The 72,089-nt window shown below is 41.9% G+C and overlaps 2 protein-coding genes and 1 long non-coding RNA gene across 3 annotated transcripts in view; 1 reads left to right on the top strand and 2 right to left on the bottom strand.

Annotated features, from left to right (window-relative positions):
* The first annotated feature begins 4,537 nt into the window (after positions 1–4,537).
* LOC110014877 lies at positions 4,538–9,027 on the top strand. Its single transcript, XM_023950389.1, has 5 exons — positions 4,538–4,613; positions 5,562–5,710; positions 5,819–5,962; positions 6,343–6,435; positions 8,416–9,027. The coding sequence occupies exons 2-5, from the start codon at positions 5,606–5,608 to the stop codon at positions 8,725–8,727; spliced, it is 654 nt and encodes a 217-aa protein (XP_023806157.1). The 5' UTR covers positions 4,538–4,613; positions 5,562–5,605; the 3' UTR covers positions 8,728–9,027.
* Positions 9,028–33,525: 24,498 nt separating this feature from the next.
* LOC105358694 lies at positions 33,526–37,665 on the bottom strand. The gene is made up of 4 exons (XR_002872418.1): positions 37,373–37,665; positions 36,633–36,781; positions 36,127–36,216; positions 33,526–34,184 (listed from the first exon to the last, which is right to left on the bottom strand). It is a non-coding gene; the product is annotated as an uncharacterized LOC105358694 (long non-coding RNA).
* Positions 37,666–70,672: 33,007 nt separating this feature from the next.
* LOC111946671 (uncharacterized protein K02A2.6-like) overlaps positions 70,673–72,089 on the bottom strand; it is a 1,860-nt gene continuing 443 nt past the window's right edge. Inside the window, exons 1-2 of the mRNA XM_023950364.1 lie at positions 71,270–72,089; positions 70,673–70,712 (exon numbers count right to left, since the gene is read on the bottom strand). The exon at positions 71,270–72,089 is cut by the window's right edge and continues 443 nt beyond it. Of these exons, the coding sequence (XP_023806132.1) occupies positions 70,709–70,712; positions 71,270–72,089 (824 nt within the window). The 3' untranslated portion in view covers positions 70,673–70,708. The remainder of the gene's footprint in view (positions 70,713–71,269) is intronic.

Raw genomic sequence — 72,089 nt, 5'->3', positions numbered from 1 at the left:
CTTTTTCTTTGTTTCTGTGGACAAAAAACGATGACTTGAGTCTTGTCTGAGTTTAGCTGGAGAAAGTTGCTTTGCATCCAAGCACTGATTTGTTGGTTGAAGGTTGCCTTTGTGGTAATGGTATATGAAACAAGTTACAATGAGATAGATAAAAACCCGAAACCAGACCCCCTCCAGGTCCTAGTTGCAGGAATTCTGTCCATTCAAATTATTAACAAAAAGCTGTGATAGAGGGCAGCTCTGCCAGAATCCAACATCCACTGGGAACACTGGGAATATATTTTATTTTTTGCAAATAATAATACAGACCAGTTTCCTTCTCCGGTCATATGAAATGCAGAGCCCTCACTAAGGTTCTCCAGTCCCCATACTCACAGTGCACACTCCACAGGTCACCACGTTGCAGTCTTCTTCAAACTACAAAAGAATGGATGAGTGAGCTTCCTTTAATCCTCACCCTATGTGGACAGTGTAGAACTGGTCCACAGTTCATAGAGATGTTTCAACCAAGATAGTCCCACAGCATCTAGAGACTTGAGGTGCTCGAGCAGACTTCATCCAATCCTGGCGTTTTGTCACCAAAAATTTCCTTAACTACTTCTGTGACTTCACCTCAGTTGATGTTCAGCCTCACCCTGGAGTCCTCAGTTTCAGCTTCCTTAATAGACAATATGTCAACAGGGATGAAGAGATCCTCAAAGTATCCCTTCCTCTGCCAAAAAAATTACACGAGAAAGTCAACAGCTGATGGTCCACAGAAACTGTGCCACCAGAGAACTGCATTCCCCTCCGTAGGCGCCTGATGATAGTCCTTCTCCACGGCTTTGCCAAACTATTCCCAGGACCATTTTTTAGCCTCCACAATTGCCAGGGCTGCACCTTGTTTGGACTGCCAATTACTGCCAGTTGTCTCGGGAGCCCAACAAGCCAACCAGGCCCGGTTCAAGGAATACCATCACGACAGGCACCAGACACTTAACGGCCAAATCTCCAAACAGCCACAGAGACAATGGAGGTGAAGAACATGATCCACTCAGGCTCAATGTCCCCAGCCTCCCTCTGTGCCTTTTCAAAGTTTTCCCTAATATGGAAGTTAAGTGACATGACTGACATAAGTCTCAGCCAGACGTTCACAGCAAATACTCACAGTATGTTTGGGCTTGCCAAGTCTATCAGGCCTCCTCTCCCTCCAGTAGATTGAATTCCCCAGAGCTTGACACCTCTGCTTCTGTCTAGTGTCTGAAACACATTACTTTTTTTTATGACTTAAACTTTATTCATTTTTGTTTATTTTAAAGACAAAAGTACAATATTCCACACAAAGACAGAATACAGAATTGAGATGCAGTTCACTGTGGAAAAAAGAAAAACAACAACCCCATAACTTCAAAACACCAAACAAAAACAAAAGAAAATTAGAAAAGAAATATCAAAAAAGAAACAAACCAGCAAAACAAAAAACACAAATAGATGCCAAATCTGACAGTTAGCCCTTATACATGGGTAAAAGGATATAACATTAAATAACAGAGAGTTGAGGTCATTTCTGGTTTCTAGAGCTGGAGATGTCGTTGACCTATGTTTTCAAAATAGTGAGACCATTTACTGTTGAAGTCATCAAGTCTGCTCAGCAATCTATATGATAACCTCTCTAGCGCCGCAAGTTGACCCAGAGAGGTCTGCCAGTGAGTAAGAGATGGAGTTGGGCCCTTCCATTCTCTCACTAACAGTTTCCTACCCAGCATTACCGTTGTTTGGATCCACTGTAAAAGAGGAGGTGGTAGACGACTGAGAACTGAGGGCTCCCCTAGAACATATAGTCTACTCTGGAAGGGAACGTCTTGACCAACCACCTTCTCCACCTCCTTATGCATGGATGACCAGTAGCTCTGAACTTTGGGGCATTCCCAGAGCATGTGCAGAAGAGTGCCTGTAGCATCCTGACACTTCCAACATGCAGATGTTATTGCTAATCCCACCTTATGCAGCCTGCTGGGTGTCCAGTAAATTCTATGTAGGAGCTTAAATTGAACCAGTCTTGTTCGTAGTTCCCTTGACATTGTTTTAATATTTTTAGTTATCCCATTCCATTCTGTCTCTGTAAAATGAATATTTAAATCAGTTTCCCAGGTTGTCTTAAGGGATAATGCGTTGGTGTCAGACATTGTCAAAAGCATCCTATAATAAGCAGCAGCTTCATGTCCACGTCTAAATGCTGCTTTGATGTCCTCTAAAATGCTGCAACTTGATGGGACTGTAGTGACGGAACCGAAAGTTGATACTAACAAGTGCCTTAACTGCAGATTTCTCCAGAAGTCTTGGCGAAGTAAGTTGTCAGTCATTTAATGTGAGTATTCCTTTCTGGAACCAAGACTTCCAGAAAAAGGTTGCTTTGTCTATGCAGAGTTTGGGATTATGCCGGATACCTGCAGACAGATGAAGGTGTGGATCGAATTTAAAGATTTTGGCAACTTTTTCCCATATACCATTAAGATGTGAGAGGATAGGATGTGACTTTGAGTGGGGAGCCAGATTAGTTGACAGACAGCTCAGTGGTGTCAACGGGGAATTAGCCACATTTTCTAGAGGAAACCAAGGGGGAGCTCTCTCAGGTAGTAAGAACCAATGTGCTAGATGCCTAAGAGAGAAGGCATAGTGATAACACAGTACATTAGGCATTCCAAGTCCGCCCCTTTCAACACTATTCTGCAGTTTCCTCAGGTGTAATCTTGGTTTCTTATAGTTCCATATAAATAAATTACAAAGCTTGTCAAACTGTTTAAAATATTTAACAGGGATATGAACTGGTAAAGCTTGCAATAAATAGTTAAATTTGGGAGTGCAGACCATTTTGATTATATTTATTTTACCCCACATAGAAAGATAAAGCTGAGACCAACGTTCTATGTCAATCTTCATTCTGTCTAGGAGGGGTTCAACGTTGATTTTTTTTACCAATTTTGGACAAATATGGAGGGAATGTTATACCTAGGTGCTTAATTCCTCTTTCGGGCCATGAAAACATACCAGTAGGAAATAGAGTTTTTGGGCAATGGCTAGTTAGTGGGAGTGCCTCAGACTTAGTCCAGTTAACCTTGTAACCTGATAAAACAGAAAACTTGTTTATTATTGGGAGCAGTGAGGAGAGTGAGTTACTTGGGTCTGACACTAGAAGGAGGATATCATCTGCATACAACATTAGTTTATGACAGCTTTGTCCTATTACAATACCTGGAAATCTGGGCTCTTTTCGTATGGCGGCCGCCTCTAAGGCAAGGGCAAAAAGGAGGGGAGAAAGAGGGTCACCTTGTCTGGTACCTCTTCTTAATTCAAACAATGGCCCAATTATACCATTAGTAAGTATTAAAGCCTTAGGGGGTGAGTATATGAGCTGAATCCATTTAATAAACCTTTCACTGAAGCCAAAGCATTCTAAAGTACTAAACAAATTCTGCCATTCAACCCTATCGAAAGCCTTTTCTGCATCCAATGAAATAGCTGCCATGGGGGATTTGCTATCCTTCACCGCCCACATAATGTCAATTAATCTTCTGATATTATTAGCAGAAGAACGGGAATGTATAAAACCAACCTGATCTGGGTGAATGAGGGAGGCGATAACCCTGTCTAGCTGATTGGCCAAAATCTTTGACAAAATTTTACTATCATAGGAGGTCAAACTAATAGGCTGGTAGCTTTTGCAGTTAGATGGATCTTTATCTTTTTTTTAAATGAGTGTTATAATTGCTTCAGAGAGTGAGGGCAGCAGTATTTGTTTGTTAAAAGATTCATTATAAGTTCTAAGCATTAAAGGTGCAAGTTCTTGTGGGAAATTTTTATAAACCCCATCTGTGAAACCATCTAGTCCTGGAGCCTTACTTGTGGGAAGGTGTTTAATAACATCAACTATTTCCTAAATAGTAATTGGTCTGTTAAGACATTCAAGTTGATCCTTGGTCACTTTAGGCTGGTGCAACTCTAACAGGAAAGTATCAATGTCATTTTTAGTGGCACATGATTCAGGACTGTAAAGCCCCTTGTAGAAATCACTAAATATCTGGTTTATTTTTTGTGGTTCAGAGAAAAGGTGACCTTTGTCGTCCTGAACTGCTGAAATGGTGCTCATGGCCTCCCTTTGCTTGTGTAACGGGTTTACAGAAGTATTATATAATTACACAAAATTGTATTTTTTTATTTCATTTATTTTATATCTGGCAATTGATTAGCATGCCATCAGGGTCCTTTAGACTTGGGTATAAATTCATGCCTCCCCCCCCCTCTTCCCTTTTTGCCATTCTAATCGGGAAGAGGTGAGCATGATGAAGATCTGTTTCTTTGTATTCAATGTTCACTCAAAAAAAGGAATTTGACACCTTGTACATCTAATGAAAATGTTTTATTTAATTTGTACATAATAAAAACGTGTTTTTAACGTAAACATATTAAATTCATGTTATATTCCCGTGATTTTGCTTCGTTTCATATTTATTAAATTTAATCATGTTGAGGTGGCTTGAAAAAATCATGTTCAAACTCAAAAACCGGAAGACGTGTAAAGGGAGGGAAGAAGACGGAAACAGTTACATTTTTCACAGATCCCGAGCACTGAACAGGTAAGCTGAAAACAATCCTTGTGAATCCTCGTGAATTCTTTCGATATCTTGTTTTAATATACTGTCTATGGTTCATTTATAAGTTTTACCAACATTTAAATGCGTTAGTGAACATGATTGACAAGAGTTTTTCTTTAATTACGACCGTTAGCATGTGCACGCAGGGTAAGCTAGCTGCAGTGCAATGACACGTAGGCTTTCTTACTACTTTCATAAGTTCTAAAAGAATGACTGTTTAAAATAAACTTTCCATATTGTATTATTATTATTTGTGTATTTATTTTTTAATTTTTCACAACTGTATTTTATTTTCTGTCCTTCACAAGTGATAAGTGTTAACTTTTTTTTCATAAAAGTTGTCCTCAAAATAGTTTTTTTTTCTTCTGGATCACCAGTGATATAAGCGCAGTCTTAAATGTATAGTTTTTTTCTCTTTTGTGGCCGCGGGCCGGGTAAGCCTTGCGGGGATGGGGGAAGGGGAAGGGGGCAGTTCTTGTAATGTATCTGATTAATATTGTGAATATTATGCAAACACTGTTTGAATCACCTGTTGCGATAAAAAATTCATATTAAAAGCCTAGCCTACAGGGTTTGTTTTTCTTCGTGTTGCATGCTGCCGGACTTCTTTCAGCGTTGTCGTCTTTAAACGTTTTTCCGACAACAAGATTGTTCAGACGTGCGGTATTTTCACGAGCATAAGGTGCATTTCAAAGTCTAGTGTGTATATGTGTGTGTGTAAGCGCGCGCCCGCGCGCCAAAACCGGTGTGTCTGAAATCACGCGATGCAGGAAGGGAGGGGGGAGTGAGCACTGTGTGTTAAAACCAGTGTGTCTGAGCTGAGGAACGGGGGGGGGGCAGCATGTGCGAGTGGTGGAGGGCATACATGCGCGGCCAGCCGCTGTTTTGGAGTTGTGAAAAATAATAAAGTTCCTTTTCCTGTTCTGTAAGATTTGCAAATTGGAAGTCAGCAAAACAATGACGTCAATGTGTCAATGATGGAGAAGTCCTTTTCACGTGGAAGGCAGGATGTTGTCGTAGAGGCACCCATCATTCCTGATTTCAAAGCAAGGTGGCCAGCACTCCTCAGCGTGGGTCAGGTAAGCAAATTAAGTTGTGAAGGAATAACACTTTGGGAAAGACTGTGGAGCTCATCAATTGGGAAATGTTTGTTACTTTGTTTTCTTTGTGTTTGGATTTTTTTAAAGTTGAATGCAGAGTTCCAGAGAATCACAACAGTCCAGATGCACTCAAAGTTCTTCATGGAATTGGATGATCTGTCTCCTCGTCTCTTGAAGGTGTATGCCAAGAAAGGTGGTTTACAGGGACAGAAGCTGGTACCCATGACCCAGGTAAAAGAAAATTAAAAATGTGAAAAACATTTTTTAAATCCATTGCCAAATGATCGTTTATTGTCTTAACAAATCCGATAAAGCTCTATTAAAAGCAGGAAGGAGTTTTCTGTGTACTAACAGATAGGGATGCACCAAATATTCAGCAACCGAATATATATGGCCAATTATTGCAACAATAAAAAAACTAAAACGTGGGAATAAGGCCAAATAGTGCCTGTCATTTGCTGTCAGAAAGAAGGCTGCCAGTTCTTTAAAAAAATAAGTAAAAATTGCAAAATATTTTCAGCCTAAAATGTGCTTAAAGCCTCTATTTAACATTTTGAATATATTTATTGCCTTTTTTCCTCTCTAATTTTTTCTTTAACTTGCCTATTTAGAGTGATGACACAGATGTAAGACCTGAATGCATCCTCAAGCGGCTTTGTGTTGACATGAACCAAGATCCAGAGAGGCTGGTGAGAGAACACAAGGTATGTTGGTCTGATTATATGTTGTAGAAAAATAGAAATAAGAAAAATTAAACTTCAAACACAGGTGGGCGGGGAAAACAGGGGCGGCGAGTGAGAGGATCGTTCAAAAGCTGGAAGCTGGGTGCGCATTTTGGACATAAAAACTTGTTTTTTTCCCCAACTCTGTTGAACTTGCTGCTGGACTGATTTAGCACCTAAGTGATAGAAATGTAACATTTGTTTCATTTCTCAAGGTAAAATATTTTTTAAAACAAGATTCATAATAAAACTAACTAAAACCTGCAAAGCTCGTTCCAAAGTAAAAATTCTCCACAATTTCAAAATCGTAACCACCCAACTGTGCGGAAAATCGCAGAATCTGGCAACACTGCTGGTAGATGCTCCTTCCTCCTCTGTGACTCGCCGACACAGCGGCTGTGTTGGTCACATGACTTTTCCTTAAGCAATATGTGCACCGACACGGTTTCGGAGTTCGGTACGTGAGCCGACGTGTCGGTATTGCCGGACCATCACTGATATAAACATTTAGATTCGACTATATATGTGTACCGCTGGGCAGCAACTTAAGAAAACTTTCTCATAAAGTGTTGTGAACGCAGTGCGCTGGGGCGAATGTCCGCGTGTGCCCAATAGAAATGAGGCAGCCCGCCAGGCATGGAAGAAAAGACTCCATGGCAACGCTGCTATATCTTTCACTCATTGAGAAATGTTTCTCTACTTAAATCAAGCCGGACCGATGTCTCGCCCCTGCGAGCCACATACCCCATGGATTGGTAGGTTCAGCTCTGAACACAACGCTGTAAAATTATATGCATATCAAACACGCGGGCCACACTAACATAAAAGTTTCATATTAAGGTGGAGGCTGTTCACTATGCTGCAACACGGGGGGGGTCGATAAAAAAGAAAAAGCTGATCGACATGCCTGTGTCTTTTGTGCCGCTTTACTGTTCATTATGACCTGTCACCTGCAGCATGCCAGAAAAAACTATTTGCATGAACATTTTTGCTTGTGAACTCACCAGGCAGGCCAGGATTCTTTACATTTTGTACAGATGGTCTATTAAAATTTCACATGGGCTACCTTGTTGTTCTTTACATTTTTCACCTGCAGACAGGTAATATCCACCCTTAATGAATAGATATTCTGAAGATATATGCGGATTGAGATGGTTTTGTGACGTTGAGAGAAGGAACAGTGATGATTTTGGTAAAAGGATGCTGAAGTTTGAGCTACCAGGAATGGGGCCTAGCGGAATACTTAAGAGGTGTTCATGGATGTAGAGAAGGAAGACAGAAGGATGGTTTGAGGAGTTACAGGATGCAAAGTTGAGTCCTAAAGGGGGCACCAGAAAATGGAAGGCAAACATTTTCTTGTGTTTTTTTTTTCTTTTCTGGAACCATTATGCATTTGTCTGTTATGAACACAGGGGCACCAATTATTCGTTGTGTACATTAATACAAAAGTTTACTTTTGAAGAAACTAGTTATACTTTAGTTTTTCTTTTTTACTTATTTACATTTTTATGGAATCTACTAGGGCTGCACGATATGAGGAAAACTTGCGATATGCGATATTAGTGATCAACATTGCGATAACGATATAATTTGCGGTAAATAAACAAATAGAAAAATAAACAAAAACATCATTCCCATTTAATTGCAACAGTTTAAAATTGTACTCCAAATGACCCTCATCGACATAGGGGACAATCATCTAACATAATAGACCTCCATCTGATTGGTCAACAATGGGAAGGCGTCCATCTGATTGGTCAAAACATAAAGGGATTTATTTGATTCGTTAAATGCTTCAAGCTGTTAGAAGATTGTTTTAACATATTTTGGGTTTGCGATTTATTGCGATATTCGCTGTCTATTGCGATATGCATATTGCAGAGCTGGATATTGCGATAACGATAAATTTGCGGTATATTGTGCAGGCCTAGAATCTACCCTTCTTTTCCCTTTGTTTTACAGAGTGATGAAAACACAGAAGAGGCTCTGGCAGATACAGTCTTGGGGATCTTTGCCATCCGACACACTGGTGCAGACCCAAGTGATGACCTTGAGAATGTTGGGATTATTTTGGAAGGAGTGAAAGTCATAAATGACTTAAAATATGTAAGTCTTGCAGTATTACTGCTGTTTTTTATTGTGTATGCCCTAAACCTGAGCTACCCATCAGATTTGAAATATACTTTTGAGGTTCTGCAGAAGATTATAATGGGTTTGGATGGCGACAAGTTATCCAACAAAGTACAAGTACTCAAACCAGCACCATCCTGTTAAATGGCAGAAGGAATTGTTCAGTATTGGCACCTTAAATATGATGGGCAGATGTTAAAAAGTGTTTTTCAAATATTTATTCTTTGTCATACTGAGTTTTATTAACACAGCATAAGCTATATAATGTTGAAACTATATTTTTTCCACATTTTCCTTACAGCCATATAAGTGTTTTGAAATGTAAGAAAATGATTTGATTTTGATTATTATTTAAATGCTCCCTCAGTCTTTTTGACTTTTGTTGTTGTGGCCTTTGCATTCAACTGTGGCACTGTTTTGGAAAAATAAATGTTTTAAAGCTCATTCTTGTCTTCACCTTTATTTGACTTTTGTGTCTTTAAATGACATATAGCTCATTTAACACAATATTTTCTCTGTGGTTGAACATAAATATAATATTGAAAGGATTTCACGTGATTTAATTGTGTTGTCTGAACAATTTGCAGTTTTGTTGAACAGATTTATTTCAATTGTGTAAACTTGATGAAACTTACAATAGTGCCATTAACATGAACAAATTATGTTGTTCTAATTAGACTTTATTACGTTGGATTTAATAAAGCTAAATAAGTTATGTTTGCTCAAATAAATTTCATTCACTGAACATGAACATATTAAGTTACACTAACAAAACTGCTTATTGTTCAATGAAAGCTATTTTATTACGTGGAAATCCTTTCAATATTTTTTTTATGTTCATTGGACAAGTTATTTTTTTGAGTGTTGGTGCTAATGTGAACTTTATATTTTTAGTTTTGGGGCATTATCTGACTGCAGCACGTGTTGATGCCATATTTTGTTACAAGCAGCAGCAGAAAATAAAGAAAACTGCTCCAAGAAAGTTCCTCCGGTGTCTCGTGGCTTCCTGATGGTGCACAAAATCACACAACGCAGAGCAGAGACCAGAAAACGGTTACACTTGATATATCTGGCTAATAGCTTGCCTTATTGCCCTCTTCGAAATATTTTTGTCTGGCACGAAACAAACTAAATTCTGCCTTTTTTGATAGTATTGCATTAAATTTGTATTTTAACATGGTCAATTTGTTCGAATTTGTTGTAGAACAGTCTTTTTTAAAGTCAGACTCTGTAATTTTAATTTGATTTTCAAGTTTTTGTAGCTTGGTAAGGTTTGCTTTGTTTTTTGAAGAAGCATATTGGATTATGTGGCCTCTAACGAAGGCCTTTAGGGCCTCCCAAGCAACTCCAGCTGAGGGGGCTGTAGGTATTGGCTTCTATGTACAAGTTAATTTGAGATCTGATGTATTAGCAGAATGTTTCCTCTAATAAAAGGCTGGAGTTCAGTCTCCATCTAGGCGTTCTAACAGCGCAATTAAAGGCCAGCATGCAGAGATATATGGGTCTATGATCTGATAGAACTATGTTGCCAATATTACTGGATGCAACAGCTGGCACTAGAGACTGAGACACCAAGAAGAAATCTATTCTTGAGAATGACCCGTGGGGAGAAGAATAGAGGGTATAGTCCCTTCCAGATGGATTTTGTAAACGCCAGATATCTACCAGTGAGCATGCCTCAGACATTCCCCTCAACGCTGTAACTGCCTTTGAGATACGTGAAAGTCTAGAGCTTCGGTCTAGGATCGGGTCCATTACCTCATTAAAATCTCCGCCCATGATAATTGGATGGTCACCCATCTCCAATAATTTATTTTCCAAAAGCCCAAAAAATGAATGATCATCCATATTGGGTGCATAGACATTAACCAGAATCACTTTGTTACCTTGTATGTCACATAACATTAATAACATTCTTCCTGCTTCATCCTTACTCTGCTTTATGCATTGAAATTGTAACAGTTTGTTAATTAATGTAGTCACTCCTTTACTTTTAGTACTCCCACTGTTTGAACCCACAAAGCCCACCCAACCAGTACAAAGTTTTTGTGATTCCTTAGAAGACAGATGTGTCTCTTGGATAAAAACAATGTCGCATTTTTTAGATTTAATAAATGATTATATTTTCCTCCTCTTAACAGTGTCGTTAAGGCCCTTGACATTCTAGCTCATCAAGCATAGGTTATTCATATGTGAAAATGTAAGAGACAGATGTGCATTGAGTAAGGCTATACCCCAATAAGCAGCAGCATTGTGTTGGCATCAAAAAGTAAAACAAAACATTAAGAAAAAAGAAATAAAATCTAATCAAAACAAAACTCAAAAAATGTCTGTGCAACCAGACAACTACAGTTCCCTCACTTTGGTCCGTGAACATACACCTAACCTTAGCTGTTGTTAAGCGCCACGCCGTCCCGTGCTGAGCCGCTAGAGAAAAAACAGTACACAACCCTGAACTCGAACAGTATGAATATCAAACCATTCTCCCACTTATGCATGGAAAAGAAAAAGAACTAAACAAATTTATTTTTATCTGGCACATGTCTAATAAGAAAAAACCTTTTACCAACTCCAGAAAAATGTTTGGTTTTTTCTCATGTAAAAAAGAAATAAAAATAAAAAAGCTCTGAATGTGAAATAGATCACATTATGGTCCAGTGATCCAAGCAAGCAACCAATTATTGATTTTCCCTTCTTTTCTGTTTGTTTTGGTTTTTTCCTCTCCCCCCTTGCATGTTCCTTTCAAAAATAAAAAATAAAAATAAAAAAGCAAACCGGATTAATCCAGAAGGGTGATGAAGGCTTCTTCGTGGTCTTCAAACCGGCGGGATCCTTGAGGCACTTTTACCATCAGCACCGCTGGGTAATTCATGGAGAAACGCATGTGTTTCTCATGCAGAAGCTTCTTGCATTCTCTGAACTTCGTCCGTCTGTCGCTCAGCAGCTTGGAGTAGTCGGCAAACACCATGATGTGGCGCTGTTCCCAGGTGATGGTGCCCATCCTTCGTGCTGCTTCAGCGATGCGGTCCCGGTCCTGAAACCTCAGAAACCTGGCTATGATGGGTCTGGGTCGAGGTGTCTGGCTCCCTTCACCTTTTCCAGGCTTGGATCCTGTCATGTCTGCTGCAGCACTCACCTTGTTTGGCCAGGCTTCCAGTGGGAGCAATCACGCTCTATGGAGGACACCTGGTCATGCCCCTTCATAAGTCCACGCTTGTGCTGCACTCGTTGCCGGAACGTCAGTCTTCTCTGATTTATTCCAGCTAAATTGTCCACGCATCCGCACGGATCGTAAGCTAACGTCACGTCATCGCCTCGCCTTCTCCATCCACACGGATTTGCATTGTAAGCCAAGACTTTCCATTCCTGAGTTGCTTTTGGGTCCATCGTGGCCGGAACGTTCTTTCAGGTTTTGTCGAGGACAGCCAAAAAGCAAACCCAAGAGTAAAGGTTAAATTCCAAAAATTTCACAGCGTTGTCTTCCTCACAGCCCTCATGGAATCCCATAAAGCGTAAATCATTTCTCCGTTCTCGATTTTCAAAATCCTCCATCTTTTGGCGAGGTGTTTCTACTTCAGCCTTGGAAGCAGAAGGATTGCTTTCTTGTACCTTGTGGGCATCTTCCAAAAAGCAAAGTCTGTTCTCCACTTCACAAATGCGATTAGCTATATCCGCTAATTTACTTTCGGTAGCACTTGTGCTCACCTGTATATCTTGTCTTGGCTTTCAGACTTTTCCAAAATAAGCGCAGAGAGCCGAGCCAGTTCTTTCGCCACATCGCCGGTCGGCCCCTCCTCCGTATCCGCTTCATGTCGCCGTGGGGATGTTTTTTTTCATGTTAGCCGTGCTAGCATTAGCAGTCTCAGAGAGATTGCTCCCTGCTGCCCCGGAGTTGGACTTGGCGGTGTGTCTAGTGGCGTTCGTCATTTTAGTGATGTGATATTGCGTTACCCGGTCAGCGAAGCAACTTTCTTAGCTCTTTGTTGTATTTATGTCAGCAAAGATGCACGGGGATCGGCGCAGAACGCTCTTAAGCAGCCATACTTGCCAAGCGCGTCACGTGACTCCCCGTCTAAAACACATTACTGAAGGTCACCTGAAATGACTATAAGGATGACCTTCTGCGTGGGTCCATATGCAATGATGGACACCCCTAGTGCTCAAACATAGTGTTTGGTATGGACAGTCCAACAAAACTTAGTTTTCTCCCATTGACAGTATAGGAGAACTGAACTTAATAATGTCACCCATAGACAATGACTTTCTTCCAGTTCCAGATGTCGTCAGTAAGCCGTGATTGGTCCAAGTGGGTCTGAGTCTACATTTCTATGGCAACCGCATGGCAACCCCTCTCTCCAATCAGGAGTAAGCATGGCAGAAAAACACACCCCTTCCACTGACAGTGGGCTCGGGGGAATCTGTCAACGCTTCGAACGTTCGACATTAGACCGCCTAACTTTTTTGAGGCATCTGATTGGCCAGTTTATAACTTAAACTACAGAAAAAAATTTCATGGGGAAAAAAACTTTGTTTTATCAAGAACATGTTAAAAATGTATCAGAGCAAGAATGTTTATTCTCACCAATTGAATGAATGGGTAATAGCTGTTTATTTCTCAGATGAGGTCTATGAGGTTTTGGCTTTTTGGGACCAGCAGATATTTACTGTTTGGAAAGCAAGAGGGGGAGGAGTCACTCAGTTCAGTTCTCTTCAACAATCAATGATTTCTCTCCAACAATTCAAAAATGTCCTGTCCGTTTACCATCCACTGAATTTTGCTTTTTCTGAGAGTAAATGACAGAAAAAATAGAAAATTGAACTCAGAGAGGGAGAGTGTCGATGTAAAACTCATTACAAAGAAGAAATGCTTACTTTTTAAAAGCCAACAGGTACAGAGTTAGAGTCTTCATATACACATAAAGTCTGAAATAAAACATGAAGTAAAAAACTTACATATTGCACATTCAATGTCTTTTTTCTGATGCCTAAATAGTTTAATTGTCAACAATGTTTTCGAGTCTTCCACATTTCTGGGCTGAAATAGTTAAAAATCTAGTCCTGACCAGTTTGTATGACGGTTAAGGCAATTAAGATGACAGGGAGCAGCGCTAAAAGGGCCTCGTACCTAACAAGCCATATGTGCCTCAGAAGACGGCTCCTTCTCTGGTGTCTCCTCCTCCTCCTCTTCCCACCATGAGCTCTAACTGCCTTCTGCGTTGTGTTAGCCAGCTCATCAAGCGTCTTGAACAGAAATGAACTCTGCTTCGGTTCAACAGCTTTGAATTTGTCAGCCCCACACTCTGCTGTAGGTTCAGTGGAACTATTTCACACAGACAAAAAAACAAATGACTTTTTGACATTCATGTTTGTCAATTCTTCTTCTTTCTTTGTGTGAAATAGATCCAGCTGACAGGGTAAGAAGCCTCCATGCAACATGTAACCAGTGTAGCAGAGCTTTGTTCCATGAAACAGTCCGGGCAGTTTTATTTGGGTTTAATACCATAAATAAATAAATAAACACTTAATTTTATTGAATGTTTCTTTTAGAGTTTTGGCCTTCTCTTTTTTTTATTTTCAGTTTCAACTTGGATGCTGCTCTAGTGTGGTGATTAGCGCTATCAGCTCAGAGCAAGATTAGGTTACTTGTTATAATCCAATACCTGACCTCTTCCTTTGTGGAGTCTGCATGTTCTCTCCTGCAGGGGGATGTAGTCTTTGAGGACCATTTTCCATTCTGCTGCTAACATATTGGTTGATTCAAGTCAGAAGTCTCATTGGAACGTGGATTAGGTCCACCGCCCCATCACTTTCAGTGCAGAAATAGATACGGGAAGTGCAGTCGTCGATGCGGCACCAATTAAAGGAGTACAGGGGCAATGATCTGCAGGGAAGCTGCAGGACGAGCAGAGAATGTGGAACTTGGAAGCCATACGACTTTGTCGAGGGTTTTACGTAATCCACCAGAAACTGAAGTGCTGACCGGGGAGTATGGGTCTCAGGCTCAGGAAGCGATGCATAGATAAAGACAAAAGCAGTATTAGTCTTGGCAATGATTATATAAATAACTTAGCAGAACTTATCAGTTTTAGAATGTTTCAGATAAAAGGAATAAAGGTGCTCTTAAATAACAAATCGGACAGAGTTAGATCAAGTAGTGAGTTTGAAGAGAAGGTTCTATTTGTGTATCCACCACACCATAGAAAGCCATCAGAAGCACAGATTCCAACAGAGAATCGACACAGTGAGAAATGGAACCTGCATGTAACCTTAACACCAAAATTTTAGATGCACCAATGGTAAGAGAGAAGTAACCTTTTGTCATTTACAGAGGGACGTACCTTTAGAAGGCCATCGAGGAGCAGGCAAATGGAATGGTGTCCAAGGACCAAGGAGATTACGTAGATGAGGAAGGTCAACATCTCATGTAGAACTGGACTGCAGCTCGGCTGGATTCGATGTTTTGTACTTGATTTCAGTGGTTCTCAAAAAGGTGGACAACAAAACCACAGACTACTGGAATATCAATTGGCAAAGGGGTGTCTGGATACTGCAAAGGAAGAAAAAGTTGAGATCCATGAGGGATCGTAGGTTTTAATAGTATTTTAGCCGGGCTGAACCTCATGCATTTAGAGACGGAGTACAAGTCTCTAAATGGAGATGCTCTTTGTCGAGTGATTGAGGACTGAGGACACAAAATTTAACTCTTTGAATGTGAAGCTAGAGAGCGTCAGCGATATTGTTTCTACAGCCAGGGATAAAATTTGCTCGTAGTGTAAAAAAATGTATTTAAACACTAAACCATGTCAACCGACAACGCATCAAACAATTGATCATCACACTTCTTGAACAACCTTTGTCAATAATCTCCGTGGTTGTATTCTCTTAGAACACCATGATCTGTATAGTGGACCATCAGGCAGAAACCGTGACGCTGCCGGAGCCGGAGAAAAAGGAGGGGTAGACGCAGGGAAGATGGACACCCCCACATCAGAAGAAGGGGGACCATTAAATCATAAAAAAACAGGGGGAGGACATCATGACGCTGAAAAAGCGAGAAGGAGAACAGCGAGCATGGAGAACCAGTGAAGAATGCAGAGCTCATGGAAATGGAAGAAGAGGGATTGGACCGCACACCTGGAACTTAAGTAGGAAGCTGAACAGGTGAGTTAATTAGACTGAAACGCCCGCAGGGAGGAGTAACCAGGTAAACGCACTGCTCGAGTTGCCTGCCTGAAATACTCCCAGGGTCGTTCATTTCTTCAAGGTCATCAAGTGTAAATGAAATATGTGTCCATAGTAAAATAAATAAATAATTATTTATAGTAAAATAAACTCAGGCTGCACGGTGGCGCAGTGGTTAGTGCTCTTGCCTCACAGCAAGAAGGCCTCCGGTTCAAGTCCCTGCTGGGGGACCTGGAAAAAACCTACATCAACAGGGGACCTTTCTGTGTGGAGTTTGCATGTTCTCCCCGTGCATGCGTGGGTTCTCTCCGGGGTCTCCGGCTTCCTCCCACCGTCCAAAAACATGCTTCATAGGTTAATTGGCAACTGTAAATTGTCCCTAGGTGTGACAGTGAGAGTGAATGGGTGTGTGTTTGTGGACATTCTACCCTGTGACAGATTGGTGACCTGTCCAGGTTGTCCCCTGCCTTCGCCCACAAGTGGCCGGGATAGGCTCCAGCAGCCCCGTGACCCCGAAAGGGAAAAACGGTCAAGAAAATGAATGAATGAGTAAAATAAACTCCATGTCTCAATCTAAATAGTATTTTCCAGTTTTAATTGATTAATTTATCTAATTTTGAAGCAATTTTATAATTTTATAGGTCGATTCGATTCAATTCTGCCCCAGACAGATCAATCTGTTTAAATTTTAGGAATAGAAATGTATTCATCAATGAATTGTTACACCCCTAGATAGTCTCACTTGGAGATAACTACGGCCTAAAAATGAGTAAAACTGGAATGGTGAAATGCATAAAACTGGATATATTTGAGGAGAAAAGTGTCTAAATTGACCTGCCTTAACCTGGTGTCCACATGCAGGAATATAACATTTTTGGACATATTTTCACAATAATACATTTTCCTAACTCAAATATTAGCTTGGGTCTCAAGAGGTTTAGATATAAAACTTTTTTTTTTTTTTTTTTTTAACTTGTCCTGTCCAACAGCTGGGCAGGCAGATGAAAACTGAGGGCCTCTTGTGTTGGACATATTTTACTTTAACAACAGGGGTTGTTAATCTTCAGACAAACCAGAGGTATGTCTGAATAAACCCCTTTTGTAATTGAGGCCAAACTTTCAATCATGTTCAATTTTCATCAATTTCAATCATGTTTGAAAATCTTTGGTGTTGTACCGGACGGAAAAGGAAAGAAGGGAAGAAGAGAGAGGGACGTTAGAGAGAGGGGGGGTAGGGGGTGATAATAGGAGGGGAAGGGGGATAAGACCATGAAGCAGCATAGAGCAGCAAGTTTACTGGTTGTTTATCATTACGGTAAGGTTCATATTTAGTACAAAAAGGGCGGGGCCTGTCCACACACTCAAATGTTATTAACGCACCTGGGGCCTGTTTCAGAAAGGAGGTTAAGTGTAAACTCTGAGTGCGTTAACCCTGAAATCAGGGAAACCCTGGGTTTTCTGTTTCAGAATGGGAGGTTTGTTAAACCAGAGAAAGCAGAGTAAGTCAAACCCGTTTCTGAAAGAGAGGTAACTTATACTCGGAGTCAGTGTCCACGGTTACTTACGCTGTGAACCTAACCTGGTCGGGAGCAGGTTTTATTCATTAAACTCAAGGTTGCTGCCGGTCCCCTCCCCTTTTTAAAGACGAAGTGGTATTTTTCGCTTTAACCTTCATTGCCCACATTTCCGTCACACAGAGACAAGTGACAAGAATGGCTTGTCCTGTTTTGGAGGACCCAATAGACGAGGAGGCTGCATTAATTCCTAGAGAATTACATTTACGTCGTGCGAGGATTTTGAGACCTAGACTCGATTTTTTGTCATTTCCACATACGTTTTTGTTTGAGCGTTACCGTTTTTCGTTGCAGTCAATTACATATATACAATGAAAACAACATTAGATATGTATTGCTATGTAGATGTTTCATATGTCAAATATTGTCAACAAAGCCTACATCCATGACATGCTCACATTTTGACCTGATTGAATTATGTTTTTATTCTTCATTTTTAGCTGCTGCCATGTTCTTTTAATTCCTGCAGGATTGCATCTACATGAAAATGAAATCAGGGACATTGAATTAGATTAATGTAACAATTACTTTTGGGAAACACAATTTGCTAGCACTGCTTACTTTCTTAATCCCATATAAACCTATACCACTTGATTAATACAAGGGTAGACAAAAGTTCACTTTTAAAAACACAATTGAATGTATTAATATTATACTGACCAACGTTTGCAAGAGGGGAAGGTTAACAAAAAAGTCCTCTAAACATTACCAACGTTAAATGCATTTTTCCCCCAGATTGGTTCAGTACACTATGCAGCATTTCATGCATTTACACCAGGAATAACACTTCAAAAGTACACCTAAATATCGCCGTTTTTATTTATTTAAAAAGTTATTACAGCCAATATTTTATAACAATGATTTAAATGCAAACTTGCGCATTAACTTGAGCAGCTATGTTTTCCACGCTAACTGTCTCTGTTTTGCAGATGCAGCGGTGTTGCTTTTCTTCCAGAATATGTGCTCATATTCACTGTAACTCTGCAGCAGCACGTCAAGTTCAGCTGGCGAAAAATACGCAGACCTCTTTTTTTCCACGGTTGCCATGGTGACTCGTAATATCTGCGCTCCATTGATAATGGCTTCTTATAGTCGCGGTGCGGACGCTTAACTCCGAATCAGTCCACTCAGAATTGATTGACCTAACTCCGATCAGATGCTCTGAAACAGAAAACTCAGAGTTGTTAATCTCTCGATAGACCAACTCAGAGTTCAAGTTTAACATCAGAGTTGGTTGAACCTCCTTTCTGAAACAGGCCCCTGCGAGCTGCAAAAATGTCCACATGACAACATGTACACAAAACAAATAGTGTTCCCACACGCATACCTATGCCTTTAAACCAACTAGTGTGAAATATTTCATTCATTCAATCATGCAAACTATTAGTGCAAAGGTGAGCTAAGTGTTTATGCTCTTCTAAAATGGATGGTGGAATGTGAAAAGAAGGAAGGAGAGTGCCCAGCCATCCCCACACCAAGACCCCCGCCGCAGCGGCAGCCGGAACCCCCCAACGCCACACGGCAGCAGGCAGGGAACAACCGCCGCCCTGGGCGACCAAATCCGCCACCCAGGCCAGGGCCAGCAGGACCGCCGCGAGGCCCCCAGAGCCAGAGAGCAGGTAGGCATGGCGGGAAAAAGAGCGCCGCCCCAACCAAACCAGGAGAGCAGCCCCCCGCCGCGCCAGGAGAGCCCAACGCAGGGCCCCACCCGAGATGGGCGCCCAAAGCCCCAGACGAGCACCCCATCACCACCCAGGGGTTCTGGGCATCCCCCCGCCCCAACCCCAGGTACGAGCCAGGACCCCCAAGGGAGACCTGCTCCGCACTCCAGGCAGCCACCCACCCGGCCCACGGTTGGTCCAGGGAGGAGCAAGGCAGGGGCCAGCCACCCCCGCCCAGGAGGGGAGCACCTCGGGGAAAAAGGGGGCTCACAAGGGGTGTTGTAAATATGGCCCGACCAGGCTAGGCCACAGTTGGCAATTTGGCAGGGCCCAGCGCTCAGGGGCAAGGACCAGAACCCACCCCCCAGGGACACTGACACCCCCGGCTCAGGTGTAATGTGAAACCCCTCCCCGCGCGCGGAGAGAGCACCGCCGGGCCCAGGAAACCGGCACCCAGGGGACACGGCAGCCGTTGCCAAGGGCCCCGTACCCACCACCAGGGAAGGGGTAGGGGACAGATGGTCCTAGGTCCCACCTTCCTTGCAAAATGTGTGTGCATGTATGTGTGTTTGTGATGGTGTGTGTGTGCTTGTGTGCGTGTTTTTGTTGGAATGTATATTTTGAGGGGGGAGGGGTGTGTGTACTAAGGGGGTGCAGTTAAAATTGGCGGGTAGGGCACTGAGTGGACATCTCCTGTCTTTTTTGTTTTTAATCTGTCTCTTCTTTTATGCTTTAATAAAGCCAATTCCAATATTCCAAATTTCCCATCCTTCTAGTATATTTATACACAGTTTATTGTCATCACTAATATGTGTTACGCCCCCTTGTGAGTCTAGGGGTACCTAGGGGGGGAATAACATAAAAAAGTTTTGACTAAAAAAGTGAAATTAACACACCAAACGAATGTCTCCAAACAAAATATATCAAATTTATTTACAAATAAACAACCAACAAGAACTAAAAGTGAAGCTAAAAGGCTTCAGGGTGAACCCAGGCCAAAATAACAAGCAAAACGCCACCTAACTGAAACATGTAAACTTACCTGCAAATGAAAGAAAAGGGAAACCAATGACAAAACACTAACCTCCCTAACCTAACAAAAACAGGAGCAAAACATGTACTAAAAAAAATGGCGGTTCACCCCTACAGCTTCACTTAAACAAAATTATAAACCAAAAGACTAAACAGAGTGGGCACGGACAAAACTACAAAATACTAAAACACAACACTTAAGTGCAACACACAACTTAACAAGAGGTGAAATAGAAAACAAAATGGAGAAGAGGGTTAAGCTGCAATGGAGACTGGTTGCAGCCAAACTCCATTCTCAAGGTGTGGAGGTCCAAGTGGTGCTCTTAAGGCAGCGTCCTCCAGCTCTGGACCAATTGAAGGCCACACCACACCTGAAAATAATCAGACAAAAACAGACACACAAGGATCCACAAAAAACACAAGTCCCACTCTGATACAGAAATAATAAACACAGAACAAAACAAAACCAAATACGGCCACAGCCGTAACATATGTGTGTTTTTGTTCTTTATCTTGACATTTTTATTCACAGGCTTTCTGAAAAATACTACACACATCAAATTCCTACCAACTGATATAAGTAGATTTCCTACTAGAGCAGCTGAATAGAGCTCGGAGGCGGTGCGAGCAGTCGCAGCGGCCCCTTGCTCTCAGTGCACGTGTCTGTGTTTGTTTTTATTTTGTTTATTATTTCTATTTTTTTTTATTTATGATGCTTTTTCCCCACCAGCCTACATTAGAACATAAGTACAGTCGACAGAGACTGTTGGAAATTAGAAACAGCAAAATATGAAACATTTTGAACACTAAACCAGAGATGCTGCTGCCAGAAATCTCTACAAAAAAAACTCGCCAGCCGCGCCCACCCCAAGAAGGACGCACCGAAAACGGTGCGCAAGGACAAGGAAGAGGGGACATTGTGGAGGTATCCAAGCCCGACTGGCAGCTAACCCAACTCGCCCAGCCAAACCATCTATACTTCTAGCTAACGTGAGTTCCCTGGACAGCAAGATGGATGATGTTAGTCTACTACGATCAGCGCACCGGACAATGAGTAACTGCTTTGTGTTCATCTTCACGGAAACATGGCTAAACAACAACATTCCCGATTCTGCCATACAACTGGAACAACTAACGTGCTATCGGGAGGACAGAGACCTCGTAGACGGAGGAAAAAAACCAGCGGTGGCGGGGTTTGTGTTTAGATCCGTGCTGCGTGCTGCCGGGACGCTAAGCTGGTAAGTAAACACTGTTCACCGCGGTCGGAGTTCCTGATCCTGAAGTGTCGTCCTTTCTTTTTATTTATTTTTTTTTTTTTTACTTGTCCTGTCAAACAGCTGGGCAGACAGATGAGAGCTGAGGTCCTCTTGTGTTGGACATATTTTACTTTAACAAGAGGGGTTATTAATCTTCAGACAAACCAAAGGTATGTCTGAATAAACCCCTTTTGTAATTGAGGCCAAACTTTATTAATTTCAATCATGTCTGAAAATCTTTGGTGTTGGACCGGACGGAAAAGGAAAGTGGGGAAGAAGAGAGAGGGACGATAGAGAGAGGGGGGGTAGGGGGTGATAATAGGAGGGGAAAGGGGATAAGACCATGAAGCAGCATAAAGCAACAAGTTTACTGGTTGTTAATCATTATGGTAAGGTTCAAATGTAGAAAAAAAAAAAAAAGGGGGCGGAGCCTGTCCACACACACACTCAAATGTTATAAACACACCTGCTAGCTGCAAAAATGTCCACCTGTCGACATGTACACAAAACAGATAGTGTTCACACGCATACTTATGCCTTAAAACCAACTAGTGTGAAATATTTCATTCATTCAATCATGCAAACTGTTAGTGCAAAGGTGAGCTAACACCTGTGCTCAGGTGAGTGTTTATGTTCTTCTAAAATGGATGGTGGAACGTGAAAAGAAGGAGGGAGAGTGCCCAGCCATCCCCACCCCCAGACCCCCACCGCAGCAGCAGCGGCAGCCGGAATCCCCCCAATGCCACACGGGAACCGGCAGGGAACAACCGCCGCCCGGGCGACCAAGCCCGCCACCCAGGCCAGGGCCAGCAGGGCCGCCACAAGGCCCCCAGAGCCAGAGGCCAGGGACGCACGGAGGGAAAGAGAGCGCCGCCCCAGCCCAACCAGGAGAGCAGCCCCCCCGCCGCGCCGGGAGAACCCAACGCAGGGCCCCACCGGAGAAGGACGCCCACAGCCCCAAACGAGCACCCCACCACCACCCAGGAGTTCCAGGCATCCCCCCGCCCCAACCCCAGGTACGAGCCAGGACCCCCCAAGGGAGACCCGCTCCGCACTCCAGGCAGCCATCCGCCCGGCCCACGGTTGGTCCAGGGAGGAGCGAGGCAGGGGCCCGCCGCCCCCGCCCAGGAGGGGGGAACCCCGGGGAAAAGTGTCGTCCTTTCTACCTGCCGAGGGAGTTTACTGCAATTTTATTAGTGGTGTATACATCCCCCCGACAACCAACAACAGTGACAGGAATGCGGCGCTAAATGAACTATACCAGGCCATTGGTGTGCAACAGACAGCACATCGAGATGGCTTCATCATTCTCACCGGAGACTTCAACCACACTGATCTCAAAGCAGTCCTACCAAAATGTTATCAGCATGTCAACTTTCCAACAAGAGGAAATAACAGACTGGACCTTGTTTACACTCCTCACAAAACAGCCAACGGAGCAACCCCCCTCCCCCACATCGGAGCATCAGACCACATCAGTGTTATGCTAACAGCTGCATACAGACAAAGGGGGAAACTTGCAAAAGCAGTAGAAAGTAAGAGTGTGGCCAGAGGGAGCATCCTCTGCCCTTCAGGACTGCTTTGAAACAACAGACTGGGACATGTTTAACAAACTGCCACCTACAACAACCTGACAGACATCGAGGAGTACACAGATACAGTAACCTCCTACATCACAAAGTGCATCGATGATGTGACACACAAAAAGCATCATCATTCGAGCCAATCACAGCCATGGCTGACAGGGGAAGTCAAAGGGCTGATGAGGGCCAGAGACAATGCCTTCAGAGCAGAGGATGAAGCTGGCCTAAGAACAGCAGGAGCCGACCTGTCCCGGGGCATCAGGAAAGTATCTTCTCACTTCAACAACAGCAGAGCAGAGATGCACGGAGCCTGTGGCGGGGCATCCAGGCCATCACAGACTACAAGCCTGCACCACAGGGCTGTGAGAACAACACCCCCTTTCTCAGCAACCTGAACAGCTTCTTTTCACGCTTTGAAGGACTAAACAGCACACACCCACAGAAAACGCCCCCCTCCCCCCAGGATCAAACTCTGCACCTGACAACTGCCACCGTGAAGAGGACACTCTCCACCATCAACCCACGGGTCCAGACAATATCCCGGGCCGTGTGCTGAAGGACTGCGCAGAGGCGCTAAAAGATGTCTTCACCGCCATCTTTAACATCTCCTTGGAGAAAGCCATCGTCCCATCATGCTTCAAGGCTACCACCATCATACCTGTGCCAAAGAAACCATCACCATCCTGCTTCAATGACTACCGCCCCATAACAGGAGAGCCCTGCAGCGCATAGTCAACACAGCCAAGAGAATCATGGGAGCCCCACTCCACTCCCCTCCCTGCAGGACTTGTACATCACCCGCCTCACCCGCAAAGCACTAACAATTATCAAGGACACACACCACCCTGCACACAACCTGTTCAGCCTTCTGCCCTCAGGGGGGGGGGGGGGGGGGGGGGGTGTACAGGAGCCTCCGCTCCCGCACCACCAGACTCAGAAACAGCTTCACACACCAGGCCATCAGGAAGCTAAACACACTCTCCTCTCCCCACCCACCCACCACCCATCTCCCCCCATGAACAGTTCTCAAACGAGCCCCCCCCCCTGCTGCCTTAAGTGCACTCGCACTTTATTGGCAAATGTTGTAAATTGTCTTTCTTTTCTTCCCTTTTATTTTCTTCTCTTGAACAGGCATGAGAGAGTAAGAAACAGAATTTCGATTTATTGTACGTGATGCACATGTGAAGAATCGACAATAAAGTTGATTTTAACTGAAGTTTCAAGAAGCATTGCACTAGAGTGAACCAATAAGATGAAAGGCTTTAATGCTTCATGAAGCTTCATCTGCCCATTGCCAGTTCTGGGAGTAACGCGCTTTAGGTATAAATACATACTTACTGTGTTATAAGTTAAATAATGGAGTAATCTTAATAATTACTTTGATCTCTGCTACAATATTACTTAGTATAAGTGATGTTGTGTAAATTGTGGCACGTCACTTGACAGTTTATTGATGTGGTTTAATCAGCTGCGAGCGCTTTTTTCCCCCCTGAGTGCTTCCCATCCACAAGACTGTCTTCTGTGTGAAGCGAAGTGTGGGGGGGTAGTCCCATTGGAGATCATGATTGGCTACAGAATTCAGTTCATACATTGGTGTTGTCATTGGCAATCCAGGGTTTTGCAGTGACAAAGAAGTGACCTCACAATCCATGTCTGTGTCTAAGGTGTAAAAATATGTGTAGAGTTTTACAAATCACTGTGGGCAATGATTAGGAAAAAGAAGGAATCTGACATTGCATAGTAACGTGCAAATATGCTGAGGGGAATTTAGCAAATTCTATGAAAATGTTTATTTTAGTTTGTAAACAATTATTAAAAAAAAAAAGTAAATGTATTTAGTTATTTTACCAGAATTTACCCTGCAATTTACAATCTATCTCACCCGGTGCATGGTTTCATAAACAAACTATGGTCTCAGGAACTGAGTCCATAAATAAACCCAAACATGACAAACAAACAAGTGAAAAAGCAAATGACCTGATAATAAAGGACTGGAAATACACGGAGGGTAATTAACTGGAATGAAGACAGATGTGGATGATCATGAGCCGCTGTGACTGTGACAGGGGGACCACCCATGACAGAACAGGAACAACAATAATATCACGACAAAAAAAGCAAACTAGAGAGCACAATCCTGACAGATGGTCTGAAAATCTAGCTTTGGAGTTCCAGCAGCTTCTCTTACCACCCTTTTAGTCCTTTTTTCAGACAGGTTTTGCTTGTCCTAAAGCAAAAAATAAATTGTTTACTGAACTCTTCATATGCTTAAAATTCTTATGAGCAAGATGGGAGCAACAGTGTGATGGTTGAAGGTTCCCAATCTGCAGCCCAATTACGATAAAGAAGGTATAAATCAGATGGTTAGATATGATTATCAGTCATCTGTTCAAACCTGGCAAACTTTGTTCTCCCCATTGACACACAGAGGTGTTTAAACAGCAAACAATGAAGAAAATGTATTACTCAAACACTGCTGTCAGAAAATGCAAAGTGTGACAGTTGGAGAGTTGTGTTGGGGCACCATTTAAGAAGCCATTATCATGAAGGACTGTATGTTTCCTTTGTCTGAAATGAGAAAAGAAAGCACATTAACACTGGGAAGTTGTGTGTGAATCCTCAATTGGAGACAAATAAACGGAGTGAAAAAAGGAGACGAAGCCCTCATTCAAATGAAAGCCCCTCTGAGGTGCACGCTTTATTGAATTCACAGTTTTTTATATTGCTGGCTCATCCACTGCAGCAATAATAGACAGAACGTTTTAGGTGATTAGGTACTTGCTGTGCAATGGAAATGTCTAATGTGAAGAAAAACACTCATCAAAAGGCTCAAAATGAAGCTGATCATCTGAAGGGAAATATGGAAGAGCATGACACAAGGGGGGTTATGGGGGGTGGGGGCACATTGGCTTTTGCCAGAAAACAAAAGAACAGATATGCATGCAGGAGCAGCGAGGAAAAGCCAGAACTAAAGGCAGAAGCAGAGCAGACAGAGGAGAAACAACAGTGGGTCTTCAGTGTCTTCTCCTGGTTCAGTTGCAGTGACCTAAAGCTATTCTTGAACAAATAAGATTGCCTTTCCGTGAGCATTATTTTCTGTTGACACTTGCTGAGCACCGGAGCTTCTGGTCATGGGAGATAGATGACGGCCTTGAAATATTTCTGAATGTATCGGGCCTTTCTCATTACCTTTGAGGAGGGGTCTGTGCTTGCAACACAACTACCATTCATCAGAAATCCACTGCAGCTTTGTTTCTGACAGCAGAAGGTGGAGGTTTTTGCTGCATCTTCCTCCCACTGTTCTGCTCCTTTGTCTTAGAAGAAAACAGCTCCTGATATAATGAATTAAAAAGCAACATACCTTCCTTTATCCTGCAGTTGCCAAAGAGACAGCTGCTCCTTCTCAGTATCTCATATGTATTCAAGCAGATATCAGCAGCATTTGACCTGTAATCACTTTCACCTTAGTCTATCAGGACTGCTTGGTCCATCTCACAGCTGTCAGATTAAGAGTAAGCGTCAGTCAGCACACCGCATCAACTCGTGCAGAAATACAAACTGAAGCGACCAAATTTGCAGATTAAACCGTGAGATTCTTATTTTTTTGAACAAATCCTTTAAGTATTTTGTGCCTGATAATTTAATTTCAGATTATACAGAAATTATTATACAGACCCTCATTCTCAACCTTATTCCATGCTATTTTTAAGCCTTTTATGGTGAACAGTATCCATATATGTGATAATATATTACCTTAAAGTTACTTATACCCACAACTCTCGCTCACAGACAAATTCACAGGAAAACCTAAACATTGCAATTGCTTCCTCATGCAGTGCCAGTTGATTTTACACCAAAAGGCCCACCATTATCCCAGTGAGAGCCAAGGGGCCCTTCTTGTGCTCCCTGCTGTCCAGAGAGGCATGAGAATAGCTAGCTGCAGACTAGTCTGGTTGTTCCCTACCGTTCCACTCTTAAGAGGCCTTCACATGGCTAATTCGCAATGGGTTTCATCACTGACGACACAAACTGGTCTCCGTGTAGCCTGAAAATGGCTTTCCACCGGAGTCGCTCTATGAAGCTCCAACAAGAGATCGCCTGTCACTATGAGAATATGGACTTGGATCAACTGATGGCTTTGGCCACCTGGTTGGATAATATGTTGAGAACCCGAAAACCCACAGCAGTCCACCAGGCCACTTTTGAAGATCATGCCCTGATCGTCGACCACGACGCTTGGGGCGGCTGGTGAGTGAAACTGTTCTTATTTTTTAAATATCAATTGCCCTGAAAATAAATAGCAGGTCTATAGCAACCATGGCTATGATTGACTTGGGGGCAGCTGGCAATTTTAGTAATTTAACTTTTGCTTGTGCTAATAATAATCCCCCGTTTACCTGTGAGCCACAGGCAGCAGTCTCTGCCCTAGATAGTCGTCCCCTTGGTTAGGGTCTGATCCAGTTCCTCACCCAAGACATTTAACTCAACCATTCATAAGGAAATCATTAGGATCTCCTGGTTGTGCCATAAATCTGTGCCTCCCCTGGTTTGAGACACATGACTCCACGATCACCAGGTCGTCGTACAAGCTCACATTTACCTTTACCTTCTGCCGTCCTTTCAGCAGAGTGAAATCCAAGAAAAAATAAATAACCTTGACCAGGATCACCATGGCAGCTAAAGCTGTGAACCAACCAGTAGACCTAGACTCAGCCTTGTCTCAACTCTTTTTTCATTGACCCTAGTGTTGCCCAGATCTCAGCTGCTCCATCCAAAACAATTTTGATGCCCTGGCTGCTGACAAAGTGATTACCTGGTCATCCACTCGGTGGGAAATTATCCTCAGATGTTCTCAATCCTCCCCAAGAAAGTGATGCTGCTGCTGGTAAGTTCAAATCTTGCCAATATGGAACCTAACTTATTGTTTCATTATTACTTGAAAAATAGTCATACATGTGCGCGCACACACAAAAGTGAAGGCACGTCTTTCCAACATTCTGCTTCCAGCGTCACAGCAACTGTTAATGTAGATTGATTGGACTGTTTGACCTTTCACTGTTTGCTTTTGTTAAAGTTGTGTCTATAATGTTCCAGAGGCTCCAAGAGAGAATGGAAGAAGAGCCAACTGGATCCAAAATTCCAACAACCTCAAATCCAATTGGTCCAGCTGAATGTCCAACCACACTCTCTGATCCAGTAAGAATGGATTTGGTGCAAAGAGCTCCTTTTCAGACTGATAAAGACTTTGACTTTCCAAAATCACCCTTATTGAGCTGTTGTGTTCTTTATTTTGGATTGTTTTATCATTATTTGGTTTGCTATTAAGTTACTGTTTTTAATAAGTTGGAGTTTTGTTAATGTCATTTGTTGAGTGCCCAATGTTACATTAAAACATATATATCTATATATACACATTTGTCATTCATATTTTTTTCTTTGCACTGTTGTATTTGTATTTATTTATTTATTTAAGGGACAATGCATACAATGAACAGTGTGAAGTGCTCTAAAAGTAATGAGACACTGTAAATATGCAGGATTGTAGCCTAGGCTAATTTCCATCCTCTGTCCCGTTCTGACCATGGTCAGCCTCCAAGAGACTATACATTAAATTAAATAAAGTAAAAAAGTACATTAGTAATATGAAATTGCATGAAATAAAATGACATAAAACTAACATAACTCAGATTACGTTTAAAACAGTTTCAAATACATAGTTCCCCAAAGTATACATGAATAAAATCGCCCAAATCAGAACAATACTATGACAAATGTGACCACTACCCCCCCCAATGATTTATTCTAACTTTTGTTAGCAAACAGTTTTCTGGCATTGTCCCTAAAGTTTGGTTTTCCAGCAGACATGATCTTAATTGCTTTGAGAACGATGGAAGTGTGGAGAGCTCTCGAATGCTTTCTGGGATTGTGTTCCAGGTTTGAGAGGCTCTAAAGGAGAAAAGAGTCTGTCCAAAGCTGCTTTTTCTGGAAGGAATGATGCAGTCGCCTCTTGAACTTGCTCTAGTGCTTCTGTTTTGTCTTTTTTTGACAAAGTCCTGAAGTTGGGGAGGTGCCAGACAGTGAAGGGTTATATATACCAATACGAAATCTGCATGTTCAATCATATTGTTGAAACTTAGTAGATTGTGTTTCTGAAGTATTTCACAATTATGGCTGCTTTTAGGCTTTTTGTCCAAAGTTTTCAGAGCTTGTTTGTGAACAGTTTGTTTAGGTTTCAGAGGTTCTGCATGCTGATACCCAGCTGGTCATACATTGGGTCAAACAATCATTAAATTTTAGTACAGCTTAGCAGCTTTCAGAGTTAAGTTAAGTATTTTCCCGATTTGTTTTTGTGATACTGGACTTAGATTAAATGTTGATTCTTTTACTGAGACAGGCATTACAACAGGCTGAATTGTAACAGGAGACAATGTCTGTGTCAAGTTTATGGCCGAGGTCACAAAAAATGTGTTGAAAGCATTTGCTATATCTAAAGGGTCGTTGTAGACCCTTCTTTAATTTTATTTCACTAATGTTTATATATATATATATATATATATATATATATATATATATATATATATATATATATATATATATATATATATATATATATATATATATATATATATATATATATATATTTTAATTGGTTTGCCACCACTTAATGTGCATCCAACATGCAGGCAATATACCGTATTCAATTCTTCAGCTGCAACAATAATGCATTCACAAAATGTATTAATAGAGATATCTCATTTGTATTACAACAACAGTTGCGCTTTGTTGATGCTGCTGATGAGTTGGAGGGCCCACAAATTAAATTTAGCTTAGGGCCCCCGGTGGACCAGGGGGCCCTGCATGTTCAGTTCAGATTGTTGTAATTAGTAAACATTTGTATTTGTTGAAAGTCTCTGTCCTGTGTTTTATTATACACTTAATGAAAAAAAAATCAGGTATTTCCAAAAGTTTTCAATAATCAAACATTTCAAGAAAAAGTATCGATGCAGATATTGTAATTTCTTGGTATCAGATTGATACCCAATTTCCCAGTGTCGTCCCAGCCCTAGTCACATCCCCAGTCACCAAAATCTAATTGTTGACTTACCAGCCAAGTTGACTGGTAGATAAAATAAAAACCTACCAACCAAATGATTTCATTGTGGTAACCCTTGTGCCATCCTAGGCACTTTAACGTTGGGAGTTGGGTCATCTAGACCCACTAGACAGTGCTCTGAACCTTTTTTCTTCAATGATTTGTGATCTTCACTGGTGTCCATGGATTACATGAAATCTTTCCACCTTTATCCACCTTTGTCATGGTAGGGAGAACACGTCAATGGAGGGGGGGGGGTCATCTAAGATAGCACAAATGCAAACAGGGTCGGAAGTGTGTGTTGACATCACTGCTTGCAAGTTGCTTCCCCCCCAAGATGCATCACAGGCTGACCCCCCCACCCCCACCCCAATCACCCTAATTAGTGATTGTACATGAGGAAGGAGGGTAGGTCTGGGTCAGATGCTAAACTGACATCCAATTGGTGAAGGGTTCACAGGGTCCACATCTCATGAAGTGCTGGCCCCCCACCACACAAAAAGGGAGAAGAGCCCAGGCCCCCGACGCCAAGCGAGAGTCTATACTTTTCTTACGGCCTTAAACTCGTTCTTCGCTGCATTTCATTTGTTCCATTTTTAGGTACCGGTTTGAGCGAGCGGGGAATATGAAAACAATCAGTGGTTTAATAAAAGGCTGTGTGAGCAATAGATTGATGCCAACTGAAGTGTGCCTCTGCGGGAGTTTGTCGCAGTAATTATTAAAGTACTACAGAAAAAATAATCCTCCAGATGAAACAATGGGAACTGTGTTTTTACTCTCAACAGGAAACCTCCATTAGTCATTAAAAAATGTTTTTGTCGCTATAAGGGATTACTGAAAAGATCATAATTTACAACTAATGTATACTGTATGTCAGCTGATTGGTAGAAGCAGAACAAAACAATTTGGAGTTAAAAAGTAAAGTAAGAAACTCGTAATCCCTTTATGGTCTGACAAAGGTTCACTGCAGAGTGGTCAAAACACTTTATATTCACTTCAACCCTATAATAATCACAGCTTCCTGATTTTACTGCATTTTCTGAACAGTTTATAAAGATTTAAATAACAACAACAAGCAAGAAAAAGATTGCATTTTCTGTATTGGAGGGAATTCAGATCCAAACTCTCCTTTTTTATCAAGAGTTCCTGTGATGTAACGTGTTGTCTTGAAGAAGTCTGTCTTCCAGCACACACACACACACATCTCTAGAGGGGTGACACAGAGAGTCCACTATCACAATGTTTGGAGCATTAGTCTGCAGGATGTTCATGAGGACCCAACTTCCTGTCAGCTCGACTCCTCACTAGACGGTTGAGAGATACTCTCAGGTCCCTTTTTTCAAGTGACAGTAAAGAAAGAAGTCTGTTGTAAGTCAAGTCTGGTGACAAGTTCAGTCTTTACATGGATGAATATGGGGCTGGGTGGGGGACCAGGAGTGTAAGCAAACTTCCTCTGAAGTCTTATTTTGATATCACAGATTGTACAAAGGTGTGATTTTTGCCCACCAAACTGCAGAAGCAACTTCCCAAATCAAATGAACCTTAAACGTCTGCACAGGCCTTATGAGTATACTTCAGGAGCCCAGCCAGCATGAACAAACAGAAAAATATGTGTCTAAAGATCTCTAGATCCAGGGATCACCCTGGATCACCCTGGATCTAGACAACATCAAAACCTATCCGTTTCCAGGGAGAAATGAGACTGATAAACCAGCAATCATCATCAGGTAAATAAATCAAAAACACAAATTAGAAATTTGTGTTTTTTCTTTTGCTCTCAATGCAAAGGAAAAATCTCAAAGGATCTGCTGTTTATCTGAGTGACCATCTCACCAGAAGGAATGCTGAAATTGCCAAAAAAAGATCAAATTATTAAGATTCAGCAAAAAAAATCCAAACATCTTGGTGAGAAACTAAAACATTTGCCTAACCACATGGACCACTGAACCGGTCCAAGTCCAATAGCATTTCAAGAAAATCACTGCGCCGCGGATCTACCACTATCTCTACAAGTCAACTGTGACCCTGATTTTCAGCAGAAAGCTGACCTGCAGACAACTTGACCTTAAATTATTCAGCAGTGATTTGTCAAAAGATTTCTGACTTAATGTTTCTTCTGCTTATGTAATTAACATGTACTTCCTCTTTGTCATTAGATTTTTTATACTTGTGGATTTGTTAATTACCTGAATGTTTGTTGGTAAATAGCTTTATTAAAGGTTATAAACTGGATAATGAAAATTTATGTAAAAAATAAATTAAAAAATAAACTAAGGAAAGCAAGACATATAGATTCACTTCCTCCCTTTCAAACAATTATTTAAACTCATTTTGACAAACTTAATATTTAACAGTCTTATGTGTGTGTGATTAAGAGTAACAATTGAATTCTTTACAAGTGTTTGTGGATGTATGAGAATGTACATGTATTTACCAATCAGTTTCATGACTAATTACTGTACATGTATGATGATTGAGTCTTTCAGGGCGTATAACCTGGGAAGTCTTCCCTCTGGTTCATCCCAGGACACACCCTGCACCCTGAAAAGTGCGGCTCATTTGGAGGTTTAGTCTCCTCTATCACACTGCAACTGGGCTAACATGCACACACAAACACACGAGCATTCACACATGCACAACTCAGTTACTCTCTATACACAAAAGCATAGAGACATGAGAAAAAAAAGAAAGGAAGTCAAACAGTGAAAGAAGTAATAAGATCTCAGTGTACTAACCCTTCATAGATAACCTTTCATTAGATGGGTTTTTCTGTAGGACCTTTTTTGGCCTTTCTGCTAACATTGTGAGGACCTGCATTCTTTGTAAAGACTTGGTTTATTCCTGATAAAGCCAGATTCCCCATCAGCTTTAGAGCTAAGTAGGGGTGTAACGAATCATGGCTGATCTGTGATCCATATGGATCACAAGCCACGGTTTGGCACACACATGTGCCGCAGATTACCACACCTCCCACCCACATGTGCGCAGCATTTAAAACAGTTGTGTGGTGTTGAATGCGATCTGCCGTCAAATTCCCCGTCCTCGCTTTAGCACGTGTCAAACTTGTCCAGACGTGTTTTAACAAACCTGAAGCTCCCGCCGCGTGTGGGAGGAGCTACCATCAAAAGTTCTTCCTGACCTCATCATGGAGGACGGAGAGGATGATGGAGGAGCACACTCAAAAAAAAAAGCTGTTCGCTTTACTTAACAATGTTATGTCAAGTGGTTCCACATAAGTCTGTCAAGTAGGTATTACTGCAATCGTTTACTTCCGATTTACTCATCTCAGTTAAGTTCGTTGTACAAGGCTTTCTTAAGTTGGTGCTACTTAGATGGATTGCTTTGTTTTTATGTTCAACATTCACATTGAACTTATGTAAAAGGGTTAAGTCAAGCCAATATAATGAATATACATTAAAGCTATACAATGTTATTGAGTAAGAATAACTCAGCAGTGCAGTCAAGTTGAACTTAATTGACTTTACTTTTTCCTACAAAATACCTACCAGTATATTTATAAAGCTTGTAAGATGGAAGGGAGAAATGAAAATAGACAAAATTAGTCATAATATCCCTTTTATTTAGACAGCCAACAAGCAAAATAGTCTTTTCCTTAAAAAACAGTTTACAAAACAGTCAACTGGTCCAGCCAGAAAATGCCCAAATGTTCATGCACAATGAACAATGGGTGTAACAGCAATGAAATTAGTCTTAACAGCACCTTCTAGAGTTTGACCACAACATCATCAAAACAGGCTTTTCCATAAAAAAACTATTGATAAAAAAGTTAACAGGTATAGCCAATCAGCAGAAAGCAACATAAAAGGTTTTAGGAAAATGCCAAAATCTCCAACCACAATGAACAATGTCCCAGGTAACAAAAACTGTGTGTGTAGGACATTAGTTCAGCAGCTTATTCTTCAACATCTGGACTTTAGATGAAAAAGCTGATGTGACTCCAGCTCCATGAGGACCTTTTGAATATTTTCAAAAGTGTACTTGAGGTCAGGAGGGTTGCTCAGGTTAAGGTCATGCACGAGGCCAAACGGTAGTGCATGAGCACTGGCAACATCTTTGAGTTCATGAAGGACTGCAACACCTTCAACGTTGATCCCAAAGTCCTCTGGTTACTGAGCAGCATCTTCACCTGGATGTTTGATCACATAGATTCCCATCATGATCTGTTCCAGTTTTGCACTTGTTTCGTCAGGGTTCTCGCTCTAAAAAACATACAGAGAAAAGGGTGCTTCAATTAAATGTTTCTAAAACCGTGTAAGGAAGTTTTTAATTCAATCAGATTCTGAAATATTTCAATCTTTTAATATTCATCCTATTTCATTCATTTTCTTAACCGTTTTTCCCTTTCGGGGTCACGGGGCTGCCGGAGCCTATCCCGGCCACTTGTGGGCGAAGGCAGGGGACAACCTGGACAGGTCGCCAGTCTTTCTGCATTTTTAAAGCTTTGAATTTTCTTTCTGATTTTTTTAAACCTTTGAATTTAAAAACAGAAACGCCCTGAAATTTTATTTTCTATCTTTAATATTTCAGTGTTTTTAATTTCGAGACTCAAAATTTCGATGGTCCACAAATTCGATGGAAAAAAATTCAGAGCTTAAAAATGCGCGTTTGTCCCAGTGGCACAACTGTCTCACCAGAACAACTTATCAATCTGAGAATACCTTGATAACCAGCCAATCATATCATGACGCAGCATGACTCTTCTTATTTACATAGTTTTATTGGTCTTAAAAACGTGTCACCTTTCCTGTAAATTTTTAAATATTTCTTTCAGTGGCATTCAGCCATTAAAAGTTTAACTAGTTCATCTTTAACCAGATAGCAACTGTCGCCTTATATTATGTGTTGACGAGTGTACAAAAGAAATCACCACACTTATGTTTTCATCTTAAAGCTAACTATATGTATGTCTCTGTGTGTTTGTGATTGGATGATGAAAATGTAAGTGTGGTGATTTCTTTTGTAAACCCATCAGATAGTTGCTATCTGGTAATTCGTGGTTGCTCCTTCTAAAAAATCCACCGTAGGCCCTGGAGAGGATCCTTCCTGCATTTTCCGACCACAGTCAGAAAGTTCAACAACAATAGCATTCATGTTTTACAGGTGTAACATGCCCAACATCTGGTGCGACTTTTGTATGTGTCAAATACTGAAAAATCTGCCATAACTGAGACTGCGCCCAATAACCCAGTGAAAATATGGTAGTTAAAAGTTTTAACGGCTGAATGCCTCAGAAAAAAATATTTTAAAAAAAATTACAAGAAAGGTGACACGTTTTGTGACCAATAAAACTATGTAAATGAGGAGAGAATCAGGAGATATAAAGCAATTTCTGCTGCCATATTGGGCTCCAATAGAACATAGCAAACGCTGACGTTACGTTGGTGTCATGATGTGATTGGCTGAATATCAAGGTATTCTCAGATTGATTAGTTGTTCTGGTGAGACAGCTGTGCCACTGGGACAAACGCGCATGTTTAACCTACGAATTTTTTTCCATCGAATTTGTGGACCATCGAAATTTTGAGTCTCGAAATTAAAAACACTGATATATTAAAGATAAAAGCTAATATTTCTGAGCGTAACATTTTGCCGTTTTTAAATTCAATGGTTAAAAAAAAAAAAAAAAAAAAATCAGAAAAGTCAAAGCTTTGAAATTTCAGAATGAATATTAAAAGATTGAAAATAAAACAACTTCCATAATCGTACAGTATCAACTAAATCACACAGCTCATGAACCATAAATCATTTCAAAGTTAAAGTCAAATTAGCTGTAACGTTATGCGTCTGTTCTCCGCATTTGACCCCTCCCCTGGGGGAGCGGTGAGCTGCAGACACAGCCGCGCTCTGGGCTTAGTCTAGCAGGGAGGCATTGGGTCCCATTTTTAGTCTTGGGTGTTGACTCAGCCTGGATTTGAACTTACAACTTTACAGTTACAGAGCGGACACTCTACCACAACGCTGAGCTGGATACAACTCACCATAATTGATTCAGCTACAAAATGAATCCTTGTACATGCACTGAAAAGTCAAGAAAGCTTTGACCTTGTTTCAGATCTCAGGTTACCATAATACCATCTCTACAGGAAGTGTACTAGTATAAAAGTGCTGTTCATGTACAAAAAAGGGCATAAAATAACTTACTTTATACTCATACACTAGCTTGGCAGGGTCCTCATTAAGATATGCTTCAAGGGCTCGGGGGATGCCACTTCTTTTTACAATCGAATTATTCTGCAAAGTACAATGAGAAACAGGCTTTATAAACATATTGCTGGTTTTTACAAGACAAAAGAATTCAAGAAGGCCCCCATAAATTTTCTACCTATCACCCCCCTCCCAAAGACATCTAAAAGTAGTCCCATAATGAGGAAATTATGTTTTGGGGTTCCCAAATATTTTCAATTAAAATATGCAGGATAAAACAGGATGTTTTATATTTAAAAAACATAAATATTCTATAAAAATTGACAAAATACACATAAAACTGAATACATTATTACAAGATTATGGAAACAAGATAACTGTGTAGGGAAGTATGAGAGACACCAAGCTGAGTACTCCAGTGTTACATTATTTGTGTTACTACAAGGATGATGCTGGGATATCAATATACTGTACTTAATATTTGCTAATAACTATATACACACCTGGTCAGCCACAGATACAATTTCGGCTATTTTGGATCCAGCTGCGCCTCCTTTCTTGTGGAAAACTGCATCTTTTCAGAATAGCGGTCCAGTCCCAGATGAGACATGAAGTGGGATTGTTGTAATGCGTGTGAAGACTGCACAGTTACCTAGGAAAAAAATAACAACACAAGACAAATATGACAGCTTAATGGTTACCTCAAACAGAATTACAAAAGTCACAGTTTTTGCTGGATGGCCTTTTGGCTTTGATGTTCCCAATTTTCTGAAATACTTATCTATATTCCTTCACAATTAATCAGAAATCCGTACTTACGTTTAAATACTTTTAAAAAGGAGCATGTAGCTGCATGTGTAGTCAAAAAAAAGATGGTGGAGAGACAAGTCGGTGCTCAACTCGCCCTCCCCCCACTCCTGTCAATCATTGTTAGCAACTTCAAAGAACTTGCGTTTAAGCTAGCTAGCACTCACATTTGCGTTCATAAAACTCGACTGTTAGGTATTTTTGTTGTATAAGCTGTCCTCCCTGATCCTAACCTGATACTCGTTTCAGCACACTTACAAAACAACTTCGTTCTCTTACAGAATCATATATTTCATACAAAAACGTCAGTCCACGCCGGTGCATAAATTAGCAGCTTAAAATGAAATTACACTTCAGTCTCCACCTCAACATGACATAAAAAACAGTATAACAACTTTGTTTTATCAAAGTTAATGGCATTAAATATGTCACTTACCGCTTTTATGTGGCTTTGATGGAAATAGTTTTGAAAGATGGCACAGTGTCTGCTGCTTCCGTTAGAACGAGAAGACGTGTGGCGAGAGTCACAAAGTCTCGCGTGACTTTGAATTTGATGACGCAACATTCATGGGATGTTAGGCTAACATAACAGAGTTAAGTTGGGGAAACTAAAAGAGTCAAGTAAACTTGGCTTCGTACATTTTTACGTTGAAACAACACAACTGATTCAAGTTGATATGAGAAACTCACAATTTTAAGTAATTCAAACGTAATAATATTATTTATATCCAACAGCAGTGATAATTCAGTTTTTTGAGTGCAGTGCACGTGTGCATGTCTGGGTTCATGACATCATCCAGGCGTCCTCAGGTGCGTCTGAATGACGGCAGCTTTCCGCCCTACGTACATCCGTCTCTCTGTGAGCCAGTTTGAGGACTTGCTGTCCCGCTCTGTGGCAGGAGACAGACTTGTTGCAGCAGGACGCAGTAAAGAGGCTGACATCCCTTGATTGTTTAAACTGTGACACAATCCGGACCGTGAGTTTGGTGATCCGTTGTATCCCTAAATAAATGGAGGATCGGTTTAGACTAGGCATCACACCTTAAGGTTTCAATTAGGTGTTCAAAATCATTTTAAAAAATCCTGCAGTATTATACAGTTGTTAGTGTCTGTTGCAACTCAAATACTTAAATTTAAAGTAGCATTTTTTTCTACATTTTACTTTATACTTTTTTAAATCAAAAATAAAATCGTCTAGATGCAATAGTATGTAACCTAATGTGTGCAGGCAACACAAGATTGGATGTACTGTGGCTTTTGGTCTGTTTTTAAATGCAGCTACACAGCAATGTACGGCTCTTATTAGAATCTTTCAACATTCAAATCAAACTGCATACGTGTTCATTTGTACAGTCAGTCTTGTTTCTAAAAGCAATTTTGGATTGTAGCTCCACATTAAAACATACCCAAGGTGAGAGTCAAGTAAACAAAACAAAAAATGACTGAATGTGTAAGTATATCTTGTTTGTTTATGTTATAGCTTTAACCAAAAAAAAAAACATTTTAATTTCTTTCATCATGCTGCAATGTAGCAAAAATTAAACCTTGTAAAACACACCCCTTATGGTAGAGGTGGGGGATATTGGGAATTTAAGCATCAATTGGTTACCAAGTAATTGCAGGGCCAGAATCACCGATATTCATCCTTTTTTATGATATGTTTGATTGTACAAACAATCTGGAAATAGACAGATTTTTATTCATTAAGTGTATAATAAAACACAGAACAGAAACTTTCAACAAATAAAAATGAAAACACATGACAACAATCTGAACTGAACATCAAATATAGAACATGTCTTTTAATAAAATCATACTACAAAAATATTTAATAATATTTTTGCAAGTCTCTTTTTTAACACGACTACTAATGTATCCAAAGGCAAAGCCACGCTTTTTTTTATAGAGATCCAAACTCCTCAACAGTTTTCAAGTTAACATGCCTGCAGTTCACAAAGCTGGAGCTGTTTTACGTGAACTGCAGACAAGCTTTTAGCTGTAGTTATGACATATTTGCCTTGGCCAATCAAAACATCTGTGCATGGAGAGACGATCTTTAGACAGTTAAGTCATGAAGGTGCAGGCACAGCTCAGATTCTTCCCTTTAACATTAACTTTACGAATGCTTCAGGGATTCCTGACAGCAATCATCTCTGAACAGGAAAAAAAAAAAACAAATCCTGCCAGAGGAAGATGCTTTTGTTTGCCCTTTTTTATATTCCCATGCACAACTTGAGGATATTAAAAGTGACGTAGAAATGTCCCTGGAGAGGGTGCGTGAGTGTGTGCTGACTGCCTCATTCGTGTTGACATTAAAAACTTTTTTTCCATCCTCATATGAGAAGGAAGCCTGCAACAATCGAGGCAGCTTAGCTTTCAGCACCCAATAAAGGATAATGGCATTTGTGTTTGCTAAGAAATAGGCTTTCCAAAATCAGCTCTGCTCCTGCAACTGTATGTATCTGATGGATGTCATGGCCCTGACAGTTTTAACACTTGTATTAATATTATATTATTTTATTTATATTATTCCCACTGGATGCTGAATTGAAGTGGTCTAAAACAGCTCTGTTACGAACAGAAACCTTTTTCAAATCAATCTGCATATAGTGTCCAAAGGTTAAGAAAGAAGCAGTGCAAGGGCTAGGGCTGTACTGCTTTTGGCTAGATATGAACATAATTAATCATAACCGGATGTGTTATAAATAAATAAAAAACTAGGCACTAAAGAAAATGTTGGATGGACTGGCAAACTGTCAGTAGCTGTGAATGCTTCAGCATCCCTGTGGTCCTGACCAGGACTAAGTGGGTTTGGAGGATAAACCAATAAATGACTGACTGGGAGTCATTGGGAAATGACTCCTTTCTAGCACCTGCCTTCAGTGACCTTTGAATGAACCGTAATATTTAGTAAGGCCAGGTTTGTGTCAATATGGGGACTAAAGGAAAGGACTTGGAACATAGAAGGAGATTAAAGTCAGTGTCGTCATGTCATTCCAGATCACCATGCTCCAATTCAGTACAGATCTCTACAGTAAGGCCAGACTGTCTCATAATGGTGTATTATGGACCAACAGATTACATCTGTTTTTTTGTATTTCATCTGTCCTTAGCTGCTCCACCTCCACCTGCCAGGTAATCGGATCATTAAAACCACTTGTGACTCTCCCTGTGTAAGAAGCAGCATCCATCAGTGTTTGATTCTCCTGACTGCTGAGGAAGTTGCATGTGTTCATATTTCTCCCTTTCAACCAAGTCCTGCTTTGACCGTTTTCTGCCCGAAGGTTTTAAACCTTTGATGGTGGACATTAGATTTGTTTCCTCGTCTGGACAGAACTCCTGTTAATGACTCGGTTCAGTTTGGATTTTCAGTTTTGCCTCTTCCTATTCATTCTCAGTCTGGAAGAAAGGGGGGCTCACACTTCATCCAGTCCAGCTCCGGTGAAGCAACCGGGGCTACGGCACATGACTCACATTGGCTACAGATGGCTGCACCACCGCTCTGTCATTTCTGCCGTTGTCCTAATGAAAAGCATGAACAGTATCAGAAAAGGAGGTGGTGGTTCTGGACCTCTGTAATCAGCCTCTCATCGTCCGTGGTGTTAAATGACCGATATGATGCTCTACCTCACACTTTGTGACCCTGTGTCAGCAGAAATGTTCTAATGTTTTATTAGGTTTTATTTTGAAAAAATGTACCGGATGCACTTTACACTCGCTCGCATGGGTTCCGATTTAGGTAATTTAATTTGCCCCAACTTGCCCAAACTGGGGGACGGCTGTTTGACCACCGGGGGACAGTCTACCAGCTGTCCCCAACTTACCCCCTTCCTCATATAACATCATATTAGGGTGAGGGGGTGGGGGGTCTAGCCTGCGATGCACCTTGGGGGGGGGCTACTTGGCAGTGGCCCCCCTCCTATGGTTGCCGTATGGAGTGGGCCCCCCCTCTTTCGGTTTTATTTGCACCGTAGACATATAGGGTCCTTGGTAGGGGGGGTGCTTGGACATCACTGCAAGCAAGCAGCAGATGTCCTCCTGGCACCCTACCCGCCAATTTTAACCGCACCTTAGACATTTAGGGCCCCTTGGTGTGGAGGGTGAGGGGACATCACTGTGAGTAATCAGGAGATGTCCCCTTAGTGCCCTACTCGCCAATTTTAACTGCAACCCCCTTAGTACACACACCCCTCCCCCTTCAATATATACATTCAAACATAAACACACACACATGCACACAAACACCCTCTCAAACACCCATGCACGCACACACATTTTACAAGGAAGGTGGGACCTGGGTCCATCTGTCCCCTACCCCTTCCCTGGTGGGGGGTGCGGGCCCCTTGGCGATGGCGGCCGTGTCCCTTGGGTGCCGGCTCCCTGGGCCCGGCGGTGCTCTCTCCGCACGGTGGGGGGGTTCATATTACACCTGAGCCGGGGGTGTTCGTGTCCCTGGGGGGTGGGTCCTGGTCCTTGCCCCTGGGCGCTGGGCCCCGCCAAACTTCCAACATGGCCGAGCCTGGTCGGGCCATATTTATAACACCCCTTGTGGGCCACCCTTTTTTCCCCGGGGTTCCCCCCTCCTGGGCGGGGGCGGCGGGCCCCTGCCTTGCTCCTACCTGGACCAACCGTGGGCCGGGTGGGTGGCTGCCTGGAGTGCGGAGCGGGTCTCCCTTGGGGGGTCCTGGCTCGTACCTGGGGTCGGGGCGGGGGGATGCGCGGAACTCCTGGGTGGTGGTGGGGTGCTCGTTTGGGGCTGTGGGCGTCCTTCTCCGGTGGGGCCCTGCGTTGGGCTCTCCGGGCGCGGCGGGGGGGCTGATTTCCTGGCTGGGCTGGGGCAGCGCTCTCTTTCCCTCCGCGCCTCCCTGCTCTCTGGCTCTGGGGGCCTTGCGACAGTCCTGCTGGCCCTGGCCTGGGTGGCGGTCTTGGTCGCCCGGGGGGCGGTTGTTCCCTGCCTGTTCCCGTATGGCGTTGGGGGAATTCCGGCTGCCGCTGCTGCTGCGGTGGGGGTGTGGGGGTGGCTGGGCGCTCCTCCTCCTTCTTTTCACATTCCACCATCCATTTTAGAAGAACATAAACACTCACCTGAGCACAGGTGTTAGCTCACCTTTGCACTAATAGTTTGCATGATTGAATGAATGAAAGATTTCACACTAGTTGGTTTTAAGGCATAAGTATGCGTGTGTGAACACTATCTGTTTTGTGTACATGTTGACATGTGGACATTTTTGCAGCTAGCAGGTGTGTTGATAATATTTGAGTGTGTGTGAACAGGCCCCGCCCTTTTTGTACTACATTTGAACCGTACCGTAACGATAAACAACCAGTAAACCTGTCTGCTCTATGCTGCTTCATGGTCTTACCCCCCTTCCCCTCCTATTATCACCCTCCTACCCCCCCCCCCCCCCTCTCTAACATCCCTCTCTCTTCTTCCCTTCTTTCCTTTTCCGTCCGGTCCAACACCAAAGATTTTCAAACATGATTGAAATTAATAAAGTTTGGCCTCAATTACAAAAGGGGTTTATTCAGACATACCTTTGGTTTGTCTGAAGATTAATAACCCCTCTTGTTAAAATAAAATATGTCCAACAGAAAAGGCCCTCAGTTCTCATCTGTTTGCCTAGCTGTTGGACAGGACAAGTTTAAAAAAAAAAAATTTGCCCCAACTTCACAAAAAAGTGCTCCGGCTCGCTCGGTGTCCCACCAAAATTTGAAGCCAACGAAAAGGATTCGAAGCACCAGAGAGGCTGGACTGGATGCCGTGTGAGCCCAGGGCAACAGTTTCCCTGTCATAGCACCAGCTCTCTGGAATGCTGCAGGCTTCCTTGTTGCGGCGTCATCACCATCTGCACCCACAGCTCATGGAGTAAGAAATAAATAATAGATTTCTGTTTTTGTCCAAGAACCCCCAGAGACTCTACAGCTTCCCTCTGTCTTGGTGACTGCTGTTACGACTGCTAACCTCAGACTGTAGCTGACTGTCATTCCTGGTTCCCATCCCAGGCTTAGGCTCTGATGAATAATGAAAAGGATTTATTGAACTGTTTACTTCTGAGGTTCAAATCAATCACTGGAAATATCCAGGGTTTCTGTTGTACTGAGCAACCAAAAGATGACAGCGAACAGAAATCTCCTTTTCTCATGAGTTGGGTTCTCATGAGATTGAAAAAACAAATGAAACATTTGCTTTGTGTGTCAAACTAAACAAATATAGGAAGAGTAACCGGCAGGTTAGTAACTCCAGAAATGAAAGGACCAACATTCATAAATGCAACTGCAACGGACAAGGCAGATGAGCACACAGTCACAGAGCTCCTGTCATGGCAAAGCGGGAGTTTTTGTTTCTGCAAGGGAAAACAAACGAAGATGGATAAACTCAAAAGTACTGACTCCAAGAGAACAACAAGCAGTCTGGACATTTGCTTAGTCAAAGGCAGCTGGAGGTTAACCTGTACGGGTGCTGCGGGTTATGGAGGGTCATAGACTGCTGCTTTTGACACCATTTCCCACAATATTCTTATTCACAGACTTCAAACTATTGGTATTTCTCACACCCCTCTGTCCTGGTTTTCTTCATACTTATCAGACCGTAGTCAATTTATCCATATTAAACCTCATATGTCAAACACCTTCACACTCTCTGCTGGTATTCCCCAGGGCTCAGTCCTAGGTCCCCTTCTCTTCATCATTTACATCCTCCCTCTTGGTTCTCTCTTCCATAAACACAACATTAATTTCCATTGCTATGCGGACGACACCCAGCTCTACATTTCTACGAAACCCTCCTCATCACTTCCTCCTTCCTCCCTTACCCTCTGTCTGCAAGAAATCCATTCCTGGTTCTCTTCAAATTTTCTGCAACTCAACAGTTCCAAAACTGAAGTCCTCCTTGTAGGCACTCCATCCACTATTTCCAAATCCAATAGCTTCTCCATCTCTGTCAATGACTTCTCTGTTCTTCCCTCCCCCCAGGTAAAGAGTCTGGGTGTCATCCTCGACAGCTCACTTTCGTTCCAATCTCATATTAATAACATCACCCGTTCTGCTTACTTTCATCTTCGCAATATATCTCGTCTCCGCCCTTCTCTCACACCTCATACAACTGCTGTACTTGTTCATAGTCTTGTCACTTCTCGGATCGATTATTGTAATTCCCTCCTGTTTGGTTTGCCCAATAAAACACTCAAAAAATTGCAGCTTCTTCAAAATTCTGCAGCCCGCATTATCACCAGGACCCCGTTATCCCACTACATCACACCAGTTCTCCAAAACTTACACTGGCTTCCCATAAAACAAAGGGTTAGTTTCAAGATTCTCCTCATCACCTTCAAAGCACTCCATAACCTGGCTCCACCCTACATTTCTGATCTTCTTCACATTTCCATTCCCTCCCGATCTCTCCGTTCCACTTCCTCTCTCCAACTCCATGTCCCACCTGCCCGTCTTGCCACCATGGGGGGCAGAGCTTTCAGTCGCTCTGCCCCTCAGCTGTGGAATTCTCTTCCTCCAGATTTACGGAACACCGACACACTGCCACTATTCAAATCCAAACTTAAGACCCATCTCTTCAAACAATCATACAGTTAATCCATTCAGTTATCGCAACCTCATTTGTCTGTCTGTCTGTTTTTCTATCCTATAATTTTTTATGTATCTTTCTTAAATGTTTTTATTTATTTATTTATTTTATTTTTGATTTTTACTATGTCTTTATGTTTACTCATGTTTTACTCTGATAATTTCTTATTGACGTTTTATTCTGTTTTTCTTATTTTAACCTTGTACAGCGACCTTGGGTGACCTGAAAGGCGCTTGAAATAAAATTTATTATTATTATTATTATTATAGACAGGAGCTTTTAAGAGGAGCGCAGGTGTGTGTTGTAGTTCCCTTGATGCTCAAACGACCACCTCAAGGGACATCCTGAAAATGAAACGTACAATGTACGTGCATGTGGTAAGTGTATCATGAAGTATTTGTCAGGCTAGTGGAAGCGGCACGCACTTAGGACCTACGGTTGGTGATGCGTCCTTACGTCATTAACAAGCTGCAAGTACCAGCTCTTTACTGACCACACAGAAATGATGTGCACAGGGATGTACACATGATACAAAAGTGCCTGTGATGATGCCCAATAGGACACTTACATAAACTGCACTCTGATTATCTCATTTCAAGAGTCAGGTCTCTGCAAAAAGAGCGTACTTATCACGAAACCAACACTCACGAGCCCCTTGCACAGTCTGCAAGATTTGGCAGGGTTGAAAAATGTCAAAGTAATTCACCCTTATATATGCTTATCTGTTCTAGAATTGTTCACTACAACCTGTCGCTCGCATCATGACCATAAGAAATGTGCATAAACATTTTCATTTCATAGGCTCACCCTGCTCTTTTGTGCCCTTTTTTGGCTGCAAACAAACTGCATCCACCCGTAAGGGCAGGATTGGCAAAGGGCATTACTCAGGGGGTGAGCAGCTGGTCCAGTGCACCAGCAGGACATCAACGTAGTCTGAGCTCTTTCAGCATCTTTGTTATTTAATGGTCCCGAACATTGAAAAATGTCTCATTGAATATCCAACAGACATCGTTGGTTGTGTGCAAAGATAAGAAAAAACATTCTAAACCTCCTTAACAAACAAAATAAACAAAACACTTCATGATCAAAAACATATAGTTTCATTTTTCAAGTCATGATATAAAACTATACATCTTTTAAGTGTTTTCCCTCCATTTTTATGCTCTACTTTCTTTAAATTCTGTTTCAGGGGAAACACTAAAAGTGTACATTCGAGGGCAAATTATTTCAATAAGTAGTCACGTAAACAAACAACAAAAGGAAAAAGAATTAAAACTAACCGAAGATTTAATCACAATTGACAGACAATATGCCAAATCTCCTACACCTGATATCTACAATAAAAGGTTGTCTGTACAGAGTGAACTTAATTTTCTCTATACAACTGAGACCGTAAAACTATTAACACAACTGAAACATAAATATTATGAACATGGCGAAAAGATTGGAAAATTATTAGCCCAACAAATTAAAGAAAATACAGCTTCAAGACTAATTACTGAAATACAAATAAATTCAGGGCAAACCACCACAGATTCAAAAGTAATTAACGATGTGTTTAAACGTTTTTACTCCAAACTTTACTCCTCAGAATCTAAAAAAGACCAAATCTTAATAGACAATTTCTTTGAAAATATTCATATGCCCACAATCAGCTTAGAAAGTAAAAAGTTGTTAGACGAACAAATTACAAAAGAAGAAATAAAATTTGGAATTCATAGCATGCAAAGATCTAAATGCCCAGGTCCTGATGGGTATAGCCCAGAGTTTTATAAAATGTTTACGGATCAGCTTGCCCCACTGCTACTGCAGGTCTATAATGAAGCCTTATCAACAGGACATTTACCATCAACTTTATACGATGCTAATATCTCATTAATCCGTAAAGTTGGCAAAGATCCGACCGAACCGGGATCTTACAGACCAATTAGCCTTTTAAATGTAGATAATAAAATACTTGCTAAAATACTAGCTAGACGTTTAGAAAGCATTCTTCCAACTGTTGTGTCCCCAGACTGTCACGGTTTTAGGTTCTTTGCCTTTATGTTCTAGTTGTTTTATGTTCAGGCCTGTTTGAGTTACTTCCTGTTTTATTTTGTAGCATTTCCTGTTTTGTTGTTGTCTCAAGTTTTACCTTTCCCCATCAGTCCTGAGTGTTTCCACCTGTGTCTTGTTCCCTTGTATGTATTTAAGTCTTGTCTTTCCCTTCCTCCTGTGCTGGTCCATATTCTACTCTTCCCCAGTTTTGCGTGTTTCGAGTTTCGAGTTGTGGTTTGCCTGCTTTTGCAGTGGTTTTTGGTTCCCTTAGTTTAAGTTATTAAAGCTCCTGTTTCCCTGCAACCTCTTGCCTCCTCTCCTCTCTGCGCCTGGGTACTCCCTCATCCTCTCCCCGTAACACAGACCTAACGGGATTTATTAAGGATAGACAAATGTTTTTTAACATCAGGAGGTTGTTTAATATTATTTACACCCGTAACCCTAAAAATGAAGGGTTGGAGATGCTACTCTCATTGGATGCAGAAAAGGCGTTTGACAGGGTTGAATGGGACTTTCTCTTTTCAACCCTGTCTAGGTTTGGCTTTGGCTCTAATTATATCTCTATGATAAAGTTACTTTATGCCGATCCCAAGGCGTCAGTACAAACAAACATTTGTTCAAGTCCTTTTTCTCTCCAACGTTCAACAAGACAGGGCTGCCCTTTATCTCCCCTTTTATTTTCTTTGTTCATTGAACCCCTCGCCATATCCTTGCGTTCCTCTAGCATCTATAAGGGGATTATGAGAGGAAATACAGAGCATAGAGTGTCTTTATACGCAGATGATCTGCTTTTGTACATTTCAGACCCTCTCACGTCAATACCTTCAATTATGACTATCCTTTCTAAATTTAGTGACATATCAGGATACAAGATTAATATTTCAAAGAGCATATTGTTTCCCATAAATTTCAGCAATACAAACTTGAATATACTGACACCTTTTCCTTTTGTTGTTTCGAACAATTTCAGATACCTAGGCATTAATATAACAAAAGATATATCTGGACTTTTTAAACAAAATTTTCTGAATCTTTACCAACAAACAGACAAACAATTTAAGCGTCTAGGTAATCTACCCATCTCATTAGCTGGTCGTGTAAATATAGTTAGAATGAATGTATTGCCAAAATATTTATTCCTTTTCCAATGCATCCCTATTATAATTCATAAAAAGTTTTTTTTTTAAAATTGATTCTCTTATCTCATCATTTATTTGGAATAAAAAAACACCCAGAATTAAAAAGGTTTTTTTGCAAAGACCAAAATTCTTGGGAGGATTAGGACTACCCAGCTTTAGTCTGTATTATTGGTCCTGTAATATTCGATGTATGTCATTCTGGGACGGAAAAACCAGACCTGACTGGGAACGGTTGGAAAATCAAGCTTTCTTCCCAAACACAGTAAAGTCACTGCTATACTGTACATCAGATCTTTCTAAATTTAAATGCCAGAACCCAGTTGTATCGCAGTCCCTAAAAATTTGGTCCCATATAAGAAAACATTTTAAATGGAATTTTTGTTCAGTACAAATGCCATTGACCAACAATCAAACTTATAAATTACTATCACATGATACATTTAAACAATGGGGCTCTAAAGGGATCCACTTAGTAGCAGATTTGTTCATAAATAAGACTTTCTCTACATTTGACCAATTAAAACAAAAATATAATCTTGATAACAAAGACTTTTTCAAATATTTACAGATTCGCGACCTCATTAGGGCAATCTTTCCCACCTTTCCCAGTCAACCAGAAGAAAATGTTATGGATAAGATCTTACTCAATGACCCGTTGAAAAAAGGCTCAATTTCTATAATATATCATAACCTTTTTAACATTGAATGTACCGCTACATTGGATCATCTGAAAGAAGCCTGGAGTTTGGACTTGAAAACAACAATTATGGAAGAACAGTGGATAAAAGCTCAGCAACGAGTTCACTCCTCATCAGTGTGCAGCAGACATGGTTTAATCCAGTTCAAAATACTTCATAGACTTCACTTGTCCAGGAAAAAACTATCAAGAATGTTCTCAGGAGTGGACCCTTCATGTGAACGTTGTGGACACGCTTCTGCCTCACTGTCCCACACATTCTGGGACTGCAACAAAATCATTCCTTACTGGACCAAAATATTTGAAATCTTGTCTCTAATACTTAAGGTTAAGTTAGCATTGGACCCTATAACAGGATTATTTGGAGTGCCAACTACTGGAATTTGCTTAAACAGTAAACAAAAAAATGTCTTGAACTATGTTACCCTATTGGCTAGACGTCTAATCCTACTTAATTGGAAAAGCAAATTTCCTCCAACATATCTTAATTTGATAAGAAACATAATGCAATACTTACATTTAGAAAAGATAAAATTTTCATTGAAACAGCAAGAAAACCTTTTTTTTGAAACATGGCAACCATTTATTGACTATTTCAACAGTATATAGACAAGTCAACCCCCCATTTAAACACATAATAGTAAAATAGCAGGGTTTTTTTTTTTTTTTGTTCATTTTTGTTGTTGTTGTTTTGATATTGTACTGTCTGTATTGTTTGCTGAAGAAAATAATAATAATAATAAAATAAATAAATAAATAAATAAATAAATAAATAAATTCTGTTTCAGAAGCACAGTGGCTTTTTTTTGTTTTATACCTAGTTAGAATTTGAACTGGAAAGTATTCACAGACTACATGCCCCCACCACAGACATGTGACAGCTCCATCTCCCCACTGAACGATCTGAACTCCTTCTACGCTCGCTTTGAGGCAGTGAACAGCACGACGGCCCAGAACCCCCCCCCCTCCTGGTGACCAGATGATGTCACTGTCTTTAGACAGCGTGAAGAGATCCCTCAGTAGGATCAGAGCCTGAAAGCCCCAGGTCCAGACAACATCCCCGGTCGGGTGCTGAGGCTGATGTCTTTACAGACACTTTCCACATCTCCCTGAGTCAGGCTGTCATCCCCACATGCTTCAAAGCGACCACCATCATACCCATCCCAAAAAAGCCATCTCCCTCCTGCTTTAACGATTACCGCCCGGTTGCTCTGACCCCCATCATCATGAAGAGCTTCGAACGGCTGGTCATGCGGAGCATCAAGTCTGTCCTGCCCCCCTCCCTGGACCCGTTTCAGTTTGCTTATCGGTCCAACCACTCGACCGATGACACCATCTCAACCGCTCTTCACTCTGCACTCACTCACCTGGAGAATAAGGACTCATATGTCAGGATGCTGTTGATTTGTCTTCAGTTCAGCATTCAACACCATCATCCGCCAGCAGCTCACTCAGCTCAGCTGGAGCTCAACGCTCCTCTGTGTAACTGGCTGCTGCAACACATCCAGCACCATCATGATGAACACGGGGGGTCCCCAGGGACGTGTGCTGAGCCCCCTCCTGTTAACCCTGGTGACCCACGACTGCGCACCGACACACAGCTCCAACGTTTACATCTAGTTTGCAGACGACACCACAGCGGTGGGTCTCATCAGCAACGGCGATGAGACAAACTACAGGAGTGAGGAGAGCAACCTGGCCAGTTGGTGCAGAGACAATAATCTGAACGTGGAGAAGACGAAGGAGATGGTTGTAGATTTCAGGAGAGGCCACACTCAGCATGCTCCTCTGACCACCAACAACACAACGGTGGAAAGAGTGAGCAGCACCGAGTTCCTGGGTGTGCACATCACAGAAAACCTCTCCTGGTCGTACAACATCGCTTCACTGGCTGGGAAATCACAGCAGCGTCTCCCCTTCCTCCGCAAACTGAAGAAAGCCAAAGCCCCTCCCCCCATCATGCACACTTTCTACAGAGGCGCCGTGGAGAGCATCCTCACCAGCTGCATCACGGTGTGGTTTGGCGCCTGCAACACGTCCTGCTGGAAGCCCCTCCAACACATCGTGAGGCAGCTGAGAGGATCATCTGTGCCCCCCCTCCCCTCCCTCCAGGACATCTACAGCACCGGTCTCACCCGGAAAGCCCTCTGCAATGCAGATGACCCCACCCATCCATCCCACAGCTCCTTCAGTCCACTGCCATCCAGGAGGAGACTACGCAGTCTTCAGGCCAGGACCAACAGACCCAGAGACAGTTTTCTCCACCAGGCTGTCAGGAAGCTGAACTCTTTCCCGCCCCTCCCCCCCCCCCCTCTTGTTGCCCCATTGCCCTCCGCTCTGCTGAACTCTGACATACACACGTCATCTACCTCATCAGCAACTAACTGCACCTTCCACCAGGAGCTTGAGAGAAACGGAATTTCAATTTCTAAGTACCGTAAATTCCAGACTACAAAGCGCACCCGATTACTAGCCGCACCCACCCATTTTCACGTGTTTAACTACTTTTATACATACACAAGCCGCGTCGGAGTACAAGCCGCATGTATTAGGCGACACTGTCATCCTGCAAATCTCGTCCTGACTCCCAGAGTAAATGTGATTCATTAGCACACAGTGGGTGGAGCCAGCTTTGCCTCAGGCTCATGTATTTGAGTATATCTACATCTGCCAAACAGCATGAAACTCTATTCTGTTCACAAGTTCCTCAGTTAAGGTTTTTTTTATTCATGTTTTTATTTATTTATTTTTTGTAACTTATTGACAATCTAGGTATCATACATAAAATTACAAACAGTAACCATATAGTCAACATTACATCCCTCAGTTATGATGAGGAAATTTACATCCGCCATTCCCCATTTCCCATGAGTCTTATGGGCTAAAGGCGGGGCCAATGCCGGACTCGCCATTCTGTTGTACGTGTTTAAGAATGAGCAAGTATCAGCAGTGCATGGAGGGATGAACGGGTAAAGCTCTCCTTCCGCTTGTGTCGCGGCAGCGTTATGGGAGTAACAGGGCTGGTTAAAAAACACACTAGTAAAATAAAGCAGCGACGACTAACAAAGCGCGATACGCGCGCCTCCTCGCGGCGCGTGGGTCAGAAGTTTCCTTCCACAATAAACACTGTTGCTCCGCGGACGCCTCGAGTAAGCCCTGGAGCAAATCGTGTCTGTGCAGAGCAATCTGACTTAATACTGTACGTTTTGTGTATGAGGGGCGGATGCGTTGTTACGTGTGGGAGCCTTCAGACTGCCATCGGCCCCGCAGCTCACACGACACGCAGTCTCCAGCTCACACGGAGGCTGTGAGCGTTTCAATGCAAAACTCCGCTCAGTCCTTAGAAACCGTTAAAACGGCCACGTCAATTTGTGTTTCCAGTCGTGTCCCGACAAAATAAAGGCTGATGTTATTCACACATATTTACGTGCAGCCAGCCGAGTCACTATGACTCAGAGGTAAATTCACTCCATGCGCTGTTCTCTTTGTCACGCAGCTGACCGGCTTTTCCAAACCCGTTGGTGATGGTGGATTTATTCACGCTGTTTTTAACGATTGCTTTTAACTTGAAAGCTTCATCATATTGTAGTTGCGATCACGTGCACGTTGGGTCTAATGGCACCAAAGGATTCTGGGATGCGGCCGGACATGCGTGTTTCATTTTGTTGAACCATGACTGAAGTGTCTAAGACCTGAAGTCAAGTCCATGCTGTTTGGCTGCTTAGAGGTGTGTTAAAAAACAAATGACTTGCGCTTGGTGGTAGATAGAGAATTCAAACCATTCACTGTGTCTGAAAATATGCACATCGGGGCGCTAAGGAAAACCTTAAATTAGCCGCGTCACTGAATAAGCCGCACGGCTGTAAGCGCAGGAAAAAAGTAGCGGCTTGTAGTCCGGAAATTACGGTATGTGAAAACTTAATAGATATTGACAATAAAGTTTACTTTGACTAGTTTATTAACAAAGGAATATACAAAAAAATGAATGTTACTGCCTGTTTCTGTTTTATAACTGCAAAATGAAAAAAAAAAAAAGGGGGGGAATTTGAAATAATCACCATACATCAGAGATTAAGCATCATACGAAAGAACTTTATAGATCCCCGGAGGGAGAATAAGTCCTTCCAAAAGCATAAAAAGAAGCCAGACGTTGCTCAATGTACCTCAGCCAAGCCGAGTAGTTAGAACACCGGGTTATGATCAATTGGATGGGTGAGCGAATACTTTTTGTAATATAATGATATTTACATAATGAAATGAGACAATCTATAACTCTGTTTTAACTAAGGATGAGTAATGAACCAAAAAGGCTGGTCGGCAAGGACCCAAATGCAGGGAAAGAGGCTCAGACACCATGCAAAAGGTCAAATGATTTAATAACAAAAGAAAACTGAACTGACAGACACAAAGGCCGCATTTACACTGCAGGTCTTGATGCTCATATCCGATTTTCTGACTATATCCGATTTTTAGACGACCCGCTTACATCATCTTTTAAAAGTGACCCGTAACCGATTTTTGCATTTACACTATACAATGCTGAAACTATCAAACGTAGACGTTCTGAGGACTACGTAGCAGCATTTCTGCCTTCCAAGGACCTCCTTCGGACTTTTGTATGCCTGCGGTTGTCATGGAGACAATGCAGCGACGGAAGGAGGCGTTGCTTTGGGCGCTCCTGGATGAGGCTGGATGGGGATGCGCGGGAGAGGAAAGAGAAGGGCTGCTCGGCCGGCTTATGTGCTTTCTCTGAGTTTTGAACAAGGAAGTGTTTGCAGACGTTGTGCTGTACTAACAGCTGATCCAAGCAAAGAAATAAACGTCTTTTAGCCTGTTCCAGAGCAACGCTGTCCCGCTTCATCATTTAGCGTTTGCGTGATCTGACCATAAATAACAGAGGTTTCCGACTACAGTCTGAAGCCTGAGGCTGAAAGGTAACACGCTGACAGCAAATCAGCACAAAAGCACCTTAATAAGTCATGTGATCTCAGTTGGTGGTGTCCTGAGTTGATGTCACTGACGTACGACTCGCATTTACTGGGGAATATCCGATTTGTCTGCTTACATGGCACACGCAAATGCACGTATCCGATTCATATCCGATTTATTTCCACATATGAATGAGGCCTGAATCCGATCTAAGAAAATCAGAATCCATGCGCTTTTGTCCTGTTTACACGTTCACCGGTCATATCTGATCTGTGCCACATGAGAGGAAAAAATCGGAATTGGGTCACTTGAACCACGCAGTGGAAATGCGGCCAGGGTGAGCATTCAAGATGAACCAACACTAAATACAGAACGCAGTCAGCTTAAAGAGAGACCAAGCTAGATAAGTGCAGACAGCTGTGCACTGCTCTGGAGAGATCAGGTGAGGGTGGGGATCAGCTGGGAGGAGCCACATTCAGTCTGCTCAGAAAGAAAAGGTGTACACCAACAAAACAGTTTTAAGACTGCTGCCACATTCATATGGTAGGGTCAGAACAACATGAAATCATGGATCCATCCTGCCTTGTATCAACGGTTCAGGCTGGAGGTGGTGGTGTCATGGTGTGGGGGACATTTTCTTGGCACACTTTGGCCTCCTTAGTACCAATTAAGCATGGTTCCAACCCCACAGTCTACCTGAGTATTGTTGCTGACCGTGTCCATCCCTTCATGACCACAGTGTTCCATCTTCTGAGGCTACTTCCAGCAGGATAAGGCTCCATGTCATCAAGCTGGAATCATCTCAGACTGGTTTCTAGAACATGACAATGAGTTCTCTGGATTCAAACGGCCTCCACAGTGAAAAACTGTAGTCACAAACAGTAAAGTGAAAAATGACATTTGAAAAAGATTGTATTGGTTATGGAACAGCTACAATAAGCTTCCCGCTCCGCTCAATTCTGAGGCATCCACATACAGACAAAGAAGTCCATGCACGTCTTTGTTCTGCTGGTCTGAGCTGGCATCTGGCTGGAAACTGTGGCTGGATAGCTCCAGCTTTGTCCGCCATTTTTGTTGCGGCTCTAATGATATCTAAGGGTTGTAAGCTAGCAGGACAGTGTGTAAAAGATGGGTGATGGGAAATGAACTCTGCAGAAACTATGTCCACATATGGTTTTTTGATTTTGCCTAAAAACAGCATAATCATCATTAAAAGACCAGTGGGAACGCTTTTAGAACAGATTAAAATATGACTGCAGTGGGACTTTGAATACTGCGTAGAGCACTAATGAATACTTATATTGTCGAACATGAGAAGAGTTCTTTCAACAGTCACTATTGCACAAGTAAAAATTGCTGTTCAAAGATGGTGGCATGGGATGTCAGGAAACGGCAGCAGTCAGCTTTCTATGCGACATTGTTGTTAAAAAAAATCAAGTGCAGAGTACGGACAACAAAAATCTATTAAAATTTAAACTTTAGCTTCTTTTTTATCCCCTTTTCCTCTGACTAAAATTCTTGAGTACTCTGTAGTCTTTGTATGGCATGCTCAGGTAAAGTCCTGTAAGCTGCTAATTAAGGACAGCTGTCACACAGTGAGGAGAATTGAGTTAACACTGATGAGTGTTAAACTGCAGTGTTGAGCAGAAAAACAGACTGATTGAATCCGTCTGATCTCACTCCCACCTGTGGAAGCTGTTTTCATTATTTGGAAGGGTGAGGATATTAAAGCTTAGAAGGTTTAAGGTATCATAAGGTCCCCAGTCTTTTGACCTTTTCACTGTACTGCGCTGCTGTTGTCTTGAGGTGTGAGAGACTTTGAGGATCACTCAGGGACTGGATGTCTAATCTAATCAGAGTGAAACAGAAAGAAGTGTAGAAGCCAGCAATATGAGCTTTGGGACTGCATACACGAGTTCCATAGGTCCCGGGAAAGGGCATCCCTTCATCAACAAACTTTTGAGATGAAAATCGTTTTTTTCCCAGTGCTTTTTTCTGTCTGTCATGCTGGATCACAGAAGCTTCTGGAAACCTTCAACTGAGCCTCGAGAACAAATTCGGGATGAACAACGAAGAAAGCTATTAAAGTTCAGGTCTACACGCCTGCATCTCATCTACCTCCCCCTTACTTACCATAATGAATGGCTGACGTTTTTACGTAAACCTGGCACAACATGCCCGTAAAAACAAATGCATATGATAATTTTTGCCTTACAGGCTCATAGAGTTTTATACAATCTTAAAATTGTATGTGGCAACCTGCATGCCTTATACATTTGGCTAATTCTTCCCCCACAGATAGCCTGTATCCGCCTACATGTGCAAAATATCTTTGCTCTGATCAAAGTTCAAATTACAATTGACAATTACAATTGTAATTCCCAATTACATGAGCCCCGAAAAACTTTATCCGATTATAACAAACATTTACATCTGCCACACGTTCGATTGGAATAAAACATTCGGACATGAACAGAACTATCTCAAATACTGCAGAGAAGATGTCCTCTCAGTGGCATACCCTGTGGTACGGATTCTGGCCGTTGCCCTAGAGCACTGGGCCTCTCCAAAATTCCAGCAGCGGTACAGACTGGTCAGGCCATGTTCACAATGCTCTTCCAGGACCCCCACTTCTCTAAGGCGTCCTTTTCCTGGCCAAATGTCCAAGGTGCATACTGTAACAAAGCACCCTGTCCTGCTTGCAGACACAAAACTACAGAGTCCGGTTTGCGCAGAGCAGCCGGCTGGTCCTGCTCTCGTTCTGAAGTCTCCCCTGGAGCACACAACGTTAATCAGAATAAATTGTTGACATGCACCACTATCGGATCAGGACAGGGTATTTGTGGCAGAGGTAGATTCTAGTGGATCAGATTCTGTGTAAGGAGCTGAACAACCAGATGCAAGTTTTCAAAATGTTTATTGTGTCCAGTCCTATAGTGTCCGGCCTCCAGCAGTCCAAATGCTCCAGGATGATTAGAGGAGCATGCAGTCCAAACCCCATTTATCTGAAAGAGGGGTGGGTCGCAACCACACCCCTCTGCTGTTGTTCGTCGCGTCCCCTCTCCACTTTCCAGTTCCATGGTCCACTGGTTCCACTTTGCTGTCCCAGTCATGTGGCCGAGCCCAGACTCTACAATGTCCAATTCCTGGGGCTGGCATGCTTCAAGCACCACAACCGCTGCTGCTGCTGCTGCTGCAAAACACCACACGTGCAGCCTCCGTCCTGGTGCTCCAAAACACCACGCGTGTGGCTCCCATCGCTGGTATTCCAACACTGCTTGTGCAGCTCTTGTGGTGCGCCTCTTTTTTCCTGCTCCAAGTCCAGCTGTTCATCCTTTTTAAAGGATCAAAAACTCCAACCCGCCTTGATCACACACACACCTGTGACTCATCACCAGATTTGCCATGAGCCATTCAAGGGCCCTTGGAGTTTTCGGTTGCACAACCAGGATCAATAAAACAAAAAAGATTTAAAAAACCAAATTGTAAAGGTAGGAAAAAAGAATCACCCCGTTACATATTCCAAATGCCATGTTTGCATGAAGCATTTTATATTCTGATCGGCCTTCTATTCTGATTTCTTGTGTCCATATAAACGCACTCGTGTTTGAATGTAAGTGTGCATGAAAAGCAACTGTCACTGTAAGAAAAAACACCTTAAAGGATGGTTACATAAGTACCGGTACATGGCTTTTTCAACTTCTGCTGAAATGGTCAGTTGGCTTCAACAGCATCTGGCTTGCTATCCTACCTGCACTTCCATGGTTTGAGAATGCCCACACTTAGGTGCCCCAACACAAAAAAGTCAAGGGTAGTTTTTGGGAATATGTGAGACCTGGAGGTTTCTAATATTTAGCAGCTCATTTGCTGTTGTACGTTTGACTAGATACAGTAGTTCATTGAGTCCAACCATTTTCTTCACACTAAGAGCAGAGCTAGGGTTGTTCAAAAAGCTCCAGCTCCAAAGTAACTAATAAAAAGTAAATGTTTGTGCAAAACAAGCAAGTCTGCCTGAAATCCTGTGATTTGTAAAAGCTTTAAATGTTGACAGGAAGTGAACTAGAACACCTCAGTGAGATCCAGCTGTGCGGCCCAGAACGTCTTTCTAATGAAAGTCTCTGCCTCCAGCGCAGTTTGATTGATGGATGCCTCATCATTGGAAAAGGTCAAGCTTCAACAGCACTAAAGGGAGGAAGGATGCAAAAAAGCAAAAAAAACTTAAATCCTCAAACACAGAGTGCATTGTAACATGTCCTTACTGTTACAGTCCTGTGGATGTGTTACATTTAAGTTAAAGTAGGATCTTTTCAAAGATCACCTATTAGCTTGTGTTGCTTTAAAAATATGTATTTCAGAGACCATGTTGAGATTTAGCTGACATTCATTCTAATTGGAAAAGCTAATGCCAAAAACCTTCTTTTGAAAACATGGGTCCTAAAGGGGCTTTTTATTTATTTAACCTTTATTTACCCAGGAAATGTCCCATTGAGAATAAGAATCTTTTTTTCAAGGGAGTCCTGGCTAAGAGAAAACATTATATCTACAATAAAAATGTAAACATTTAAAACGTAAAATAAATAAAAATGAGAGCTTATGTACACCAGGTACAGTCCTCCAATCTCAGTCTAGATTGAAAAATATTCAAAGGAATGTGTTCTTTTAATTTCCAGCTTTTTGGTAGAGTGTTCCATGTGGGGGGGCAGAAAAGACAAAAGCCTTTTTCCCCAGTTCTTTACGTGTCAGGTCCTGGGGTCAGGGCGGTTTTTGTATAGGCTTTTGTTTTCCCTCTCTGGGGTTTGTAATGCTTTTATTTTGTTGTTTCCGGTTCTCGTGCCGTTTTACCTTTCTGCTGTCTTTACGTTCTCCCATCTTCCTCATTGGTGTCACCTGCCCTCCCTTATGTCACCTGTTGTCAATCACCGTTTTTTGTATATAACCAGTGTCTCCCCTGTCTTTGTCACTGGATCGTTCTGTATGATTTACTCACGAGTGTTACGAGTTCCAGTTCTTACGCGGTCACCCTGACAGTACGAGCAAATGGAACAACGAGCAGTAGATGCTCATTGGAACGCAGTCTGTATGATTCTACAGTTCTCTTCCCCCACTTCAAGACTTTGTCAAAAAAAGACAAAACAGAAGCACCAGAGCAGGTTCAAGAGGCGACTGCATTATTCCTTCCAGAAAAAGCAGCTTTGGACAGACTCTTTTCTCCTTTCGAACCTGGAACACAATCCCAGAAAGCATTCGAGAGCTCTCCACACTTCCATCGTTCTCAAAGCAATTAAGATCATGGTCACTGGAAAACCAAACTTTAGGGACAGTGCCAGAAAACTGTTTGCTAACAAAAGTTAGAATAAATCATTGGGGGGGGGTAGTGGTCACATTTGTCATAGTATTGTTCTGATTTGGGCGATTTTATTCATGTATACTTTGGGGAACTACGTATTTGAAACTGTTTTAAACGTAATTTGAGTTATGTTAGTTTTATGTCATTTTATTTCATGCAATTTCATATTACTAATGTACTTTTTTACTTTATTTTATTTAATGTATAGTCTCTTGGAGGCTGGCCATGGTCAGAACGGGACAGAGGATGGAAAGTAGCCTAGGCTACAAACTGCATATTTACAGTGTCTCATTACTTTCAGAGCACTCCACACTGTTCATTGTATGCATTGTCCCTTAAATAAATAAATACATATACAAATACCAGGCTGCTCGGCGGCCAACAAGCACAGGGGAAATGAGCACACACGAGAGGCAGTCTGCAACTTTCCGGCTACGTGACGTATGTCAGTAGTAAACTCTGAGATGGCTGCCAGATGGTGCTTTTGGCGTGCAGACCAAGGTTCACTCACCTTAGCCATGGCCAACGTAAGTGGTTTATGATCCACATAGGCAACAAAAGAACGTCCTTCTTGCAAAAAACTGAAATGTTGAGTTTCCAAATAGAGAGGAAGCAACTCGTAGTCAAAAACACTGTACTTGTGTTTTCGAGTCTGAAACTTGCGGCTAAAAAATGCAAGAGGCTGCTAAGCGTCCGCCACTTGCTGCTCTACCACAGCACCAACTGCTATGTCTGAATCGTCGGTAGTCTGCGCAATCTCAGCATCTGGGTCTGGGTGTTCGAGGAGAGCAGCCTTTGCTAAAGCTGACTTAGCACCGTCAAACGCAGCAACCCGGTCTGGTGTCCAATCCACAGGGTCTGTGACTTTCTTGGAACGCAAGGCGTCATAAAGCGATTGTAACAGGTGGGCAGCCCGGGTGTTGTAAAAGTTCACCATCCCTAAAAACTCCTGTTGGGACTTAACCACAACAGGACAAGGAAATTTGCCACAGCCTGGACTTTGGTGGGCAGAGGAACCGCACCCTGCGGAGAAATTCGATGACCCAAAAAAATCAATGGGAGACGAACTGAACTGGCATTAAGCCGGGTTAACGATCAAGCCGTGGGTTTCCAATCGCTGGAAAACCTCCTTTAGGTGCACAATATACTCTTTAGGGGAGGGGCTGGCCACCAAAATGTCATCTAGATAGACGAACTTGAGACCGCGTAGCACCAAGTCCTTCAACCTTTGAAAAGTTTGGGCTGCATCTCTAAGACTGAAGGGCATGCGCAGCACTCAATAAGTCCAACTGGAACATGATAGTAACTCCACACCAGGTCCCCTTTAGAAAAATTGAGGCGCCGCACAAAGGAACTGAGAAATGCTGAATCTGAGGAATGGGATAACAGTTGGGTGTTGTAGCGTCATTCAGACGGCAAACATCCCCGCACGGGCGCCAGGAACCATCTGCCTTGAGGCTGCAACTGCAGAAGACGATTTAACCCCTTAAGACCCGATCCTTAGAATTAAAAGTATAATAATAAATCGAATTTTTAAAAAAAAATGAAAAAAAGAGCAAAAAAACACCTTTCCCTTTTTTATTTCCCCTCGACTGTCATGGTGCCTCTTTCAGAGTCCTCCCCCTCCCACCTCTGCTCCTGACTCACAGCTGTGACCACTCATCCAATCAAGACTCTGCTCTTCTTAAGGAGACCCAGCTCCAGATTTCTTCACCAGTCCGTTAACCCCAATGGTGCCTAGTCACGTTGTGATTCACGTCTGGCTCCCCTTTGTCTCGGACCAAGCTAACTGTGCCTTGTTTCCTCTGACTCAGGTTTACCTCAAGCCACGAGGGTCACCTGAGTCAAAAATCACCTCGAGCAGCAGCTGTCTAACTATCGCTCCGCCGACGCCTTCAACCTCCAGAGCCACTGTCTCAGTGCTCCGCAAGAGCTCCAGCCACGCTCCTCGCCAAGAACACCAGCCACGCTCAGCGTTAGGAACGCTCATCCGGACTCCAAGTCCCGTCTGCTCACAGGCCCGCCTGGATCAGTTAAAAGCAAATAAATCCTACTTACCAACCACTTACCTGTCTTCCTTCTGGGTTCCAGCACCTGGGTCCATCCCGTGTTCTGATCATGACATTGACAGGGTGAACCACAATGAACCACTCTGGTAACCTGAAATGTGGTGTCCATGCATGTTGATGCCAGGTCTTAAGAGGGTAAAATAAAGAATCCTATATTCTTTAACAAACAACCAAAACTAATAAGTTGTTCCATTGATATGAGCTCGTCATCAAGACTCATCATCATATTTACGCTACAACAACAATTTGAAGGAATATCATCATTTATTTTTAATGGAAATTTCAATAACATCTGATCAAAAATCTTCAATAGTTCTGAAGATCCTAACACAACAGTCACCACTCTACATGGCTAGTTATCACCAGTTTTTACTAGTTATTAGTTGTACTATTTTCACTTGATTGTTAAAGCAAATTCACAGAAGTGTTGTGTTTAAATGTTAAAGGATAACAGAAAGGTGCACTTTAAAATGTAGGAAATGAGTACATTTTGAATGAATTCAAATAAAGTATTTTAGCATACAACATGTTAAGAAGTATTTCAATAAGGACAGATCTCAAGAATGCTTGTAAGGAGTTGTTTGTGATACAGAAAGATGCAGATTAAGCGGTTGAGTGTTTGGAAAAAGCTCAGACCACATGAATCGATTAAAAAGAATAATCATATTCAAGGATCCCGATAAAATCAGTTGTACATTAAAAAATAAAAAAAACCTGAGAGAAATCAAATGAAACATGCGAACAGCTATTTTCAGACAGCACCCTTTACTGGATCTGCGGGGCGTGCTGTGGGAGCTGGAAGTGGGTGTCTCCGAGCTGAAAGAACTGCGTTCTCCCACTGTGCAACCATCAACTTCTCCTTTTTCAGGCTGTCTTTCACATAACATTAGACTAGTCTCCTTTTCTATGAATGAGTAAAATTGACTTACACCAACGCAGCTCCTAAACCCAATATTCCTTCTAAACAAACTTCATTAAAGAGCAGAGGGAGGTTTGCATAGTTCATGGTGGTGGGCAGGTAGTCAAGCATGCATCTCCTTATATAATGTTGTCCCCTTCATTGGGGGGAGCCAACAAAACAAACTAATTTGGTTATGAACAATATCCCAAAATAGGCAAGTAAAATAACAGTAACAGATCTAAAAAACACAACTTTTCCGTCTGAGATGAAGAAAATCAAGAACATTGACCATTTTTATCTTCTTGAAAACTTCTGCTTCTGTGAGGCTCCAACGTGAAACTATTGTGTAGGTAATAGATGCAAATGAAGAAAAATGATTCACAGAGTCCACAGAGAAGGCTCCTCCTCCATTTTGGCGGTTGCCCATGCATGAGTCTTGCATTCCCTTGGTGTTTCTTCAGGATTTCTTTTAAAAGATAGGAACTTGGTACTTCATAAAACGAGTTTTCTCTTATAACACTGTAAAGGGTTGAAATAATGCTAAGATCTGTAGTTTCCTGAAACAATTACATGTTCATGAGCATGCGCTTGTCTTTTTACATGACATCATCCACCACAGTGTTACACAAACACTCACCTGAGCCCAGGTGGAGCCCAGGCAAATCTGTACAGAGCATGCAGGCGGCACGCACAAACCTAAGATCGTAAACAGTCCAGTGAGTCCGTAGGGAGAAAATGTTCCTTCTTTTTCTACGGGCATGCTGGGGGGATACAGGTCGTAGTCTGGTCTTGGGCAACATATAGGGATGAGTTAGGGTTTATGTAAGAGAGACTCAGGCAAGTCGCTGGTGTTAGAGGAGAGGATGCAGATTACAGTTAGATGGAGGAAGCCGATTACTGTGACGATCCCTGAAGGGAAAACCCGAAATGAAAAGAAGAAGAAGGTGCAATACAGGCGTGTCATAAGGATTTTCCTTTTTTTCAACTCCCTGAACCCTGCGGAAGGAGCCCATTTGTGGAGTCCAAGTGAAAGCATGCTCCCCATGCGTTCCTTGTGTGCAACATGAATGTTAGAAATGAGGAAGTTAGACAACCAGGGAGTAATTTTTACAGGCATCCTACGAGCACTCACATATCGTGCATCATTGTGTGTGGTCAGTAAGGAGCCATTGCACACACCTAACTAATGACTGGGGTGCTGCGTAAAGACATACATTATCGCTACAAACACATCACAATACATTAAGCTCACACACGACGATGGAACGCTCCCTTTTCATGACGTCCCTTAAGATGGCTGCACGAGCCTCAAGGGAACTCCAAGATACACTGACCAGCAGTGGTACCCAATCCCCGGGATCCAGACTGGTACTGGTCTGTGGGCCACTCGGTACCGGGCCACAGACAGAAAAAAAAAATCATAAGCTAACTTAGATTATTTCTGTTTTGTCTATTTTCTAAATTTTTGAAGAAGTTTGTGGTGAACAGAAAACTACCAGTTTCTGTTCACCACATCCGTCTGTCTGGATGCCTCACGTGGTTAAGCTGCTGCTCAGACCAAACAGCAAAATGTATTTGATTAATTGACGCTTTGAAGTTTTTAGGTTGACAATTTTAACACCTGTCTGGGGATTACAGCTGAAAAATAGCCTTTGGGCTAATTCTGGCACATTGCAGCGATTCTTTTGAGGTGCACTGTTCCTGTTAAATAAATGAATAGATAATTAAATATTTGGAAAATTTCTTTGGGGAGTAAAGAGCCAGTATGGAAACTGAAGAAGAGTCTTCAACTTCACAGAAACATAAAGCTGCTTTTTCAGACAAAACGGGGAGTCTCTCGAAAGTAGGGGTGGACGATACTGGGAATATGGGTATCGATCTGATCGATACCAAGTCATATCAGGGCTAGTATCATTAATACCGATACCTTTACCTTGAAATGCTTGATTATTGAATATTTTTGGAACTACACCATTTTTTGTTCATTAAGTGTACAATAAAACACAGACAGAGACTTTCAGCAAATACAAAGGTTTGTAATCTAATTACTACAAACTGTACTGAACATGGATCAAATATAGAACATTTAAAAGCAATATAATAAGGTATCACTCAAAAAAATGAAAAAGAGCTGTAGTATTTTTTATGTAAAGTATTTATGTTGAAAATATTAAAATCATTCACTTTCAGTGAAAAAAATCAAGAGGGTTACAATACATTTAAATAACAATAACAATTTGGGTAATGTTTAAAACGTTTAATAAAATTTAGTTAACACAATCTTTTTAAAAAAAACATTTGTACCAACAAGCTTTCTGTTCATCTGACGCATGTGCATTACGCAAAACAATTTTGCAAGAATTTTACAATTGCATTGTTTAGTAATGTTAACTTTAGTGGATTTTAGTAAATGGAAGAAAAATATGTTCCATGGTGTTCAACATGATTGAGAAATTCAACATAACTGAAAAATCAACTGCACGGTGGCGCAGTGGTTAGCACTCTTGCCTCACAGCTAGAAGGCCCCTGGTTCAAGTCCTGGCTGAGGGACCTGACCCAGAACACCAATGGGAGACCTGTCTGTGTGGAGTTTGCATGTTCTCCCTGTGCATGTGTGGGTTTTCCCCTCATCCTCCCACCGTCATCGGTTTGTTGGTTACTGTAAATTGTCCCTAGGTGTGATAGACTGGTGACCTGTCCCCTGCCTTCGCCCACAAGTGGCCAGGATAGACTCTGGCAGCCCTGTGACCCGCAAGGGACAAATAGATTATAAGATGAAAGAATGAAAAAATCAATGTTTTTAAATTCAACATAATAATTTAACCCAATAATGAGTAAATTCAACACAAGGGGCCAATTGTTCAAAGGTAAACTGATCGGATTTTGGTGATTGGATTGGATCAAATCTTGAAAATGGGTTGTTCAAAAGGGAAAGAAGGAATCTAAAATCAGATTAGATCACAGAATCCAATCCTAGTTCTAATCTGGATCAAACCTTCAGTTTGTGTTGTTCAAAACTTGTCAGTAGGATTTGGATAACTTTGATCCAAAAAAACTGGATTATCCTGATCCCAACAGGGGGTAGGATTTAAAGGTGGATTCCAGGAGGGAAATGTAGAAAAACTTAAAAATTGCTCAAATAATACATTTGTTTCATTTAGTGTTTATACTTTTATTTATATTTTGCACTTGTGTAACCGTTGTAACAGTGATGAAGTAGATACAGTAGACATAGGCTACCAGTTAAGCTATTCAGTAAAGTAAAGACAACCAAAGCAGAACTGCAGATCCGCCTCCTAAAAGCAGAGCTTGGAAATGCTGGTCTCTCCTCCTCAGATTAAAAAACTCCCTGAACATTCTTTATTTTGTTAACTATCGGACATTTAGCCATTTTATCAAAGACGTTTTCAAAATATCCACAATGTATTTGTTAATTTATATTTGTTTTTGTTTTTTTTGTGACTCAGATGAGGGGTCATAAAAGAAATTATGAATGGAAGTGGATGTTTGTTATTTTTGTGTTTTTTCTCAGAATAACAAACTCTTACAGTGACCCCATGTTGGCTCTTCTACCTGTTCTTTACATAGCTGGTAGCCCGTGTTGTGATATGTTGTCCCATTTAGAGCACAGGTAATCTGGATTTGGTAATCTTGTAAACTGTGTATCTGGATCAGGGTGATCCAGTCCAATGTTGCTTTGAAAAAACGGCATAAAAGTAAGACGGATTACCTGATCCTGCATAGGAAAAAATGTGATTTCCAAATCCGGATCATTTTGATCCAGATTAAACTTTTTGAACAACTGGCCCAAGAATGTTGAGTACATTTTACATAATAGCACTATGTAAACTTACTATGACTGTGTACTTTAGTACTTATTCAGGATAGTTTGTTAAATTTTAGTCGTGTACTCTTTTTCAAATTTAAACAAAATAGTTTTGTAGGACCGGTTGATGATACTTTTTTATTTAAATTTAATGTTTCATTTCTTTGAGTTAACAGTAACTAGTTCATTTTTAAAAAGCTACTTCTATGTCACACAAAAAAATCACAGCACCACAAACAGATTTTCAAAATGAAGGCAGTAATAAAATAATAAAGTCACTGCTATGATTTAAAAAAAAAGTAAACAAAAGCAACACTGTAATAAAGTTAAGTTAAAGTCTCATTAGTTGTCACATAACTTGTGAAATTTGTTCTCCACATTCGCCCGCTGGGGGAGCGTTAGCTGCAGAAACAGCCATGATTGGGAACATTTGGTGGTTTAAATAAATATGAAAACATGAACAACACGTCAAAAAATCCTGCCGCTCTCCGATGTAGCAGGGAGGGGAGGGAAGGGTGCGAGTAGCAGCGACAGGGAAGTGTGTGTGTGTGTGTGTGCTGTTTACGCAGACAGTGTTGCCTGATTGGCCAATCTTCCGCTCAAATCGGGCGGTTTATTGTTCAAATTAGGTTTTTTCTGCCCAATCTGGCAGCACTGCAGACAGATGAACACCGCGCCTGCATGAATTCCATAAGTACATTCGTTACTCTAAACTTTAAAGGAAAACTGCAGCAAAAGTCTCGAAAGTATTGATCTCATCTCCAGAGTACTGAAAGCACTTCATCTCCCAGCACACCCAGCGTGCACTTCCTGCTTGCCACAGACCTGACTCTCATTCACTTAATCAACCACAGCATATATAAACTTGAGCTCAGCTCAATGTGAAGTTTTGTCTTTACCACTCTGCCTTCATTACCGAGCGTTGTATCTGGACCTGATCGTCTGTCTCCTGACCCTGTTTGCCTGCCGCCTGCCCAGACCCTCACCTGGATCTTGACTACCCTGTCTCTCCTCTGATGATCTCACACCTGTTATTGACTCCTGCCTGCCTGACCCTAATTTAGCTTTGTGGACTTCTAGCTGAGCTAGTAAACCTGCTGCATTTGGATCCAGCCATCTGCCTGATACGGACTTATTGAGACAGTTCTTCCCACGTAGCAGAAGGCGCTCTGCCAAACTGCAGCAGCTGACTTGTTTCACACTAGATGATAAAGATGCAGACACTGTGGATTCACGTTTACTATTATGATTAGAATATACTAGTTTTCTGATGGTGTCATTTTATTTTTGCTGTACTTTGCGGCTGAAGTTAGCATCCGGTTGTATGCATCCACTTTGATGTCTAAGTTTAAACCAGCTGCAAACATTTGACAGGGAGTAGAATTAATCAAATAAAGTTGTTTCTGATTTGTGTGAACCTGCAAAAGAGGCATTTATGAATGTTCCTACAGAAATGCTGAATTAGGTAGGCATCTGTTCAGAAACTTCAGCGCTGCAAATGTTCCTCTATGTAAAAAAAAAAACAAAAAAAAAAACACAATGAATCAGGATTTATATAAAAACAAAATATGATCCATCTTTTTCCCTGAAAGATGATCTGAGACTGGGTTGATTTCTCAGTGTTATATTGGTGTTCTATGAAAAACAAAAACGGTATGTTGCTTTAATTGAATTATTTACAAATCAGAAACAACTTCTACAAATAAAGAACTTTGTTTCATTTCAGATGTAGCTGGCGTCAAAACCAGAAGAGACAGGCGTGTGGAAATAAAACACTTGACAGCAGATTTAGAAGTCCTGACATGTCAGATGAAGGATCTTTTACCTACCTTATGAATGAATGGGAATATACAGTGTTACTTTGCTATTTAAACTGTGGTTCTGGATGCTGATTGGCTGTAGACTGTTGTCAATAAAACTCCTCTGTGCCGTGTCTGCTGTACAGAACGTGTTCATTTTACCATATTTACATAAATCGTTCATCGCGATCAGATTTTAATTCTTGAATACCTTCATGTTATTTTTCCAAGAAGGCTTGAACTTTGAAATGCGAGAGAGAAAAGTATGAAAATGTTCATGTCTGTCTTTCAGTCGGGGTTTAGACCCCACCACAGTACGGAAACTGCACTAGTTAGAGTCTCTAATGACTTGTTATTGGCCTCAGAAAAGGGACTACTTTCTATTCTGGTCCTGTTGGACCTCAGTGCAGCCTTTGACACTATCGACCACAGTATGTTACTCCATAGATTAGAGCAGGACATAGGGATCAGAGGATCTGCTCTCCAGTGGTTTAAATCCTATCTGTCCGATAGGTATCAGTTCGTTAATGTAAATGGACATTCCTCTCAGTGCACTCGAGTCAACTATGGAGTCCCACAGGGCTCAGTCTTGGGACCGATCCTGTTTACGCTTTATATGCTACCCCTAGGAAACATAATCAGGAAACACAGCATTAATTTTCATTGTTATGCCGACGATACGCAGTTGTATTTATCCATGAAGCCTGACCAGAATGACCAGATAGAGAAACTGAACGCCTGCATCAGTGACATCAGGACCTGGATGACAATTAATTACCTCCTCTTGAACCCAGAAAAAACTGAGGTCATTATACTTGGTCCTAAAAACCTCAGAGATACTCTGTCTGATCAGATAGTCTCCCTGGATGGCATAAGTATAGCCCCCAATTCCACAGTTAGAAACCTTGGGGTTTTACTTGACCAGGATTTATCATTTAAGGCTCACATATCTCAGGTGTGTAGAACTGCCTTCTTTCACCTGCGGAATATTGCTAAGATCAGAAATCTACTTTCTAAGAGTGATGCTGAAAAACTCATCCATGCATTTGTTACGTCGAGGCTGGATTACTGTAACTCCTTGTTAGCAGCGTGTCCTAAGAGTTCCTTAAGAAGTCTCCAGCTTGTTCAGAACGCAGCAGCTAGATTGTTAGCTGGAACTAGCAGAAGAGATCACATCACTCCTGTGTTAGTTTCGCTCCATTGGCTCCCAGTTGATTCCAGGATCAAGTTCAAGGTCCTCCTGTTAACCTTTAAGGCCTTACATGGAATGGCCCCGTCCTATATTAAGGACCTCATAGTCCCTTACCATCCAATGAGAACACTTCGCTCGCAAAATGCAGGACTGCTTGTGGTTCCTAGAATTAGTAAAAGTACGGTTGGAGGTAGAGCGTTTAGCCACCAAGCCCCTGTCTTATGGAATAAACTCCCAGCTCATGGAAGAGAGGCCGACTCAGTTTCTACATTCAAAGCTAGACTGAAAACATTCCTCTTTGGACAGGCTTATTGTCAGACTAGTTAGTATTTAGAGATTATTTAACCTAATGTTAATTTGTTTAAATTAAACTTAATAATAACTATTTCTTTTAAAAGGCTGCTAGAAGTTGAAGCTGGGGTAACTATGGTGCACTGGGGTTCTGTCCTTGTAATGTTCGTGTTTCCAAAATGATGAAAGAGCAGTTAGCTTCCAGTCACTTCTTTTATTAGCCACGTTGTGCTACATCCACCATGCCACTTTCTTCTTCTATATCGCCACTTTTACTACCAACCGGTAGAGCCACCTAGTGGTCAACATAAGTCATTGCATAATATCACAACATCCCCCTTTTTCAGAGGTAAAATGCAAACCCAGAAATTATCAAAACATCACAACAGTGATAATTACTTTTGCAAAAAAGAACATTACAAAAAAAAACATACCTTTGTTCAACAAATTACCATGTATGTCATTGAAAGTTCTTTCTCACAAGTTCAGTCTGTCAGGTTTCCTAATTTCTCTTGAGGATCTTCTCAACTCAGGAGTTGGGGTGTGCGCGTCAGTGTCATTGTCCATCACAGGTGTAGGAATCACCTGAGGTTTATCACAGGTCACACTGAGCTCACCAACACTCTCTTGAGGTGTTTTCAACAGATTGCGACGATTGTGTCTGAGGATTTGTCCATCATTTGTTTTCACAGTATATGATCGTGGAGTGACTTCTTTCAGAACAGTTGCTCTGGTACTCCATCCATCAGCATCCTCAATTCTGACAGTGCTGTTGGTTGTCAAGGGAGGAAGATGTTTTGTTGTCCTGTCGTAGAATGATTTCTGCCTCATCTTCTGCTGTCGTAGTTTATGTTCAATCCGTGCGGTATTATTTTCCTTTGATGTGCCGCTCAGATGGTTTGGTAAGGTGGTTCTCAGTTTCCGCTTCATCAGTAGTTCAGCTGGTGACAGACCGCTCTGAAGAGGTGATGCTCTGTAGCTCAATAAAGCCAAATATGGATCAGAATTGCTGTCAGCCGCTTTCTTTAAGAGTTGCTTCAGAATGTGAACCCCTTTCTCTGCTTGTCCATTTGACTGTGGATAATGCGGACTTGATGTTATATGTTTAAAATCATACTGCTCAGCAAACTGCTGCCATTCTTTGCTGTTGAAGCATGGGCCATTGTCGCTTATCACAATGTGTGGAATCCCATGCCTGGCAAAGATTGATTTTGCATGAGTTATGACACAGTTTGAAGATGAGTTTGTTAATAGCGCCATCTCAGGAAAGTTTGAGTAGTAATCTATTACCACTAGATAGTCCTTGCCTCTGAGATGAAACAAATCCATTCCAACTTTATGCCATGGGGCTACTGGTAACTCAGATACCACCATAGGCTCTTTGCTCTGCTTGCTCCTGTGTTTCTGGCATGTTTCACATTTGCTTATGAATGTTTCAATGTCTTTGTTGATTCCAGGCCAGAAAACTGACTCTCTGGCCCTCCTTTTGCACTTTTCAATGCCGAGATGACCCTCATGTATTCTGTGCAACATGTCCATTCTCAAAGCCTGCGGGATCACAATCCTGCCCCTTTTTAAAAGCAAGCCATCCACAACACTAAGTTCACCTCTGACGTGGTAAAATTGTGGACTTGCACCAACTGGCCATCCGTCATCCATGTTCCTCATGACATGCTGTAGCTGCACATCCTCTGCTGTAGCTTCCGCTATTTGTCTCGACTTCGTGTCAGACACAGGCAGTGCAGTCGACACCATGTTCACATGACACTGGATGTCCTCCTCTGTTGCACTCACACTTTTGCCAGCAGGTGCCCTAGATAGAGCGTCAGCGAGGATCAGATTTTTCCCTGGAGTATAAATCAGATCAAAATCATACCTCTGCATCTTCATCATTAACCGCTGTATCCTTGGAGACATCTCATTCAGGTCATTTTTGATGATTGAAACCAGTGGTCGATGATCAGTCTCAGCTGTGAAAGAGGGTAAGCCGTACACATAGTTATGAAACCGTTCCAGACCATATGCTAGTCCCAAGCACTCTTTCTCGATCTGTGCGTATCGGCATTCAGCTTTGGTCATAGCCCTTGAAGCATATGCAACTGGTTTCCAGTGCTCACCCTCAGCCTGGAGTAAAACAGCACCGATGCCATCTTTGGAAGCATCTGTAGACAGCTTTATCTTCTTGGTGTGATCATAAAATGACAACACAGGTGCAGTGGTCAGTGTGTTCTTAAGTTGCTGCCACTCACGCTCATGTCTAACTGTCCATTTAAATTCACTCTCCTTGTGCAGAAGCTCACGCATGCATGATGTCCTTGATGTTAGGTTGGGAATGAATTTGCCTATGAAGTTGACCATTCCCATGATGCGTAACACTCCTGTCTTGTCTGTGGGTTTTGGCATGTTCTGTATTGCCTGTATTTTGTCTTGATCTGGTTGAACACCACTTGCTGACAGTTTATCTCCAAGAAAGAGTATTTCTTCCACACCAAACTCACATTTGTTTTTGTTAAGTTTTAGTCCATACCTTTGTATACGATCCATCACTCTGCAAAGTCTCTCATTGTGTTCTTCAGCTGAGGACCCCCATATGATGATGTCATCAATGTAGACTCGAACTCCTTCCAAATTCTCGATGATCTGTTCCATCGCTCGGTGAAAGATTTCAGGTGCTGACTTTATTCCAAACGGCAGTCTGAGAAAGCAGTGGCGTCCAAAGGGAGTGTTAAAAGTGCAGTACTTTGTGCTGCTTTCATCCAGCTTCAGCTGCCAGAAACCTTGTGAGGCATCGAGCTTTGTAAAATATTTGGCACCTGACATTTCACTGATGATTTCCTCACGTGTGGGTATTTGGTAGTGTTCTCGTTTTATGCTCTCATTTAGGTCTTTAGGGTCCAAACATATTCTCAGCTCTCCATTCTTTTTCTTTGTGATGACCATTGAGTTGACCCAGTCTGTTGGTTCGTTCACCTTCTTGATTACTCCTAATCTGATCATTCTGTCCAACTCTTTCTTTAGGCCTTCTTTCAATGGAGCCGGAACTCTGCGTGCTGCATGCACTACTGGTTGAGCATCTTCCTTCAACTGTATTTTATAGGTGAAGGGCAAAACACCAAAACCCTTAAACACATCTGAGAACTTCTGGACTATTGCTTCCACAGAGTCCTTTACTGGGCTTGTGGTTGGGATGATTCTGTATATCCTTTTCACAAGTCCCAATTCTTCACAAGCTTTGTCACCAAGAAGTGATTCACGTCCCTCATTCACAACAAAGAAGAACAGGTGGTGCACTTTTCCTTTCATTGACACACTCAGTCTGCATGTGCCCAAACATTTAATTGGCTGCC

Source organism: Oryzias latipes, chromosome 20 (assembly GCF_002234675.1).
Source record: "Oryzias latipes chromosome 20, ASM223467v1".
Classification (NCBI taxonomy): domain Eukaryota; kingdom Metazoa; phylum Chordata; class Actinopteri; order Beloniformes; family Adrianichthyidae; genus Oryzias; species Oryzias latipes.
The sequence above is the reverse complement of the archived record's forward strand: the minus strand, read 5'-3'. Positions and strand labels throughout refer to the sequence as shown.

Bases quoted from the DNA above. Each gene is read 5' to 3' on its own strand.
- LOC110014877 (XM_023950389.1), top strand. From the start codon at position 5,606: ATGATGGAGAAGTCCTTTTCACGTGGAAGGCAGGATGTTGTCGTAGAG. The intron at 5,963-6,342 runs GTAAAAGAAAAT...TTGCCTATTTAG, and splicing joins AGCTGGTACCCATGACCCAG to AGTGATGACACAGATGTAAG. The intron at 6,436-8,415 runs GTATGTTGGTCT...TTTGTTTTACAG, and splicing joins GGCTGGTGAGAGAACACAAG to AGTGATGAAAACACAGAAGA.